The following is a 68,816-nucleotide window of genomic DNA, read 5'->3' as shown; positions in this document are numbered from 1 at the left end:
TTCCAGTACAACCTGAGAAGAATTTCTTGCACAAGGACACACAATGTAGTTTGACATTCTCCGATCTGATAGCAACTAAATGCTTTAAAAAACGTGCCTCAGCCAACGTGACCATGAATGCAAATAGAAATGGATAATAGAGAAAGATTGGGATGAAATAGTCTGAGTCCTATAGATAACAATGTTTTCTTACTACAGTCCTAAAACCAAAATTCTAAATTGAGCAACTGTGCCGCTTTATAAGTCGGCAAGTATAGTCTCACTGAATTCATAAAAGAAAAAAAACAAAGAATTGAACTTGCTTAATTTGACCTTGGTACGGTTCTTACAGTACTTTTGTATTAAGATTAGTGTTTAGGAAGTTTTAATCTGTTAAACATAAAAAGGCTTAGTAGAAAAACACATGTATGGTCCCTAAAGTAAAGAATTGAAAAGGGATAGGATGTTGATGTTCTCTCTTCTCCACAGATTGTGGATTCTGGGATCTCTAAACAAGCCCTGAGTGAGATCGAATCCAGACACAAAGACATTGTGCGTCTGGAAAGCAGCATCAAGGAACTGCACGACATGTTTGTAGACATTGCCATGTTGGTGGAGAGCCAGGTACACTCCCCCACTCTTTTGATCAGCCCATCATATTGTCTTCCCATGAGTTCCCTCAGTAACCTAACACCTAATCCATTCGTTCATTCACTCCTTTGCATCGATCCTGGACTCGTATCTGCAGCTCTGTTTAATCCAGACTGTCTTCAACTCTTTTTCTTCCTGTTTGTTTCTCTTCTCATCACTTCTGTGGTCTGACCATCGATCTGCGTCTGTCTCTGTTTCCTCTTTTCCAGCTCCATGCATTTCTTATACATCTCTTTACTTTCTCCTTCCACTGCCTCATCCATCTCATCACCCAACACTGATGGGATCAACTTTAAAGCTTTTAGTAAGATGTATGAATTCTGCATCATTGTAGAACAGAGCAGACTTTGCACTACAGTCAGAATAAACACGTGTCATTAAGTGTGTTTTTACGTGTACATGAGTATAACTACATATTTCTTGCTGCTTACACCATGCTTTCTGAGGGAAAAGCTTGTTTGAGGTAAGGGACACTGCACTGTTTGTGTTGGGTGAGTTTGCTTGACTCTTGTTTTCTCAGCAAGAGAAACTGTCTCCACCAACTCTTGACCATCACCATGTTGTTTTTTAAGTTTTTTGCTGGAAGAAGTTTGTTCCAAAGAAACTGAGCAATATAATCACTCTGAATGCTTTGGCTGTGAAATTTACCCGAGCATTGAAAGCTAAAACAAAACTGGAGTCATTATTCAAACTGAACTACAATACAAGGCCCAACAGTAAATTCATTTAAGATTAGATCAACTCATAGATGTGAGTTCCATAAATGTGCCAGATTTTTCTGATCAAGATTCAAGAAATATTTCCTGGGAAGACTGTGAACATTTTTAAAACATATCTCACAATGTTACAGAATGAAAACTGTCTGAATCTTAATAGTGTTTTTCACAATATAATAATAAAAAAAAAAAGATTAATGACAATCCAAAATTCTTCAATGAACTTCCAACTTGTGAAAACATGTGTCTTTAAACAACTCTACTACTTGTGTTCTACTGGTTGAGTTGTTGCTCTGTATCTTACTGTTTGTGTTGTGTGTTTTTCAGGGTGACATAGTAGACAACATAGAGCAGAATGTATCCAAGTCAGAAGACCACGTAACAGTCGCTAAGGAGCAGACCAAAAAAGCTGTAAGGTACCAGACCAAAGCTCGCAAGGTAATGTGATTCGGCCAAATGATGCACCAGCTTGCTCGTGACCTCTTCCTATTTTTTTCTGCTTACTTTCTCTACACACTAACACTTTTTACACAGTTTGACACAGCTTGTGCGGACAGTTCACACTCCCTCACCCTGCACCCACATTACCAATGGTGTGCAACTGTTGCATTCGGTTTTCTTTTCTTTTCTTTTTCTTCCTCTGTCTCACTTGTCATATTTATTTTCTTGTACTTTTCGTAACCTCTCGTCCCCGCGACCCACGTAAGGGTGGAATGATTGAAAGGATTGAGAGCAACATGGACCAATCAGTGGGCTTTGTGGAAAGGGCTGTAGCCGACACTAAGAAAGCAGCAAAGTTTCAGCAAGAGGCTCGCCGTGTGAGTGACTACGGTCCAGAACAGCAGTCTGGTTTCCCAAAAGCAACCGTAAAAGTTTTGTTTTTATGGATTTAAAGAAGACTGTCGATGTTCCTGAATTCACTGATATTTAAATACAGGGGATGAGAAATTAAATTGACGCCACAGGACCAAGATTTAGTCATATTCATGTTCACAAATTTGATCTTACAAAACAATTCATAATATTCTGGTGGTCCATGCATGTCGGCCAATAAAGCACATGTTCTTGGTAGAATCTTTGTTACATAAGCCCTTTTTTCTACTGTATAGATTACGATAATTGCAATTAAAAGTGGAAACAGCTTTAATCACAGATTGCTTTTGGGAAACCCGCCTAGCGACATGAAGACCATCCCATCACCATCGAGACCCCGATCTTCACCTTGTTACGTGTGATGATCCCCAACCCCCCCTCCCCCACACACACACACACACACACTCTGACACACAAACTCACACACTTTATATACATGTTCTACACTTAACTCTTTTTCTCCCACTTCTTTCTCTTCAGCTTTAACCCTAACTTTGTCTCTGTTTACAGTTTGCTCAAGACGTCTGCATTATTCTCGTTCTTCTTATTCTTTGGTTTGTTTCGCAGTGTGTTCGCTGTTCTCTCTGCTTCAGGATGTGGGAAAATAACTGTTGAACTGTGACATTAACATAAAGTCAATATTGTTGTGCCAAGTGAAAACTGGTTTATCAGACTTCATTGAAGCGCAGTGTTTGGGTGGTTACCAAGCAACAGAGAGAATAAATGAAGCTTGATATAACCATTTTTCCCTCACAAAACGTGTATAAAGACCTGATAGGTTACAGTAGTAGTTAAAGTAATGATCAGAGAATGATCCTGATGGTGCTTTGTTGGTTGTTCCCAACAGAAAATGATCATAATAGCGGTGGTTGTGGCGATCTTGCTGGCCGTACTAGCTCTCATTATCGGGTTGTCAGTGGGACTGAAGTAGAGCTGATGATACCTGAGTAAGAGGAGAGCTAAGGGTGAGTAACTCTGCAGTAAATAACTCCTGCAGTGCCATGCTGGGTGTGTGTGGGTATGAGGAAGACTTTGGAAAAGGGTTTGCAGGTTCTTTATCTCCGGCTCCCTGAAGGTGTCTGTGTGTTTTTCCTCTGTATCCAGAGGGCTTTATTAAGGTGTGTTTGTGTGCCTTTGAAGTATTTGGGTGTGTGTGGTTTTTTTTCTCCCATTCTGCATCACTTGCCTCTGGTTCCTGCTAAACAAACAAAGCAGTGCTGACAGTGTTTTAGTCACACACCGTTTTAAGCGGGTTTTTTTGTCTGTGGGCTCGTTTCAGATTCCATGCAGCTCCTTGCTAAACGCTGCTCTCTCTTTGTGTCTCTCTCTGTAGAGGATGATGGTTATTGGTGCCGTCTGTGCTGTGGTTGTTCTCATCCTCCTCATCGTCCTCACACTAAAGCAGGACCTCTGTGTTGCTGCCAATCATCAGTTCATTCATCGTCACTCCATCCTTCCCTCCATCAGCTGACCAACCAAAGAAAAGTTTGATACTGGTCACCTCAGATGGATACAATCATATTTCATCTAAAGATCATCAGTTTAAAACTGCCCCAAGAGTGGAGGAAGGCTTGATGTGACATTGGAAAGCTGGAAAAAAGAGGACCTCAAGAAACACAAAACCAAATATCTCAGACTTTTGAATTACTTTCATCGTTCCCTTCCGAACCATCCTCCCTGAATTGTGAGGGTTTGTTTGACTCCTTCATGCAGCTTGGACAGTTTTGAGGAAGCTCTACTGTAAATGAGGAAACATGACTGATGCTGAGGTGAGGTTCAATTCCCACTGTCCTATCTACACGTGGGCGTAAAGGGCATTGAAAAATAACTGATCGTAATTCCACTAGTGTCACTAAACATTTCATTGTGCAGCATTTGGTGCCAAAGAATCAGCCTGGAAGTTTTAGTCAATACTATAATTTATTAAGTCCCAGAGAGACAAGCATCACCTCCACTGTCTTCATGTCTTTCCTTTATGAGCCTTGACACATTTGTGATCGAAAAGCTTGCTACTGTAATGGGTTTTTTATTAGTTTGGAGGAGTTTCAGCACTTTCACATTTCAAAATATGACTTAATTTCTGTGATTAGGCTCTGATGATAGTGTAAATAATATAATTGTTACATTTTATGAATATCTGGCCGGAATATGAAGCAGTTCCCTAAACTTGAAGAGGATCGGTGTGTCCACTTATGATTCTTCAGTTTTATAGAGCATGTTGGTTTTAATGTTAAATTTGTGAAGGATGATGCTTAAAGAAACACATTTCATGACTGGGCAGAGCTAAGATCAGCAAAGAAGGAAAAGGGCTAGCAGCATAAACATGCACTCCTTCATTGAATAGTTATCTGAACACTGTAGCACTATAACATTTGAAGGCATGAGTTTTTACAGATGAGACAGTCTGTAAAAACATGATGTCTTAATGCCACATAATGTAAAGAGACACTGCTAATAACACAAGTGGCTTATTTGCCAGAAGAGCCAAAATAGTTTTTGTATTTATTATCATTTTGGTGAAGGTAAATGGAAATTTTAACTTGCAGTATTGTGTCAGTGGCAGGTGACTGTGAAACCACTGTGAGATGCATTTTCTGCCATGTTTTAGGTCTCATAATATTTCTACTATAAGCTTACAACTCAGTTTATAAGGTACAGCAATAATTCAGTCTAATACAACAGCCCTGATTGTTATAATTTGTGATCAGTTTTTGGCCAAATAGTTTGACGTGTCAGTTAAACTTGGTGAACTTGTTGGAGGTTGTTGTTCGTGGTATTGTTGAACTGTATCGCTTTATAGGGAAGAGATGAGTCTGCCTTCACTTGTATAACTATAAAGACGTATAATTCAACAAACCCACTAAGTGCAAAATCCCCACATTTTCAATTTTGCATGTTTTTTCCAGTTTCAGTCTCATGCTATCTGAAAAGTCAAAGACTGGATTAAGTATACATGATTAGCAAATTAGTGGAGGATATCCAGCCAGGCTGTCGTACAAGACTGATTTAGCTGTAGCTCCATGTTATAAATTTGCAGTTGAGTTCAATTCTGGTCGGTCATCATCATTTCATTAGCTCATTTTTGGTGGAGAGAACATGTCAAACTTGCAATTTACTGAACCACAGTGTACATATGGGCATGCTGAAGCTTTAATAGGGTAGTTAAAGCAGCTTATTAACTACTGTATTGTACACTGGTTATATCAGCCACCAAAGAGAAGAGGCAAGGTACTCCATTTTAATCATTGAACACATCAAAGGTTTTTCAGTGCAATGACAATGAAGTAACCACAAGAGACGCAGCCACTCAGTGAAATCATTCAAACGGAGCCTGGGTGATGCTTTTAATTCAGCTTGTGAAGGAAACACTTGACAATGAGAGGCCACCAGCTTCATCTGTACACCAGTGCGGTATGCTCTGTTTGGCTTCTGTCCACAACCTTTCAATCCTAATGCTTCTATTCACGGGTTTTTCTCCAGCACTTGCTGCAGGAAGAGCTCAGCTGAAACTGTTGGAGTCTGTTTTTAACTTAAATGCAAATGATTTTAATGGTGATTAAAGATTTTATGTTTTTTAACTACTGTTTGAAGAGTGCTTCATTTGCAGAGTCATGCTCATCTGCCCAGCTAGACTCTGTTAGGGACACAAGGTAAATATGTAATTTAATTTTTACTCTTTTTGGATGACTGGAGGATCTGTGTGAATGTTTTTTGTGGGTGCAGCATGTCTACAGGATGCTTTATAACCACTGTGTTGCAAAGTACAGCCTTTCAAAGACATGTGTAAAAGACGAGGTAGGTTTTTAACATACACACATGCACACACACATACACCCCCCTATAACCACTCTGACCCACTTCTCCTTTTTGCTCGAATCATTTCCTCAAACCATTGTGTCCATACATGTAAATTATTGTCCTGTTCTGTGTTAACAATCATGACTCGCAGTTTAATTTGTGTTTTGTATTTCCATCTTTTTAAAATCTACAGAAAAAGATGATGATTACTTTGTGCTGTGCCATCATTGGGATCGTTGGGTTCTCCTATCTCTACAGCTTCTTCTCATGAGCGCTCATTCACAGGTAAAACACCTGCATCAGCCTCTAGCTTTATGAATTCTCTACTTGCACTCACATGTAAATAAAAAATGTTGTCTTTATTTACCGTTTCTAGGAAAGATGCTGTCTCCAAGAACAATAATATTTCCGGATATACCCCCAGTTCTACCCTCAACATTATTTGAATCTGTTATAAAAAAGTATATTGACATTTTTGAACCATAACCATTAACCATATCTATCCTGAACACTTACCTCTGTATTTAATATTTGATTTAAAAAGATTGTCTTGCTGTATGAAGTATTTGAAAACGTGTTATATAAGTGTGTAGATCTTTCTCAACCTGCCACCTGACGAGTAATTGTTTGGGGTTGTGGTCTAGCGCCCCCTGGTGGTAAAAAAGGGAAGTTTTATTTAGAGAAAATTTGAATAACGTAAAATTATTATTATGCATTTAAAGAATGAACGTGATCTTGTTCCTTGCCTTGTAAGCCACCATCGTCAAATCTTACACATAGAAATTATGAAGCTCTGGTCATACATATATCACATTAAGTAGTATTTTTTTTATTGTTTGATGTCATTATATTTTAATGAATTGTGTGATTTTGTTGTTGTTGTGTGTGATCTGTATGAGTCTGTATTGCTGCAATGCTTGTTATAAGGGTCTTCTGTGTAACTCGCTCACTGGCTGTGTGTCAACCCAGTAAAGCCTGTTATGTAATAAAATATGTATGTGCGTTAAACCGAGTGCTGGTTCATGCTTCCTGTGTGTGTGTTTGTGTGTTTGTGTGTCTATCTCCTGTTTGCACTGAAGGATCCAAGCTTCTACCGCCCAACATATGTTAACTGTCAAAGCTCTGTCCCTGTTATGTCTCGTTTCATATGGTTATTGTTCACGTGAGCGCGACATAGCATCCGTGCGTGAAGCTTTTCTGACCTAATTTCATCCCTCACCACGGAGCCAGGACCCGCCCACCAATGCTGCGTGGGGCGGGTACTACGCGAGGGTGCGTTGGTTTTGCTGCTTCGTGTTTGGAGGAACCTGGAGCAGTAAGAAAATGGTGTTAATGGTATGAAGATCTGTACATGAGCTGATGAATCAACCATTCAGCAGCAATCTAAATTATATCATTATTTATCGATTTTAAAAGGGTAAAATGTTTTCTGTTTCTAATCCATCAAATGTGAAGATTTTATACGTTTCTTAGTCACATATTAGTCAAATTAATATTGTTGAACTGTACAATAATAATACATATGAAGACGTCACCTGTTGGGGCTTCTTTTTTTTTAAAATTTTCTACAGATGGAAGACAAAACAATTTATTAATTGAAAAAAAATCTACAGATTTGTCAGTGATGAAAATAACCATGAATTGCTGCCTTGATACCATAGTTGTAATACAATACTTTATTAATGATAGTACTGGAAGTACATCAACTCAAGTCAAGTCTACTACTACTACTTCAATTTTGAGTTACTCTATGCTGTGATTTATCTTTTTTCCCCCATATATATTATATTTTATTTGTATTATTGCGGAGGAGCCGTCACACTGGGGAGACTGAACCAAACACACTCGCACTTTAACATATTGTAATCTCGTTTAAAGAGCACCTGCATTGACCAATGACAGCGACCCTATGCTAATCGTCAGTGACCAATGAGAGCGACGCTGTGCTAATCTCCAGTCTCAGCGGTGTCAGGAGGGGGGCGGATCCTGACGGGGTTTTTTTCTTCTGGTGTGTGTATCTCGGTGTGTGTGTTTTCTGCACAGCTGAAAATGGCGGCTCGGAGCGTCGACTCGTCCTAACTTTGTCGCACCATAATAAACACGACGCCTTAGCCCAGCTGATAGCTCACAGCATGGGGACGAACTTCACCGAGAGGCCGCCTGTCCTCTAACCGGGAAACGTTACTTTGAACACCGCCGCTGAAAGGAGTTAAACCGCCGAGGTAACGACCGAGAAGCCTTCAGCTGCCGTATCGATGCTAACGTCAGCTAGCGGGCTAGCCCCAGCGTTAGCCGACGACTTATGAAAGGGATTGTCAACTGAGCTAGTTCGCGTTAGCCGATAACGCTAACGGATAACGCCACTAAATACACATGTTTGTTCGGAGTGTTTCTGCTCATGTGTCGTCGCCTTCGCCGACACTTGTCCTCACACGGAGGCTCGTGCTCAGCGTCAATGTTTGTAATTGTGTGTGTGTATTGCTAACATTAGCTTGCTAGCTAAAGCAACACTGGAAGCTATTGCTAGCAGAGCTATGTAGCTAGTCTGTACACAGGGAGCGATGTGTGTGTTTCTGTCCGACAGGATTTAAAAACACACCTTACATCTCGGCAGCCATTGACTAATTAACCTGAGTGATTTAACACGACTCCTGCAACTTTGTGTGTCTTCCAGAGATCATGGAGGACCCACATACACGGTACAGCAAACGCCTGGTGAGTAACACAACCACACTGGTAACTCCCGGAACACTTGTTTTATGTACACAATGCAACCGTTCGGTGTTTCCAACTCAGCTCGGTGTGTGACATTAGCTTTCTGAGTACATACGAGACACTTCAGTGGATAGGAATGACTGGGCTGGTCCACTGTCTGTCGGGGCTTCTCCTGGCAGAGGGCTCTGTTGTTGTCCAGCCTGATAACGGTAATGAACCTGTCCGAGGACTGGGTTCAGCAGAGGGTCAAGTTCACTGTGTGACCTGAGCAGCTTCCTCACTGTGACATCTTCACCTCATGACTGTCTTTCACCTCTTTGCTGTAAAGTGATCCACTCAATGCTGGAAGACTCCTCTGTGTGCAATCAAAGGGCCACAATTAATGCTAGTGTTTAGGAAATACAATGTTCAATGGAACTTAATATTAAAATATGTGGAAAGATGGATTCTTCCATTGTTGACAGGACAGGTTTTGGAAAGCATTTGAACACACCCAACACATTGTTAATAATTTAATGATATCCTTTATTATGCTAGAATATACTATGAACACAACAACAATTAAATGGGTGTGTTCAATCCTCCGGTATCAAAGTAAAGTACCATCAGAGTTTAGATAATACCACATTAGACGTACAGCGATGGGGGTGGGGATTTCTGAGAGTGGGGGGTATTGTGCTTGATTCATCTGTCTAGTCAAGCAGAGCTGCATAGGGTGAATGGCAGAAGGGGGGTAAAGGGAGGGGGGCTGTGTGTGGAAGATTAACCCCAGCTATTGTTTGCAGTATTGTTTGGTCCCCACATGAACTGATTTGGTGGCTGACTGACTGACCAGCTTGGATTGATTTATTGTGATTTATTCCCCTTTTTTTTTTAAATGGCAGCTTTAGTTTCTCTTTGTTTCAGTTATAATGGACAGCTCCCGTGGGTGTCACCTTATGTGTTAGAAATTTGTTTCCAACAAGAACATTAGAAAATATACTAAACAATGCTTTAGAGGGTTTTTGTATCAACAAAATAAAAATCGGTCTTAGCTGCTTGTGGTGGATCAGAACTACTTCCTCAATCAGTGAGTTTTTCTTACTGTGGGTAATTTCGTCAGAAGTTACTAATTACGCTAATTCCCTCTGTGTTGTGAATTTGAGACAGATTTTGAATTTGTTTGCATTGCAAGCATTCCTTTGAAGTCCCTTTCAGTGTTCTGTTTAAAATATGTGATCTTGAAGTCAGCATGTCTGTCTATTTGATATGCTTCTATAACCCAGATTTGCATGACATGGCACTGACTGATCGTCAGTGTAGTAATGCACCCCATATTCTTCACTGCCAGAAACTCAAGCCCTCTACTCCTGTCATCTTTTTTGTACAAATCATAGTCTCCATGTCTGACAGAAACTTTCTTTTGTCCTCAGCGTACAGGCACGCGGCGCCGCTACCAGGACGATGGAATCTCAGATGATGAAATTGAAGGGAAACGAATGTTTGACCTGGATGAAAAGTTGCAGTGCGACAGGTTTCGCTCAGATTTGGTCAAACACATGGACGGCAAAGGTGAGATGTAATAGGAAACATTTTGTGTTCCACTGAAACCATCTCAACATATTTGCTTGTGTTTTTTTAATTTTTATAATTGATTGATTATTGTCTTAAGTTGTCTTTATGTATGTCTCTTTTTAGATTTCACATTTGAATACATCCAGAGGGAAGGGCTCAGGGAACCAATCATCTTTAAGACAGCTGAAGGTCTTGGTCTACAGTGAGTCAAATTATTCTAGTGTTATTCAAAAAAAAAATTTGAATTTAAAAAATAAAAAGCAGATACCAATTTAAAGTGTCCAGAGAAAATGTAAATTGTAAATATATTACATGGAAATGTGTCTTTTTTGCAGAATGCCAGACCCTGATTTCAGCGTGAGTGATGTCAAGCTGTTTGTAGGTAAGTCGCTGCTTTATGTTCTTTCAGGGTAAATTAAGCTGTATTATAGTACACAGTATGTTCTCACCCAAACACCTGGTGCAGGCAGAGCTAGAGCCAGGCTGATATATCGGGTGATGTTTCCTTTTTGCATATATCAATATCAGGAAATATGATCCTCGTTTTTTGTAACTGTCAAAAATCAGTACGGGTCTAAAACAAATCTAGTGTTAGGTGGTCTTTGGTTTCTTTGTATTTTAAACAGAAATAATCGTTATTACATATACAAATTATCATGTAAATTTTAGGGCAGAAAATTAGATTTTTATTTAATGACTTTGTTCTCACTTGTTGAAATCCTTTGAATCTCCTGCAGGCAGTCAACGAATCATTGATGTGATGGACGTGAACACCCAGAAGGGAATCGAGATGTCAATGGCTCAGTGGCGACGTTACTATGAGACGCCACCATCAGAAAGAGAAAAACTCTACAATGTCATCAGCCTGGAGTTCAGCCACACCAAGCTGGAGAATCTAGTCAAACGTCCGGCTTCGGTAAGAGTATACAAATGGCCTAGCTCATACCTGACATCTTGTAGAGATCTATTACGAATGTGTCAAGCATTTTGGGTTTTCTGGAACTTGCCACTGAATAGATTCGGTCTCTATTGCTAAGATATCTTCTTCTTTAATTTCTAGCAGGTTAATGCACAGAAAGTGTGACCTCCACTGGTTAAGATTATCAACATACTTTTGATCAATATTGGTATTTTTAAACAAAAAGTATGTGTTTTTTTCTGTGTAGATTTGAGAAGTGAGATCTGATCACAATTAGTCGCTAGTATGTGGAGGTTTCTAGAAATTCAAATGCCAAGTTTGACCTGACAACCTTAGAGTTTTCCACTTTTGATCAGATCAACCAAGGTACATGTTAATGCCAGATATGAGCAGTGTCACTTTCACACCTGAGGGTCTTACCGCAACTAATTTTTTAACTTACTGCCAAAGTTAAAAAAGGTGCATCACGAAATGACACTTTCACAATACAGTTTTTTCAAATGAATGTGTTTGCTGGCTTGAAAATGTACATAAAATAAGTGGCTTAACTTATCAGGAACAATCTTTGGTGTGGACAGTTTGTAGGTTTTATACCTATTTCATCTCCATATCATCTAGGTGGACCTTATTGACTGGGTGGACAACATGTGGCCACGTCATCTCAAGGAGAGACAAAGAGACTCCACAAACGCCATCATAGACATGCACTATCCCAAAGTACAGAAGTGAGTAAAGCAGAAGCCTTAGAACCTTGGCCTTATTATAGTATTGTACAACACTCACATCTCAACTATCTGTTGTTTACATCAATCTTTTTGTGTTTTTTGTTATCCCTCAGGTATTGTCTCATGAGTGTGCAGGGCTGCTTCACAGATTTCCACATTGACTTTGGAGGCACTTCAGTCTGGTACCACATCCTGCGAGGAGGAAAGGTCAGTCTGGGTGTCACAGAAATTTTTGAGTCATAAACAATCATAATATTAAAATTTAAGTAAACTTGATTGTGGGCTAACTTTTACCTGTGACTCCTGCAGGTGTTCTGGCTGATTCCACCCACACCCCAGAACCTGGAGATGTATGAGAACTGGGTTTTATCAGGAAAGCAGGGAGACATCTTCTTGGGGGACAAGTGTCATGACTGTCAGAGGATACAACTCAACCAGGGCAACACCTTCATAATCCCATCAGGTCTCTTTCTGCATACAGCAGTGACACATACAGACAGAAATCCACATTAGCCATTTTCAGACTTGACCTGCAGGCAAAGTCTGGAGAACTGGATACAAACTTTACCCGCACTTTGCTTTTCACACATGCACAACGCAGCAGGAGGTTCTCTGCACATACGGGTTCACAACAGCAACTCTCACTCCGACTTTTGCGTTTCACATATGCACCTTCTCTGGAGAAAATACTGAGGATATGCGGAGCTCAGTGCATGTCTGAAAGCAGTTTTCCATACGACGCCTAAATGTCTCATACATCCCGTATCTTGTACCCTGTAGGGTGGATCCATGCTGTGTACACGCCAGAGGACACTTTGGTGTTTGGGGGAAATTTCCTCCACAGCTTTAACATCCCGATGCAGCTCAACATATACAGCATTGAGGATCGCACACGGGTGAGCAGCTACTCGCGTTCACTGTAGAATTTTGATATAGTTGATATATAACAACCCTCTTGCCACACATTAATAATTGCTTTCTGTGACAATTTGGAATTACTCAAAATAAACCGTAATTATATAAATGTTTCTCAACAACGTGACTTTTAATTAAGAGATGCTTATATATTGTTTTCTTTTCAATCCCAAAACCCAAACCTTATCTCAGGGTATCTGCTGATACTAAGTAATTATGAGCTGCCAGGGCTTTCTTTTCTCAGCTTTATCATGCCAGTATTTGAGTATAGAATGACAAAGGAACTATTTGTAATGTGAATTGGCTGTCTAATATTAATGTCAAACACTGTAACAAATTATGACTTATACTTCTGATGACGATAAACTGCGTCAGTGTAGTTTTTTGGAAAATACTTAAAGCAACAGTAGACATATTAGACATTTTACTCTCTGATATTTGAATATGAGGGTCTTGGATATGCTAATATTATTAAACTGATTTTTACAAATCTGTTGTCTGCTTCTCTCCTCTAGGTGCCAGCAAAGTTCCGTTACCCTTTCTACTATGAGATGTGCTGGTATGTCCTGGAGAGATACCTCTACTGTCTGACAAAGGTCTCCCACCTCACACCTGAGTTCCAAAAATACTCCCTTGGCAAAGGTGAGGAGAGATTAACATAAGAAAACATTGCTGCATTCATTTTATTCAAATTTACAAAATTTCACTACATAAACTTTACGATAACCATCATGTCCTCCTTTTTTTTAAGGACTGACACGGGCTGACCTTGGAGCCAACGATCCTCCTGGGAATGGCAACTCCAATGGAGTTGATACTGAAAATGCAGAGATCCCATTAAAACAACAAAAAGAAGAAGAAGAAGAAGACAGAGCAGCTCAACTTACCACACCAGAGCATTTGATGACCCCATTTGAGCTGGAGGGACTGTGCAACCTCTTGGGGAAACTGGAGGAGTTGCCAGACCACAAAAAGTGCGTCCCTGCAGGCATCCAGGATGCTGCAGCCCTGCTCGAGGACATGAGGGTGGGTGTCACAATATTCTCACCTTGGTTACACTACAATCATTCATGCGTCTCACACACACACACACGGACACACACACTGACACACACACACACACACGGACACACACACGGACACAGACACACACACACACACACACAAATATCTATCTATATATATCTATGACTGACTGATTTCTTGTTTTACTTCTGGTCCAGGCTGTTCTGAAGGAGCATTCAAGTGATAACCCCAAGCTGTCCTACACTGGAGAGCCAATTGTCAAGTGGCCAAAAAGAGTGAGTAGAAAACTACTTTTCACACTCTTTTTCACTGCGAATAAATAACACCACCCCTCAGATGTGATCTGTTTGTGAGCAACTATTGTAGATTTAGAATAAGTGCTTCAGGTCGTTTCAAATCTTCTTTTCTTATCTTATAATATGCAGTTTATCTGTATTGGAAGTGGAAGCTTCAATTATTTTTCACATTATTTTGAAAGTTAATGTAGTTGTTAATTATTACGTTTTTCATTCCATTTCATTAAACAAAACTCATTTCTTTAAATATATTTGCTAGACTTAATTCTAAACAATCTTTTCTTGCTGTGTCCCTCATACAGCCGTCATGGTACGAGCCCTCCACTCCTCCTCCCCCTGTCATTTACCGTCCTCGCTTGGCCCCTAACCTCCACAAGCCTCTTGGTCAGCAGCCAATCAAACGCTTCTCCATGTCTGCCCTGAGGAGAAGACGGGTGCGGTGCAAGCGCTGTGCCGGCTGCTGCAGAAAAGAGTGCGGAAACTGCCAGTTCTGCCACGACATGAGGAAGTTCGGTGGGCCTGGACGCATGAAGAAGGGCTGCCTCACGAGACAGTGTCTAACGGTGAGTGATCATATCCATCATTGTCTTTTTGTTGGGAACCAAATAATACTGCACATAGGTACATGTGTGGCCACAGTGTACCAGGACCACATAAAGGACCAGGGACCTACATTTTTTTAATTGACTGATGTCTAACATAATGTCTATATTATTTTATAACTGCAGAACTCTTTTTAATAAAGACTTTTAATCACAATAAACTGCGTCAGATCTAAAGTTTCAATATGATTTACTTTCAGTCTAAGTTACATTTATTTCTTCCTCCAGCCTGCTTTGCCAAACACAGCTCGATGTGCCATATGTAGAGAAGGTGAATTAGATGAGTCGGATCCGAGCACTGTCTCACTCATGGAGTGCTCCGTCTGCGCGCAGATTGCTCATCGTCAATGCATTAAGGTAATCTGCTTCAGACACTTTGAATACCATAAAATGAATACACAATCTATTGTTGCATGATCTGGTTTGCTGCCTATAGAGATGTATTTTAACATAGTAGGAGTTTAATTGTTGGTGTGTCCCATTTTTTGTCTGCGCTCTCTTTCAGGAACCTGGTGAGGGAAAGATCAATGACGATTTACCCAGTTGCTGGGAATGTCCCAAATGTTGTCAAGGCAAAGGTTCAGGATCAGAGGTAACCAAAAATATCTTCTCCCTCTCATTTCTCTCCCTGTGCATTCTCTCTTACTTCAGATTCTGGGAAACTTTTCCTTTCCTCAGCAAAGTTAAATTTGTGTGTAACCTCCGCCAGATGTTGATACTCAAAAGGACAATATCACCCTTTTTCTTTTTCAACCACCCCTTCCATCTCTTCCCTTACCACTACAGTCTTCCAGCGATGAGGAAAGTGGGGAGTCAGAGAGCTCATCCTCGTTGCCACCATCCAAGCTTGCATACCGTGAAGGCATTGGTGTCAGTGATGCTGTGAGACGAGGGGAGCGTACCGGACCACAATCCCGTCCCACAGCACCACCACCTTCTCAAAAACTCTTACTGCAGCATCAACAGAATCGCAAAAGAGCGAGTGCACTGGAGCTTAGACTTAAGAAGAAGGTAAAGTGTAACTTTTAACTGGATATAAGATGCATATTTAAATGGTGATTTTATAATTTTACAATGTTGAAATGATCAGAAGCAAGTATTTATTTGAAATGTATTAATTAAAAGCCTTTTGGACAGTTTATGTCTTCAAGTCTTAATTGTTAGCATATCTCTTGTTTAGCAATACCTCATTAGTTTTTCTTTCAGCTGGTTCAAGAGTAAGAAATCAGTCCTATTTTGTTTCAGTTAAACATTGGTTTTGATATATGTAATCACTGAAAGATCTTTAAAAATCGAAAGATATAAAAAAATTGGTAGATGATAATCTGTCAGTGAGGATTATTTGTCTGTACTTGATTATTATTTCTTATCCCCCAATCTATTTCTGTTTTATTACAGATAAAACTGGAGCGTAGCAAACTCTTAGTGGTAAGTAATATACTTTTCCTTGAGTGACTCTATTGCATTTAAGTAATACAGAGATAACACTTATCTGTTGGCACAACAGATTTCCGTCAGTTGGATTCAAGGGAATGAAGATCAGTGTAGTAGTTAATGAGGGGCACAAACTAGGGGAGGATGTTACACCGTGATCCCATCATCTGTATGAAACCATGAGATGTAGAATGCAGGTTATTAAAAAGGAAAAGTGACAATTAATCACCAAAACCCAAATATTCATGTAGGCTGAAGGCGTGTAGCTACACTTTTTCTCAGCTGCCTCCACATTTTTGCAGTCATTGGGCAGCGGCTTCAAAACTTGGGCAGTGGCTGCCTGCACAAAGCCAACTACTCATCTCAATTTCAGCAAATAATTGCATAAATAAACTTGACAATTGTTCAGTCATCATTAGGGACGGGAATCGGCAGGGACCTCCTGATACGATACTATCACGATACTTAGGTGGCGATACGATATGTTTTGTGATTCTGTAAGTATTGCAATTCAATATTACGATTTCCTGGGATTTCTTTTGGTTATTTTTTTTTTTTAAATACTGGACCATGAAAAAATGTTGAATCATACCTTCAATACAACACAGTCAAATTCACTTAGAGCTTTAAAAGTTTTATTTCAAATATTAACATTAACTTAATGACTGCCGGGCAGCCAATATAGAAAATAAATAAAAATGTGCCCTATTATTGTATAACCCCTGTCAACTGCACACAAACTGACAGATTAAGAAATGTATGCCACTTAGGCTACTTTTAAACAATAAATAAAAGGTAATTTAAATAGAATGAATAAAAGTTTACTTAAAATATAAACTTTGAAATAAACAAAAAGTAGGCTATTGTTGTTTGCATGTAGGCGATGCAAAGCTAGTGCTTGGGTATGTTTAGATTTTTGTGCAAAAACAAGAGCTGGTCAACATGCTCTGGGGTGATCTTGCTCCCCCCATACATCCCCCCGGTATAAACCAATAAACATGTTTTTTTTGTTTTTGTTTTTTTTTAAAAAAATTTTAAAATTGACTTGGGAGGCAGCATGGCGATTTAAAATCGTCATTCACAAGAATCGCGATTTGTAACTGAATTGATTTTTCCCCCCATCCCTAGTAATCATTAAAAAGTTTAGCTTTTACCATAAACACCAAACTGATATTTTGGGAGCTTTATGAATATACAATTAAATTAATTATTTATATTGAATGTTTTACAAAAGAGTCACTAAGATGGGTTGTAAAGTCACGATAAAAAGGCAACGTTTTCAAAGAGATACGAGACATGTTTTATTACAGGACGGAAGGTGAACGCAAGCAATTTGGTTTTTCAATGATGCAGCCCATGCATGAACGTTTTTTTGTATAAAATAAAATGAGCACTGGGTAATTAAAAAACAATTGTAGTTGGAGCACTGTATTTGGTATTTGAAACATCCATGATCTTGTTTAATTGGCCAACCTTTCTTCTTTTCACTACCTACAGAAACAGTCAGCACTAGATCGTTCTCCTAGGCTGCTGAGCTCCAGGCTGCTGTCCAGGCTGCGCTCTCCAACCAGCAGACTTTCTCAGGGCAGAGGTCTTCACCACGGCTCCCCAGGAAGGACCCAGTCCCTCCTCCAGCAGCAGTCTTCCCTCAGTCCGGTACCTGAGTCTAAGGGAGAGCCCCGCAGAGGGACGGGAAGAGGGGTAAGGCTGCGGGGAGGAGGAGCAGGAAGAGGTTCTGGAGGTGGCAGAGGTCATGGAGACTTGGAGGAGGAGAGTGAGGACAGCAGCAGCAGCAGCAGCTCCACCAGCAGCAGCAGCAGCAGCAGCAGCAGCAGCGACGAGGAAGAGGAGAGGGAGCAGAACAGTGGGAGGGGAGGGGACAAAGAGAACCAGCCTCAGTCGGGAAGAGGACAAGCAGCCAAAGAAGAAGAGGAAGCAAGCGAGGTGGCCAACGAAAACGGTGCAGAGGTTGAAGATGAGGAGGAGATGGAGCAAAACAGTCAAACAGGGGACAAAGATGGCTCGTATCTTAAAGTGACACTCCAAAGGCCAACCAAGACCAAGCGGGACCCATCAGCCATTGTCCCCAAGCTAGAGGCTATCGCCCCTCCAGCTGCTACTTCCACATTACACAATCAGACTAGACCCCTCGCCAGACCCCCAATTAGAATTCACGGCACCTGTCCTGATCAATACTCCAGTAGACACACACCCCCACATACTCGTAGTGGACACACAGACTCTCGCACATCCCACACAGAGAGGCTGGAGGTCTCTAAAAGACAGAGGCCAAAAAGGCCAGCGAAACTGAGCAATGGTGCTTCCTGTTCTTCATCCTCAGAGCTCACCCATCTCCGCATCCCTCTGTCAGCCCTGCAGGAGGGTGGGAGTGAGACGGACCGGGAGAGCGGTCTTAGTGGGCCGGGATGTGAGAGGGAGGTGTGGGTGTCTGTCTTCCGCTACTTAAGTCGAGCAGATCTCTGCATCTGCATGGCTGTCAGCAAGAACTGGTACAAATGGTAAGACCTCTAAGATGATATCTCTAATATTCTTTGAAGGAATCGTTTGTGACGAGTTTTATTTTATGTCTTTATACAGGGTGAAAATACCTGTTTGTTCATTTATTTGATCTCTCCTCATCAGCTAAAAAAGAAGATACTCTCAGACTTCTACACTCGTTCCTCTTAAGCTACTGGTCACTTCTGTGTTGGTTCAGATTCAATGGGGTAGTGGTCCCGGGGTTGTGATTGGACACATACGCACTGTATTTGGCAGGGAGATGTGTCGTCATGGCTCCGTCTTTGATTGTTGTAAACTGAAACTAGAGACTTCTGGACCATCGTTTTGGTTCTAGAATTGTTACAGCCTTTATTCTGATCAACATCACTGGAGGCAGATCAGATCAGCTTCAAGTGTTATGTGCTCTCTGCAGCCAGTGTTTATTAATCCAAATATTGATTGACGAGAGATATCATTCTGTAATGCCACCTACAACTGTGTGTGTGTGTGTGTTTACCGAAGGGAAAGCATCCAGCTTATCACCTCAACACAGTCCATGAAAAATAATATCTTTCTATCAGATCAACTTAGTAGTTCTTAGTCAGCACCTCATTTATATTACGGGCTTAAAGATGTAGTGGGTCACAGCATTTGTTTATCATGTCATACTGTTGAGCTCATTTTCAGGTTGGTAAATTAATATTACTGTAAAACCTGTTTCTATTGTCTGTCAACAAAGTGTGACTCTGAATTGTTATTTGTTTCCTACAAACGTTATGAAGTTAAATCTAATGAGATTAGGAGACGATTAGGATTTGATAAGTAGATTTGGATGGACGTATTCTTCATGAGTGTGTGTTTGTCCACAGGTGTTTAGACAAGCGGCTCTGGGCGCGGATTGACCTGAGCATCAAGCGCACTGTTACTCCTCAGGCCCTAACAGGCATCATCAAGAGACAGCCTGTGACGCTCGATCTGTCCTGGACCAACATCTCTAAAAAGCAGCTCAACTGGCTTGTTGGACGCCTGCCTGGTACATAGACATGCGCAGTTTCACTGTATTCTTTGAAAATATTCTTATTCATGTATAAATATGACACTAGAAAAACAATCATTTAAAATCATTGAGAGTAAATTTATGTTTGTGCCAAAAACCACATGGTTTTATTGGCCATTTCTGAGTGTAGAATCCCCGGGGTTTTCAGATGAATGCTGAATTAGTCTCGTTTGCACTTCACATACTATGTTGACATCTTGTCTTGATTTGGCAGGGCTTAAGGATCTGATGGTGGCAGGTTGTTCCTGGTTGTCTATATCAGCTCTCTGCTCCTCTGGTTGCCCTCTCCTCCGGTCTCTGGACCTGCGGTACGCAGACGGGGTCAAAGACTCTCAGATCAGGGATCTCGTCAGCCCTCCAGGTGAGGAAAGAGTGCACAGCATCACTGCTGTTAATTGATTCAGTTGTTAGCTCCTATATTTTGTTATTTTTATCATTTTATTTCCTTTTACACTTTTTCTCATCAACTTATTTTTCACAAACTCTGCATGTTTTTCTCTTCTCCTCCTCAAATGGCTCCTCCAGGCTGCGACAATCGCAGTCAGTTGCGGACCATGCAGTGTTTACGACTAGCAGGCCTGGACATCACTGACTCCACCCTGCGCCTGGTGATTCGCCACATGCCCCATTTAACCAAACTGGACCTCTCCCACTGCAACAGCCTCAGTGACCACTCCATCAACCTGCTCACAGCAGTGGGCTCCTCCACCCGGAACACGCTGACAGAACTCAACCTTGGAGGTGAGAGATTGATTGGATTAGCCAATATGCAACATGCAAAACTCAATTTTAAAAACAAAGTACAGACACACATGTTGCTCTGGTATTATTCCAATACTGATGTGTCTTCTTCTTTCCCAGGCTGCAGTAAACTGACCGACACGTGTCTAAAGTATCTCCGCCGCCTCTCATGCATCTCACTGCTTGATCTGCGAGGCTGCGAAGGAGTCTCCCGCAAGGCCTGTGAGGCCTTCATCTCCGAGCTGTCCGTCAACACGCTCTACTGCCTATCGGATGAAAAACTGATCCAGAGGATATCCTAAGCGCCTGCTTCCTCTCCCCGCAGCGCTGATTTCAGGGGCAAAAGCAGGAGGAGTGGATCCCGATGGGAAACTGTGACTCAAAGGACACAGTCAGGCAGCGATGTTCACGTGCGCCTGTGTCACGTAAAATAATTGGTGGAGTCTAAACTGGGAGTGTGAACTCACTTAGCTGGTGTTGGTAAAAGGGGGTGTCGCAGCTATAACAGTGTTTCTTTTCTACACATTTTTTCCTGTGTACCTAAAAGAGACTCAGGAGCTTTTTTTTTTACGCTGTTGTTCATTTGGGATTAAATGTTATGTGGAAAAGCATGTCTTTCATTGCCAGGAGTGGGAGAACAAGCAATTAATTAGCTACATAAGACTGCACAAACTGCTCAACTCATTTTTAGTTTCTCTTTTTGGACAGATGCCATGGTAACTCCCAACATGAACTCCTGCCTTGAGAAAGAAACATTTGAGTTTCACCCTTATGGGATATATCTGCATTGTTCTGTTTGGCTGATCCCTTTCAAGTCTTATTTATCACGTGACACATGTAAAATTTTGATTTCCGCTACATTTTGATGCTCCAACTAGATGGTTATATTTTTGTCAGATTCAAAAGAGCTAACGTTAAGTCGTTGGATGACTTTCGCTTTCGTGCACAACTCCTACGTGTTGAGATTTTCTCTAAATAAATATGACTAAAGGTGACAAGTTTTTCACATCAAGTCTTCTAAAAGTGAGTTACTGGAATGGCCTGTGTTTACCAGCTGCGTGTTCGGGTTCATGAGTTGTTTGGGTGAGACAATAGTTCAGCAGTGTTCTTGATAAGTGCACATGGACTTTGAGGGTAAGAAGACTGTGGGCGGTGGACTTGGCAACAAGACTTCACCCCAACAGGGCGAGATGTATCAGGTGTACGGGGGTTAAGCCAAGGATCGGTTGTCGGATAAATGGTGCATTTTCAACCATTAGACTTCAGGTGCTATTATTTCCAGACTCCTCTTGCTTTGTTTTTGTACAGAGACGATATTTAGAGCAAAAATGTTAATATTCTTGATGAAACGACTCCCCACCCCTCTTTGATACATGTGTTTCCTTTCATGGATGAAAATACTATCTACTTTTCAATGAGTTCATGACCTCGTCTGATTCAACACAGATGTATGATGTTCTTTTTTTATTTTGGTGGATAGGTGGGTGCTTGCTCATTACTTTGTTACCTTCATGTCCAATGGTTCTGTATCAACAATCTCTCCTCCCAGACCTCTCCCCTGTCCATATCCCTCCGTTGAATACGAGTATATAAATATATACTTTTGTGTAAATGTGTTGGTCTTTGTCTTCCTCTTTTAGATTTGCCAAAACGGGAATCCTGTAGCAATGTAATTACTTTCAGAAGCCTTTTTCACTTTATGTTGTTTGTGTTATTTTCCAAGAAAAATAAAAAAAATAATAAACAACAGTGAGAGATACATCAAGTCCGAATCCATGTCCACATCATTAGTTAATCTTCCTGGTAATATCGCAGTTTATTTGCACAGTTGGATCGGGTGTCAATTTTCCCAGACTCCACCAAGTTGCATTCCGTAACCTGGAAATGAAGCGATACCAGAATAGAAGAGTAAACTCCGCTGCTGCTGTAAATAAACTTGATCGAAGCTGGCCGGGACACAGTGAACTTGACAGTGACAGATGTGTTGTGGTTTAATATCCGGACAGGGGCGTGGTGCGGCTGCAGCAGCTGCCTCCAGCTTCGCCCTCTGCTCCAGTGACCTGGATGTGAAAAAGGAAAACTGGCAGAGTCTCGCTTTATTTTGACGGACGGCAATAACCGATACAAACAGGGGGTGGGTGCCGCTGTTCCACTTTAACTGGGGATCATGGAAACTGGTGAAACGTTGTCTTTATTGCAGATGTTTCCGGTCGGTTGCAGACTCGGTCGCAGATTCATCATTTTCCCAAGGCACCTGTGTCTAAAGTGTGATGATCTACTGAAGGTGTCGTTGAAAAAAACATCAAACAAAAACCCTTCACGAGTTAATGTCATGTGTACGTGTCAGCATCACGTTGAGACAATATGAATCATATGGGTATTTGGTTATAAAATGTATCTTTATTGTCTCATATGATTTTTTTATATTGTAGTCTCAACGTGATGCTGACACGGACACATTACATTAACTCGTGAAGGAGGTTTTTTTGTTTCGATCTTATTTCATTAGCTAATCACACTTCAGACACAGGCGCTTTTGGAAAATGACGAATCTGCGACCGAGTCTGCAACCAACCATCAACATCTGGAATAAAGACAACACATTCCCAGTTGCCATGATCCCCAGTTGAATTGGAACACCGCCGCCGCATCAACACACAGCTAGCCTCACTCCCTCCATGTCTTTTTCTTCTTCTCCACGAACACATGCCGCGTAGAAGATCACCCGAGCCGGCTGAATTAGTTGTCTCGCTCCGGGCAAAATGGAAGACATGTGCCGAGAGGAGCAGGACGCAGGACTAGCTGTAGCCCCGCTAGCTGCTAGCTAACTACCTCAAATTAGTGGGCTGAGTTAGCCTCGCCTAACTCAGCCCACTAATTCCAATAGGCACGCACAGCGCTGTGGTGTGTTTGCTCTCCAGCCTCGGCCACTCTGATAGATTTACTCAGCGACAGGTTTTTCCACTGACACATTTCTTGGTTTTGGCATTCAGTGACGAAGACAGCCAGCAGGCTAACCAGCTGTGGTGTCACTGGGATCTGTCTGCTGCACGAACCACAGTCCGAACCCAGCCCTGCTCCTGGGGAGGTGTCCTCGGCGGCCATGGCTCAGGAAGCCTTTCCTCTGCACCTTCTGGTGTGGAACAATCAGTATCTGGAGCTGGATGTGGAGCTGCAGAAGAAAGAGGTAGGTGGTGGTGGGGGGGATCGGCTGACAGCAGTCGGTGTTTGGAGGGCTGTTCTGGGTGCGTTTGTTATGTGGCACTGCATTGCGCTGATGCTGCCTGGTGTGTGTGGTTCTGCAGCAGGATGCGGAGCGCCTGGACGCGAGGGGCCGCAGCCCGCTGGAGCTGGCGGTGTGCCTGGGCCACCTGGAGGCCGCCCGGGTGCTGCTGAGACACGCCGCGGACCCCACGCACTGCAGCGCACAGGGCTGGACCAGTGAGTGCTCGGCCGGGGCTCCACACTTCCCAATGGCTGCACCCACCCAGTGTCACTGAACGTGGATGCGTGTGTGTGTTGTCAGTCTTGCAGGAGGCGGTGAGCACCGGGGACCCTGAGCTGTGTCAGCTGGTGCTGCAGTACCGAGACTTCAAGAGAGCCACGGAGAGACTGGCGGGCATCCCCGAGCTGCTCAGCAAACTCAGACAGGTGAACCCGCCTCTCAGCGACTGAAAAGTTCCTCCTGTTTACCTGTTGCACAGTCCATCCCCAAACCTCTGCTCAAAGCTTTGTCACAAGGTTTCCCCAGTGGCAGTTCACTGGATTGTTCCCAGTCTGCCCACAACATCGCAAGCTTCTGTAACGCAAGACAACACAGGAGGAGTTTTCCCTTTTGTCTCAGTGTAAGAAGTTTCCCTTGGTGTCTTCCAGGCGCAGGACTTCTATGTGGAGATGAAGTGGGAGTTCACCAGTTGGGGTGAGTGTCGTTTCATCCACGTGTTCTCGGAGAGGTCAGTTTCAGCACCACAGCGGCTGGACAGCTCCGCCAGCTGTCGCTCAGCAGACTTTGAGGGACGCACTGTTTACACGAGTCAGTTTGACAGACAGGGAGGTTCCCTTCAATGTGTAACGACTGATAAACTGCTTAAAGTCTTATCTCTGCTGTATTGAACAGGACTGCTTGGGTTCTGAACGTGGTTTCCTTTGATTGGATGATTTTGCGTCCAGAAGATCCTCATCTCTAAGCAAACATTTTGCAGCTTATCATTTTAATATCACTCTAAACCAGTATTTACAATATAGATCATAACACATTTAACCTCAATATGTTAATTCATTTTAATGTGTATCTTTACAGTACCTGGTGACTTGAAAGCAATACATTTGTAAGCAAATTGGCATATTTTTATTTATAAAGCTATCTTGGGTCTGCTCCCCCACTACTTATGTAATTACATCTTTAAATCCCAGAGCAATTACTGCTTACATTCAAATGAGTTTTATTTATTAATTATGCCAAAAGGTCACTCTGAATTTGGTAAGCACTGTTTTAAGTTCGCTGCACCTGCTGCTTGGAATGCACTGCAAAAAACTCTAAAGTTAAAGGAGCTCATAAACCTTGAAACTTTGAAGACTCATGTGAGAGAAATTGGAGCGGCTTCATACCGCACTTGTTCTTGTTTTGGTGTGAATCCGGAGCTTTAGTCCTGTTGCCTTATCTTTTTTTTTTTTTCTTTAAATGTATTTTATCTGTGTTATGTGATTTCTGTGTGTCTTGTGACTGTTGAAATGTTTTGTATGCTGCTGTCTTGGCCAGGCTTCCCTTGGAAAAGACGTCATTGTATCTCAATGGGACCGACCTGGTTAACTAAAGGCAAATAAATAAAAAAAAAATGTTATCAAGACAATTTCAAAACTGGTAGTACTAGAATTCAATAATCCTCTTGGGGTTGGTGTCAAGCAGTTAGGCTGCAAATAATTACAGTCATTTTTGGGACACTATTAACTCGGTCTTTTCTTAATTGATTATTGTGGGGGGGTTTAACTGTTTGTCAATATACAAATAGCAATTTTAGGGCATCGTGTTTCCAATTTGAATTGGTCATTTATTGTCATAACGAAAACAATCATTGGTTGCATCTTTAAAATAAAAAATTATAATTAAATACTATTTAATCTTCCCATGTGTACTTGCTTATGTTGACACACATCCCCGGTAGGTTACCTCCTTTTACTTTCCTGTCTGTCTTCTTTTTCTAAAACACCACTCCCTGTGTTTACCTCCCCTCTCAGTGCCTCTGGTGTCGAAGGTGTGTCCCAGTGACGTGTACCGGGTGTGGAAGAGTGGCTCCTGCCTCCGTGTGGACACCACCCTCCTGGGCTTCGAACACATGACCTGGCTGAAAGGACGACGCAGCTATATCTTCAAGGGAGGAGGTGTGCACTATATTCCCAAAGAACAACATCCCATTCGTACAAATAAGTGAACGGCTAAGGTTGATGCACTGATGATTTTGCTTTGAATTGTTTTCCAACGGCAACATTCCCTGTGCCCCTCAGATGAAGGGGCAGTGGTGATGGAGGTGGACCACGAGAAGCAGGTGGTGTACACGGAGCCTCTGGTGTTGTCCCCTCGTGATGCGCCCTCCCTCCTGGCAGCCATGCAGCCGTCGCAGGAGAACACGGCTCAGAGACTGACGGCGCCCATCGTGTCCACGCACCTCAACACACGCAACATTGCCTTTGAACGGTAACGAGAACGTACTGTCTACAAGTATGCAGAAAATAATCATTTTCAATATGTTCATGTTTGTAAGCCATGTGCAGATATATGTCTCACTGCTTCATGGAACTGTTAATTCACCCTACAAGTTTCATTAGTTTGGTGCAGTGGAGTTTTTTTTTGTTTCCATATGAGAAAACTTAAAACCTTTCGAACATTCAGTTTAGGTCTCGCCATAAAAAAGTTTACATCATAAAGACGTTTTTTCAGTTTTGAATTCATGTGCAACACCATCACATCATGTCACAACTACGGTCACCATATAATATAAACTAACCTATGTGACCTTGTTTTAGTCAAACAAAACGTATACGAATATAACTCTCTCCTTTATAGTGTCTACATTGATCCTTTACATCACATCCTAACAGTTAACACTACACTGATAATCTATGTGCCTCCAACTTTATCTCTTTGCTTTGTCAGGAACAAGTCTGGAATCTGGGGCTGGCGTTCTGAGAAGAGTGAGGTGGTCAGCGGGTACGAAGCCAAGGTTCGTGTCTGCTCAGCCATCAGAACATTTTTAGCGTCTGTTGTTTGCACTCACTTAACATTTCAATAGCTTGAAGGAGTGTTAATATTAAGTCGAAGAAATGTGTGTTTTTCTTTCTCTTGTCAATGTTTTCAGGTTTTCAGTGCTACCAATGTGGAGCTAGTGACGCGGTCGAGGACAGAGCATCTATCAGATCAGGACAAATCAAGGAGCAAAGGTGAAAACACAAAAAAGTGTCGGTTGAAAAATAACTTGACAGCAGTATGAGAGACTCAATCGATAATTTCAACACAAGACCTTTTGTAAGTGTATTATATTGATTTTGCCTCATAAATCCGACTCTAGCGTGTTTAGTGTCTGGTGCTTTCCACAAAGAGAACAATTGGAGTTAAAATAGAGCAAATTGATGATGAGCTCTCTGCATTGTTCCCACTCAGGCTCAAAGACTCCTCTGCAGTCCTTCTTGGGGATTGCTGAACAGCACACAGCTAACAATGGGGTAAGAGTCTTTACAGCACCTGTGCAGCACATCCGCACTCTCCGCCCACACCGCCTCCCCTGACATCTCTGTGTTTCTCTCAGAGCAACGTGTCACAGTGTGCCAGTCCTCACAACCCCACCGCGATCACAGCCGAGGAGTACTTCAACCCAGAGTTCAACCTGAATGGCCGAGACATCGGACGTCCTGTAGAGCTCACCAGCAAAGTCCAGAGGTACGGGGAAGCAGCAACACAGATGTGTGTCACCAAATCAATGGCTGAGATTACATTACATTACATTACATTACATTACATTACATTTAGCTGACGCTTTTATCCAAAGCGACTTACAATAAGTGCATTCAACCCTGAGGGTACAAACCAAGAACAACAAGAATCAAGACAGTAAAATTTCTTCGAAATAAAGCAAAACTACAAAGTGCTATAAGTAAGTGCCATTTTAGTGCTACCAAAGTGTTAGTTTTCAAAAGTGGCTAGTTTTTTTTTATTTTATTTTTTTATTCAAGGTACAGTCGGAAGAGGTGTGTTTTTAGTTTTCGGCGAAAGATGTGTAAACTTTCAGATGTCCGGATGTCGAGTGGGAGCTCATTCCACCATTTAGGAGCTAGGACAGCAAACAGTCGTGATTTTGATGAGTGTTTAGCTCGCAGTGAAGGAGCAACGAGTCGTTTAGCTGAAGCAGAGCGGAGTGAACATGCTGGTGTGTAGTGTTTGACCATGTCCTGGATGTAAACTGGACCTGATCTGTTTACAGCATGGTATGCGAGTACTAGTGTTTTGAACCGGATGCGGGCAGCCACTGGTAGCCAGTGTAGGTAGCGGAGGAGCGGAGTAGTGCGAGTGAATTTAGGTTGGTTAAAAACCAGTCGAGCTGCTGCATTCTGGATGAGCTGCAAAGGTCGGATGGCAGTAGCAGGTAGACCTGCCAGGAGGGAGTTACAGTAGTCGAGGCGTGAGATGACCAGGGCCTGGACCAGAACCTGCACCGCCTTCTGAGTGAGAAGGGGGCGTATTCTCCGGATGTTGTAAAGCATGAATCTACAGGACCGCGTTGTTGCAGTAATGTTGGCAGGAAGGGAGAGTTGGCAGTCGAGTGTCACACCCAGGTTCCTAGCAGTCTGAGTGGGGGCCAGCACGGAGTTGTCAAAGTTAATAGTCAGGTCATGGGTGGGAGAGTTTGTCCCTGGAAGGAAAAGTATTTCAGTCTTGTCAAGATTAATCTTCAGGTGGTGAGAGGTCATCCACTGAGAGATGTCAGTCAGACAGGCAGAGATTCGGGCTGCTACCTGTGTTTCTGATCGGGGAAAAGACAGGATTAGTTGGGTGTCATCAGCATAGCTATGGTAGGAAAAGCCATGTGAGTGAATGACAGAGCCGAGAGTGTTGGTGTACAAAGAAAAGAGGAGAGGACCCAGGACCGAACCTTGAGGGACCCCAGTAGTGAGAGGACAAGGTTCAGAAACAGATCCTCTCCAAGTTACCCGATAAGTGCGTTCGTTGAGGTAGGAAGAGAGCAGGGAGAGAGCAGAGCCTGAGATACCCAGGTCCTGAAGGGATGAGATCAGGATCTGATGGTTCACCGTGTCAAATGCAGCAGAGAGGTCTAGAAGGATAAGGACAGAGGAGAGAGAATCAGCTCTAGCAGTGTGAAGCTGCTCAGAGACAGCAAGGAGGGCAGTCTCAGTGGAGTGACCTGCCTTGAAACCAGACTGGCGAGGGTCAAGAAGATTATTGTGGTTCAGATAGGAGGAGAGTTGATTAAAGAACGCTCGCTCGAGAGTTTTGGAAACAAAGGGAAGAAGAGAGACAGGTCTGTAGTTATTTACTGCAGACGGGTCGAGGGTGGGTTTCTTCAGGAGAGGATTTACTCTTGCCTCCTTCAGAGAATTAGGGAAACAGCCATTTGAGAGGGAAGTGTTGATAAGATGAGTAAGAAAAGGAAGAAGGTCAGGAGCAATAGACTGGAGAATGTGAGAAGGGATGGGGTCAAGGGGGCAGGTGGTCGGGCGGGCAGAGGTTACCAAGGTCAAAACTTGATTGGGAGACAGAGGGGTGAAAGAGGAGAGCGAAGGGGATGAAGATGAAGTTGATGGAAGTGTGGTTCTAGAAGGAGGATCAGAAAAAGAAGATCGTATGTCATCAATCTTTTTTGTAAAGTAGTTGACAAAGTGGCTTGGTAGAAGTTAGGAGGGAGGAGGGGGACTGGGGGGGTCGAGGAGGTTTGAAAAGATGGAGAAGAGTTTTTTGGGGTTAGAAAATGAGGATTGAATAGTAGTTTGCCACAGTGTGGACATTTTCACACCGGATAATAAAGTTTTGACAACACTGATGCTATAAATTACACCGGACGTTTTAGAAGAAAAGACGTGTGTCAGCTCAGTTTCTGTCAATCTCTTAGTTTGATCTTAAATGTTACTTTCCCCCGTGGGCAGCCCCAGTCTGGCATGGAGCAGACACCGTCTCTTTCAGTTCCAAACTGCAGCATCAGACTATGTATTGATTTTTATTTGATGAATATGGGTGCTTCTACTAATGAGTAAAATGAACCAAATATGTTTTATGTTGATAAAAAATTCAAAGAGAACAAAGACCACCTCTGCAACCTGAAATGACCAGAACATGAAACTCTCTCTGTCTCCTCTCCAGGTTTAAAGCTACTCTGTGGCTGAGTGAGTCTCACCCTCTGTCCCTGGCCGAGCAGGTGACGCCCATCATCGACCTCATGGCCATCTCCAACGCTCACTTTGCCAAGCTGCGTGATTTCATAACTCTACGCCTGCCGCCAGGATTCCCTGTTAAGATAGGTGAGTGTGAGAGGTCAACTCGAAGTGCGTCTTGTGATCTAAACACTGATTCTAGATCAGCTCCAGGCCACTTTGTTTGTAGATGTCATTCTGTACAACAGCTGCTGCTTGACGTTCACATTAGAAATAAAATAATGAGAAATAAAACATTACACTCTTTGTGTCCATGATTCTTCCTGAATGTTTTATGTAGCAAATCAAATCGGTTAAAATACCTTATAGTCTGGTCTTGGCACCTCCATAACTTTCAAAGTGACATGTTTTCAATGTTGGTCATTATGATGGTGTCTGAATTTAACTCTTCTTCCAGAAATTCCCCTGTTTCACGTGTTGAACGCCAGAGTGACGTTTGGTAACCTGTGTGGCTGCGATGAGCCGGTTAGCTCGGTGACGGTTCTTACACCAGAGAGCTCTGAAGAGGCTGGTAAATATAGACTCACACACACACACACACACATATACACACACACACACACAGAATATTAGTTAAAGAACAAAAGGCCTGATGACTGGTATGGGACTCCACTAACGCTGTAACCCTTCTTCACTCAGGCCAGTGTACCCCTCCCATCCACTGTGAGGTGGACCCCTCAGTGTTTGAGCCCCCTCCAGACTACACCACACTCGGCCCCGGTCGCACTGAGCCAATGAGAGACGAGGATGACAACCTGCTGCAGTTTGCCATCCAGCAGAGTCTGTTGGACGCCGGTACAGAGAGCGACCAGGTCAGAGAATTCACCATCGGTTGGTTATGTGTCGGATGTAGGATCTTATTCGTAGCAGGTCATAGTTGCACTTCAGGAAAGACTTACTTTGTGTACTGGCCACTGATTTAGATTTAGATTTTCTTTTGTGCCTCAATAAATCATTTAAAAGCTAATGATAGCTTTTGAGTGCCCCAACAGGCTTCTCTTGCCTGAAAATGCAGTTGAGTGGTTTCCGTCTGGTTTTCAGGTGACCATCTGGGAGGCCCTGACCAACACCCGCCCGGTGCCACCGTCTCCACTCTACGAGGATGACTCGCTGGAGAGGTGAGCTGAGCATGATGTTGCTGCTCCTGTTTTCCTTTACAGGGAGATTCACTCTGCTCAAGCTGGAGCGCCGACTCCTGGTTCATAGTTACTCCGGTAATTTCATGAGGCCTTGAGTAATAACATCTCTACAGAAACCTGAGAATCAGATGAAAGGGTAAATATTTTTTACTTTATGAACAGAGAATAACAAAAGTGAGCTGTAGAAAACAAAAGTACTGTTCAAAGTTTATATATATAAGGAGCATTTGTAGTTTTCACTGTGAAACCATCAGGTTCATGTGTCTGGTCGTATTCAGGGGAAATCTCTGGCTTGTGATGTAATTTAATTAAACTTCTCCTAATAGCATTCAGTGATTAGCTCTTTCTTTCCGCCTTCTCTTGGGAACAGTGTCTCCCAGTCATCCTGTAATGAAGCCCGGCAGTGGCACATTTCTGTAATATACCTTTCCTTGTTTAATAATGTTTAATTTAACGTGTTAATATCCCTCATTTCTGTCGTTCCTCAGGGCGATCCAGGAGTCTCTGTCCATCTCACTGACCAGCAGAGAGGAAGAGGACACGGCCGAGCCCAGCCAGCCCGCCTCCGTCTCCACGCTGGAACCCACCGCCAATTTCCTGCCTTCATACAGCACGGCGACCGAGCCCCAGTTGCCGGGCCACTTTGGCGAGGCGTCGAGCTTTGACGAGCAGCTGCGTATCGCCATGGCGCTGTCGTGCAGGGACCAGGAGGAGACGGACAGGTGAAGCAGAGGAAACACTAAACTGACATTTTGTCTTTTGCCGACAGTTTTCACACGTTTTGATTTTGTTGCATCATGACTCTAGAGCAGGGGTGGGCAAACTTTCGGACTCGCGGGCCACAATGGGTTCGAAAATTTGACAGAGGGGCCGGGCCAGGAACAGACAGATGGAGTGATTTTGTGAACTAATATAAATGACATGGAAAAATCATTACATGAAAGGATTTGGCCTTTACCAAGTAGCAATGCACTTATATGCAAGGCCATTTAACAAAAACCCGCCTTCAGAGAAAGGCTTGCTAGCCTTTGCTATTTCGAATGCCCCCAAAAAAACATGCCTTGGTAGATTACTTTGTATGTGAAAAAAAAGTCTGTAAATTAGTCACCAACCTCTGAGCTGCAGCCACCCGTTCTTGCGTTGACTGCTTGCTAAGCGTAGTTAGCATGCTTCGTAGCAAAGTGACGGCTGATGTTGTACTCAATGAAAGCTGCAACAGTTTCTCGGCATATCAGGCATACAGCCTTCGATTGGACATCAGTGAAAAAGTATTTTGTTGTCGACTCGAATGAGTGTCGAGTGTTAAACACTCGGCACTCATTGTCCACTCTTCGTTTCCTTGATCCTCTCATTTTACAAATGGGCTCACAGGGCAAAGGGAAAAAGTGAAGGGAGATCATGTGCCCTTTCGAGCCCTATACACCACACTCCCGGGCAAATTTAATTTAGCTGACGCTTTTATCCAAAGCGACTTACAATAAGTGCATTCAACCCCGAGGGTTCAAACCCAGAACAACAAGAATCAAGAAATTACGATTTCTTCAAAAATAAAGCAAAACTACAAAGTTCTATAAGTACGTGCCACTTAAGTGCTAATAAATTGTTAGTTTAAAATTGTTAGTACTGCTGGCCGTACTTTGCCCATGTCTGCTCTCGAGAGTCAATTTTAGATGCTGTTCAGCCAAAGAGAACACAGAAGGAAAACAGGTTCTGGTTTCTATACTCTCTTTTCTTAAGTCGATTTGCCACCCTGTAACAGATCTAATGTAAATTTAGGCAAGCAAACATAATTTTTCCAGAGAGTTTCCTTTCTCATATGAACAAAGTAGCAGGAGATTATCTTGAGTCAAATGCGTTCATGACACAAGAAAATCTCATGACCTATAAATTCCACTGTGGAAATCACATGTTTTTTATTTACCAAAACATCTTGTTCTTCCAAGTTGACATCTTTTTCATCCTGAGATATTTTTATCCTCTTTTTTTTTTTACTTTTGTGTATTCTTCACTGGCTGTAGTTGAATTCTGACATTATCCTGTTTTCTCACATGGGCTCACACAGAGATTCTCCTGACTTTTTACTTGAGGGCTGGCAGGAAAAACTTTGTGCTTGTTTTGAAGCAACTGACTCTGACTTTTGTTTTCTCACATACACCCCACTCAAATAATGTTAGGAGAACATCCAGAGTTCAGTGCATGTCTGAAAGCAGCTTTGAATTTTCCATCTGTGAGTCACACAACCTGCATGATTACTCTTTAGAGCACCAAGAGAAACCTCACACACCACTGCACCACCAGGCAGTTTGAGGAACAGTGTTTCCTTCAGTCTCTTTAATCAGTGACTAAGATGAAATTCATGAGGAAACAGTTTATTTTTCCTGGTAGTTACTATTCACTGAAGCTTGTATTATCTGCTGAAACCAAGTAAACTTCTGTGGCCTAATCAATGCTTCCATGCAACTATTAGAACTAAATACTAAGCTCCGACATTAAAATATCTCAACAACACAACTGCATAAATGTTTTTGCTGGTGGTGGTGGAGGTTTATTCCTGTTATTTTTGTGCTAATTGCAGCTTACTTATTTACTTACTTACAGATTTATTGTTTGCATCTGCAAGAGTCGGCACAAGTTCAGCACAAGTTCTGATCACATACAACCATTCAGATTATTTTCATCAGGAGAGACTTCAAATAAAAAATAAAACACAACTTATTGTCGTACACAATCAGAGGACAGTGATGTGATCTAGATGAGTGTTTATTTGACACTGAGACCTCTGGTGTTGTGAAGGTTGAAAGAGGTTGAGGTTGTGCATAGTACATAAATTAAACTTTAGCAATTGTTAGGAAGAGTGATCTATTCCTTACATAGTGTTAATAATTTCAATATGTTCATTACTTTGACTGATGAACTTTCTTTTTTTGATTTTTGTCACAGGCAGCAGAAGGAGGAAGAGGAGGAGCTGGAGCGGATCCTACAGCTGTCACTCACCGAGAAGTAATGTAACAGCAGCAACGGGGGCGGGTCTATAGTGGGGGAACAGTCCTCTTTAATTTATTCAGTTTATTATTATTTTTTTCAATACTGAGGTATTAAGTTATTGCAGATATTTTATTGTCTTTCACACACACGAGGGCCGCTACAGAAGATTGTACGGGACCAGAGAAAAAGAAAATGTGAGTGAAGCAGGTGGGAGGGATGGAAAGAAGAAAGAACAGATACGGAAACATACTACAGCAAAGGACGAGACAAAAGGGAGATTATATGTTTTTCCTTTTTTTTATTGACAATTTTTCACATTCTTGCTGTCTTTGAGTGATAAATGATCCTGAAACTTTAAACCTATGAAATGATAATGATGAAATAAAAAAAGGAAAATACAATCATAAAGGAATAACCTATGAAGATATGATTATAATATTTAAACATTTATGTTGGCTTACTCCTATGTGTGAAAAATAAAGGATAATGATCATCCTGGAATATTGTTATTTCCTTTTTCTTTAATGTTCATGAACAAAGAAGGAAGCAGAAGATCCATGTGTATCTGACACGTGATCTTATTATAGTTTCACAGTTTTTTCACTTCAGTAACAAACATTGTGATCTGACGCAAAGACCAGTGACACACATTTTTGATACAATAGTTTGTACATTTTATCGAAGGCAAATTATAACAACAATGATATTCAGTTTCACGTAAAAATCTTGTATCTGCGAATTGTCTGCGGTTTTGAAGAAGAGGTCTCAAACTAACCAGATCTGACCAGGTTTAGATTCTGTTGTTTTAATTGTGTTATTTGCTGTAAAGTATAAGCTTCACTATAGCTATATAAGATCACTATGCTGGATTGTCTATTTTCCCCCCTGGAATATTTTTTTACTCATAATTAATTATGTAATTTTCTTTCATGATAGGTGCAGCAGATATTCCTGGTCCCTAGAGGGTCTATTGACTCAGATTAGCTGACAGTCCCTTTAGTAGAATCTTCAAATACACTTAAATCTACAAAATGGATTAACGCAAAGTATGTATTTGATCCCGCATGGAATATTGAAGAAGTTGAAAGCTGCACATATAACAACAGCATACATATTTATTAGGGCTGTCAAAGTTAATGCGTTAATCTATGAGATTATTGTGACCTAGATTAATGCGATAAAATATTTTAACGCAGTTAATGCGGCTTCGTTTACATCCGGTGTGCTGAAGAAAATTCAGCTCCTCCAGCAAGCTGCCAGCATCGCCCTCACCGGTGACCACTGGGCGTCACTCAGCAATGACAATTACCTCGGTGTCACAGCTTATTTTATTGACTATGTATGGAAATTTAGATCTTTTGCATTGGAATTAAAAAAAACAGAGTGGCGATTTATACAGCGGAAAACTGCGGAGGAATTCCTCGACGCACTTCAAACACAGCCCGTAAAAAGATAAGTCCCGTCTGAATGAAAGCACAGCAAACTGCACAAGGAAGGATTGCTAGTTCAAGATGTTGCCACCCGGTGGAATTCTGCCTTGGAGATGATCAAACGGATCCAGCGAAACAAGGGTCCGCTGGCTGCCACCCTCGCTCAGCGCTGGCTGCACTGTATTTCTTTTATTTTGCCGTGTTTGTCTTATTTTGAAGGCCCACAGCCGGAACTTCTGGGGATTAGTGTAGCAGCACACCCTTTATTATCTCAGAAGTAGATTCCCCCGTTCTGAGTAAGTTGTGTCGCTCTGTCTGTTATTGTTTTAGTTAGTTTCTAATGGTTATTTTAGTGTATGAAACTTGTTTAGTAATATGCAACTTTTCTTTTGTAGATAACTGTGACTGTGTCCCGTTATATGTTACAGAAAAATAAAGTTAAACTGTTTCACTAAGCCTGAGTCAAGTGAAGTGAATGAAGAAAGCAGCAGTGCAAACAGAGACCGTCACACAGGCAACTCCACTCTTTCCGTCCTCTCGTGCATTTTTTTAACTTCCTCGAACTGTGTGTGTGTTTGTGGTGTGTGTAGTCCTACTCTGCGCTGCTGAAGCGCTGCGCAGCGCCAATAATACCATATACTTTTTCTGTTATCAGCCTGCAGTAAAAACCGCATTTAATCATTTTTTTCAAGCATATACTTACTTGTTGCTCCAACATTAACTGCAAAAGCGTCCCAACGTTTGTATTTTTGTCTCATTTGTGCTGAGGATCATACAGCTGACTGTACTTCTCCACTTCAATTATTAATTTAATGTCATCCATCTTCAAGAACTTCTCCGCAGTTTGCTCCGTTCAATGTCGGGTGTGGAGGGTAAATTACGTATTCCTGGCTGCCACTTTATAGGTAGGTGTTATAGGCCTGAGTCTCTGTGAAAACACAGCATTGTGTAAAATACAGGCTGTCTGAAGTGATTACTCGTTAATTTATAATATTTAGTCTTTAGAAGAAAAACAAACTTTTAATCGCGATTAATCTAGATTAATGAATTTCAAAATGTGAGATTAATTAGTTAATTTTTTTTAATCTATTGACAGCCCTAATATTTATATATACACCTTGTCCGCTGTGCTGAGCCAGACCGATACTCTCACTCATTCTCACCCAGACGTAGGTTCTGGTAATCAGACGAGTGATCCTCAGGAACCACATATTCATTCTCCTCTGGCTTAATTAGAAAAAGCTTGCGCTCCTTCTGGATTTGCGGGCGCAGCATTGGCGCCACTTCTGCCTTGGGTACTGTTTTTGGTTTAGGTGAGGTGATGCTGATGCACTTTGGAGCAGGTGGAACCTCTGCAAACATAAACACAGTGAGAAGCTGTATTTTCATACTGGGGCTATTCCTGCAAGCAGTGTTCTCACCAATGAGGAAGTCGTAGGGCTCAGATGTCTCGTAGGGACGGCTCTGTGACTTTTCAATGAAGAATTTCAATACTTCATCAATGGAGGAGACTGTCACCTACAGAGAGGAAGAGACGCAGAAAGATATGTCCATCACAGGCAAAATTTTGATTATCTTTAATTTGCATATGTATGTTTAAATTCTCTATCATGACTTCACAAAACAGAATCCAATTTTGTTTCTTTTTCCAAACAAAAACACAAATACACAATGCACATAAGTCAACACAATGCAATAAAAAAATCTTAGCACATAAACGTAGTGAGGAATAATGCTGTTGCTAGTATAATGAGGGGGCCTGACATAAATATCAAATACAACACAGTAATACTTTCATATTACTTTCTTCATTTAACATTCCCCTTAAATTTGATCAAAGTTCACACACTCATAGAAATGAGTTCTTTAAATAATCAAGATCCATGACTTATTCCGCAGGAAAACGGTGGAAATGCAGAGAAATTGCAATGTTCAAGAAAGTAAAAAATCGAATCCAGGACCTGTCCCCTGATCCGGATTTGCACCAAAATGGAATTGGTTCCTGGTAATCCATCCAGTAATCTTTGTGTTATCTTGCTAACAAAACAACCAACAGACAGGAGGGAAAACAGAACCTCTTTTGCAGATGTATTGAGACCAAATGTAACGAACATTGGTTATTATTAGTCCTTGTGAATACAGATTAAAAAAGCTTACTGTCTCTTACTGCAGTAGTGTATCATTTAAAATGGGTGTAAACCTCTCATTTTGGATCTTTAAATATGATGGAGGGAGAGACCTGTGTCTTAGCAAGCACATTATTCACAATTATTCACTCCCAGTGCCACAATATTTTTTTACTCCAGGTTTAATTTTCCAGAATAGTAAACCCAGCTCGCTGTGCAGTTCAGCAAATAATTTGAAGATCTCAGATGTTAAGATTTTCATTCCCTCGAGGCCATGTTAGATTCATGTCCTCATTAGTTCAAAGTTATGTAAAGAGCTGCGGGACTTACTGGTGTGAGGAGTTCGATGGCATACCCTGAGTTTGTGCAGGCCACTCTGTAGTTCTTCATCACAGGCCCTCTGAAAAATACAGGGAGGGGGAGGAGGAAGAGGAAGAGGAAGAGGAGGAGAACAACCACCTGTCAATACGTTGATCGTGGCTACTGATGGTTCAGATAAACAATCCCTATTCTACACCTGTAGTGTGCAAACCAGTGTAGTTGAAGTCCGGATACATTTTTCTGCAGAACAGCAGATTATATGAGGTCGTTATGACCTTTAACCCTTGACTACTGAAAAGTAATCAGTTCACCTTTGAGTCCAAATGCAAACTGGTCCAAATCTGAAGGCCGACTTGATCGTACTCAAGGGGCCAGAAACTTAATTTGAACACTGAGATCTAATCAGTTCATGTGTGAGTCGAAGTGAACATTTGTTCCAAATTTGAAAAGGTTTCCTTCGAGGCGTTCTTAAGATATTGTGTACATGGGGCAAAAAGGTTTTGCGTTTTGTGAGGTCATAACAGCCTTCCCATGACCTTTGACCCCCGAACTCTAGTCATGTCCTCCTTGAGTCCAAGTGAATATTTGTGCCCGATTTGAAGTAGTCATTTATCATGTAGACTTGTCACCATTTCTTTTCTGTGTACATCTTCTTCCTTAACATCCCCCTGTTTGTCTACTGTATGCAAAGATCACATGTTTGCATACAGTGGACAATAATGTTAACTGTGTCCCAGTTAATCTAAATTTGTTAAAGACACTTCTCTTCCTGCACATGTTTGATGGCTCACAAACACTGAACTTAGGTAAAACTAAAAAACCAGGGATTTTTATTTATTTGAAAAGCTGAGCTAAATATACATTCCTATATTGATCTGTAATGTCAGAGGCTGGGATCGACCTGGGTGTCAGTTGTCTGATGGTCACAGCGTAGATGTTGTTGAGGCTGGACGGGCGGAGGATGATGCCTCCGTACTCCGGGTTGGCCTCCAGCATCCTCTCCGCCTCCTGCCGCGTCACATCGAAGAAGCACCTGCAGGAACAAGAGGAAAAATAAACACTTGGTAAAAATATGCAGGTATTTTCATTTCAGAGAGTATAGGAGAAAACAAGCTCTTGTTTATAGAATGCTTGTCTATAATAACCATTCTTTTGTATTTTTATGTTGTGTATTTGTCAGGGAGCAACATTTTCTCACGCAGGCTGGTCAGGGGGGATGTAGTCTGGATGGTCATCAGCTGGTTGGGAGGAGGGTGAGGATGTGGTAGAAGGGAGGAAGGATGGTCGGGGCGGGAGCGGTGGGTGTGACTCGGTGGAGTTTCGAGCTTTCTCCCTCGCCAGAGCGTCGAGCAGCAGGATCATCGGTCCAGGCAGCAGCTGGAGGTCACCGGGGATCTTCTTCTACAAGGAAACACGAGGAAACAACTGAGTGATGCCCAAATGTCACCCGACGTGCCGACGTAACAGGAAGCAGGATCATGTTTGTACCCCTGTCCTGTGTTGTGTGTGTGTGTGTGTGTGTCAATGCTATAGTTATACTATAATACTATAATTATAGATGCAACCTAAAGTTTATTTATCATAAGGTAGGAAGACTGTGTCCGTAGAAATTCTTCTTCTCATAATTATAACCTTGTCAGTCTTAAGGGAAGTTGGTCCATTTGAGCCCTGTGAGCCAAACTATCACCTAATTATTAACCGTGTGTGTTTGTGTGTGTGTGTGTGTGTGTGTGTGTGTGTGTGTGTGAGTGTGTGAGTGTGAGAGTGAGAGTGTGTATTTACTTTGACCATAGTCAGGATGTAAGCCCTCCACTCCTCTCCTGTGTAAGGATTGTCCATCTACACAGTCACACAAACAACAAACAACAAACAAAGAAAAGATGCAAACGGGTTATTTCAATCAACCAGACGACTGTGGTTAGGGTGAATTTGAACATTAATATCACTTTATACAGATCTATCTAGTTTTTGAATATATCTGGACCTGGACGCTAAAACCATGTTAATGAAGAGAAAAAGAAAAGTCGGTCTCACCTTCAGCTGCACCTCCTCTGTGCGCAGGCTGAGAGTGAAGATGGTCGGCGTCTGCCTGTGATACGGACAATTTGACACCATGGACGTCAGCTGCTCCAGGTCCAGCTTCTCTATGTACTGACACAGAAAACAAGTTACGTGGATCCACTACACTGAAACATGCATCATTTGATCTAAATAAGTGTCTTACTCCTTCTATGGCTTCTTATGGCCCCTTACAGTGTTTCCTCTCTTCATAATATCTGTTTTTATCATTTTCTTAATCTAAATAAAGAACATACTTAAATAATATAGAAAGTTCGCTTACTGTATCCTTGGATTCATCGTCGTACAGAAACAGCGTGGCTCCACGGAGCTCTCCATAGTAACTCTTGAAATCCTGTAAATCACAAATGTCACTTTAAGTTAATATTCTTCAGCATTCACCTTCTCCCAGTGCTGGAGAGGGACTGGGTTATTTACTGATGTTTGTAAAAGTTTCTGCCACTTTATTCTCAAACTTTACTGTAGTTTTTCTAAAGTTATTGTAGTTATTTATCTCCAGCTCTAGTTACTATGTACTTGGCAGATTTCACAAAAACCAGCTAATGAAAGAATCCAGTTAGTCACTGACCATTGATCTGGATAGTGAGTTATATCTATATTTACTATAATACTAATGTATTTTTTTTATATACATTTATAGTACTTTATCAAGGACCTTTCCATCACTGCCTTCGCATATGAAACTGAATTAAATGCAGTCATCTTTACTAAACATATTCTTAGATACTGAAATTTTACATCATTGCACGGTTCATCATTTGTTTAATCTCCTGCTTATCTGATTTGCTTCTCATCATTTGGCTCTGCTTGTACACTGGGTACGTGTCCTCACCTTCTCACTGGTGTTTTTCTTCAGCAGTTGTCCAGAGTAGTACAGAGGCAGAGCTGTGATTGTCTCCCTCCTCTTGTTGACGACTCTGGAGTGAGCTGACATTATGTCCGTGCCTCTTCTCCGATGGTTTGGTTCAGTTTGGCCTCCGCTCACTTCTGTTGGTCCAGCACTTTTGTCGTTAATGCTAAAAAAAATAAAGTGAAGCTTTGCAGCGTTTCCGACAGTTTTCTCAAAGTATTGTTTTCTTGCGCGGATCGATTCTTCAGTGTGTCTGAGATGATTTTTCTTACCTCCACACCTGCAGTGTGGTATCCTCCCTCTCTTCCTTCAGTTTGATGCTGTGGGAAACTCTGCAGGGATTTAAGATCAAGGAAGTAACTCTATTAAAAAAAGATTTATGGACTTTGACCCTGCAGCTAAAACAAACTGTTTACACACACGCACACGCACACGCACACGCACACGCACACGCACACACACACACACACACACACACACACACACACACACACACACACACACAAACACACATTCCAAATTCCAAATTCCTTTGCTTTGGTAGTAATAATTAATAAACCTTTTTCACAGCAGATATTTTGAGAACACAGTTTTGTACTTTTCCATTAAAGTTAAGTGATGACAGTGTGAGAGTGAGTGAGCATAGTCAACATCAGAGCTCTGAACTGAAGCAGCTAAATTGGAATCAATGGCTTTCTTACTGTAACGTGTCTAAATGTCTTCATAAAGAAGACCCATCAAACACACCTTCTATATATTTGCCGCTACACTTTCTGATTCCACGTATCCCACTGATGGAATAGGTAGACTCAGAGGACTGGACTGTTCCCATGGCAACAGATGATGCTGATGACACTGCAGGGGCAGAGGTCAGTGTTAGGAGACATTAGAGAGAGGCAGGTAGAGCAAGAGTGAGGAGGAGGGACAGAAACACTCACCAACTTCACAGGATGCCGATTGGACTTTGCTTCTTATGATTCTGTAAAGACAGAGAAGGAACTCACTCAACTCACCTGTTTTTTATCGTGTTACACACACACACACACACACACACACACACACACACACACACACACACACACACACACACACACACACACACACACACACACACACACACACACACACACACACACACACACACACACAAACACACACCAAGCTCACTCTTAATGGGCATACTAGATTCATTATTTTATTTTAAGATGTGATTTGGGTAAACTGAGCAATTGTCATGGAACCTCAGTGTGTGTGTGTGTGTTTGTGTGAGAACCAGCTCAGTGCAAAGGAACCATTCTTTTTTTCAGATATACTCTTTTACTTTAATTGTTTCATTTTAGTTATTATCTAAAGAACAAGTAATTTCAGATGTCTGATTTATGTGTGTGTGTGTGCTCGCGCTTATATATATATACACAGTGAAAACATTTGCCACCCGAGCCTGTTCACCACATGCCTCCTGCAGACTGATGCCCACTGCTGGTCAAAGATTTCTCTCTCGGCTTCGTTCTTTGACCCTGAACGTCCCTCCGGAAGCTCCCATCGACTCCTTTAATCCCTCATCCTTGAGGGCAGGCCAGAGAGACGCACGCCGGGGAGGAAACACAGCCACTGTTCTCCATCATGGGGCCTCTAATGATGCTCCACCTCCACCACTGACTGGGGAGAAAATGGCCACAGGGGTGGCAGGGACAGGGGATAATGCATTGTACTGATGATGCTCTGTTAAGCCTCCGTAATAGCAGTATACATTTGAGCCCAGTTTATGTAAATAAAAAGTCAAAAATGAGTCAGGTTATTTCAGATTTATTTGAACTCACTTGCAAATTGTGATGAAGGGTTCTATCTTGATGTATTGATCTTATAATACGTACAATTTCAATCACATACAAAGATCCTTAATCTTCTTTCTCCCGGGATATTTTAGATCGTCTTTCAGCTTCAATAACATGGAGACCCTAAACAAAAAGAGAAGATCCTTAGAGAAAACACACCGAAGCTTGACTGACACATGACACAAGTGTGCGTACATTGATGCAGACTGACCTCCTGGCTCTGGATTATGACTGGCTGGCAGGCTGGGGTAAAAGGTCAGGCTGGAGACAGATGTCAGGCAGTGGGCAGAGTGTCGCCAGGGGTCAGTGGAGGAACGTGGCTGATTGTGGTACAGGAAGCAGGAGAAGTCCCTTCCTGGAAAACAAAACACCTTCAGTCCACATTCACTTTCATCTCGATCTCCCTACTGTGACCTTTCCTCGTTCTAATTAGAGGAATAACAAAACGCATGCATGTCTGCACATTCCCATGTGCAACTGTGTGTATTTATCAGCTTGATCTGCAATTCTAATGGTTTCAGTGATGGAGGAGTGGAGGTGTAAGCAGGCCTGTAATGAGAGGCAGAGGTGAGGGGGAGGCAGGGAGGAGCACGACGCCTGCTGGCTGAGAGGAGAAGCCCCGGGCAGTGAGGTGGAGCTCCTGCTGCGGAGGTTGTTTCATTCAGACTAATATTAACACAACACCCTCAGCTTTACTCGTCTGTCTGCTGTGTGGTCGGATAGAGAAACCCCTGTAATCCCTTTCCTCTCTGGAAGTAAATCCTTTTTCCTGAGACGTTAAATCCAAGCTGAAGTCTTACATTCTGTTTGTAATACACAGGTAAAAAAGAAATGGAGATTTCTTGTTTCAGAAATGCTGGTGCATCGCTGTCATTTTCTACACTTAAGTTGGATCACTTTAATTCCTCCTCAAGATATTGATTTAAAAATGTTCCAGAAGCAATGGGACAGATAATCTTGAATTTTAAAACACGGAATAAAGAAAGATCTTGTGACTTACTTAATTATTTTCTTGAAGACAGGAAATAACATCACTGCTAACATGTGTGTGTTGCTTTAAAATGTCTTAAGGTACAAAAATAACTTGATTGTTTGTCAACCATTTGATTTAAATTCTCATTTCTTTTAATATATGATGTCGAAATACACTGTTCCACAACAACACAAATGTGCAACAGAAACTTGAGGAGATCCTGACAAAAAATATGAACAATGTAAAGAGAGCTTGTATTTTAAAATAAAATAAAATGAAAATCATTAAAAAATAACATCATTGAATATCTTGTATAATTAATTATTTGCACATATTAATGAAGTAAGCCTTTTTCATAGCAGATATTTTGAAACAGCTAAATTGGAATCAATGGCTTTCTTACTGTAACGTCTCTAAACGTCTTCATAAAGAAGACCCATCAAACACACCTTCTTTATATTTGCCGCTACACTTTCTGATTCCAAGTATCCCACTGATGGAATAGGTAGACTCAGAGGACTGGACTGTTCCCACGGCAACAGATGATGCTGATGACACTGCAGGGGCAGAGGTCAGTGTTAGGAGACATTAGAGAGAGGCAGGTGGATCAAGAGTGAGGAGGAGGGACAGAAACACTCACCAACTTCACAGGATGCAGATTGGACTTTGCTTCTTATGATTCTATAAAGACAGAGATGGAGCTCACTCAACCCACATGTTATTTATCGTGTCACACACACACACACACACACACACACACACACACACACACACACACACACACACACACACACACACACACACACACACACACACACACACACACACACACACACACACACAAACACCAAGGTCCTCTGTACCTGTTGATGGAGCTGATGCTGGGTACGCTCTCACAGTCACACACTCGCTCCAGCACCAGCCGGTCTCTGATCTCCCAGGCGAACATGGCAGGGTTGGTGTGTTTCCAATGCAGGATCATCTGCACAACTCTGGGTGTGGCCACTTTGGGTTTGGATCCTCCGATCACTCCTGGTCTGATGCTCCCTGTCTCATTGTACCTGAGTAAGCAATTTCGATATCTGTCAGGAGAGGTTAACAACTGACCTGAGAGCAATGAGTTGGACTAAAAAGCTCAAAGCTCCTAGGCAGAATTAAAGACAAACACATCATCTTGAAAGAAATCTGAATAATGTACCTTGGGATGGCTGCATGTATATGTATCTGTGTAAGTCTGCAATCTCTGAGCTCTTTATTAGGAACTGAGGTCTTTATTAGGAACACCTTTACAGTTAAGGTAACTGCATGATAAGCTGCAGTAAAGGCTTCATGCCAGCTTATCATACAGTTATCCAACCAGCCAATCATGTGGCAGCGGTGGAATGAACCAAATAATGCAGATGATGAATGGGCTGATTAATAGTGCCACACACACACAAGCGCACACGCGCACACACGCGCACACGCGCACACGCGCACACGCGCACACGCACACACGCACACACACACACACACACACACACACACACACACACACACACACACACACACACACACACAGACGTGCATTTATCTATAGTTTTTAGGACACTCATTGCCATAAAGCATTCCCTAGCCTCTTACCCTAACCATACAAACTAAATACCTAACCCTAACCTAAGCCTATAACCCTAAAATCAAGTCTGAATCCTCAAACAGCCAATTTAATTTGTGAGAAGCAGCCAAATAGTTCTCACAATGAGGTATTGAACCAAAGTTGGCCATGATGACTATAGGTAAAGACACACACACACACACAGGTTACCTGGTCAGTATTTTGCTGACACAGCCGTGACTGACGCGCAGGCTGCGGGAGATCTCACAGGGGCGCACCCCCCGCTGCGAGAGCTCCACGATGCGCTGCCTCAGCACGTGCGGCAGCGGGCGTCCGTTGATGAAGACTCCGCCGAGCTGGTTCACTCCGCCGTAAGCTGAGCAAGTAGTACACAGTCACACAGTTATTACAGTTATTATAGATACAACAGCAAGAGTCCTTCAGTGCGTGGATATCTGTGTACAGGCTGCAGGTGTCTCCTTATCACTCTAATGTCAAAATAAACATCGATACTCACTGTGCGTGACGGTGAGCGGCACCTGTTCGAAGAGCACTTCCATCACAAGCTGTGAAAAGTCTGACGTCCTGCTGCACTTCACAAGCTGCTGGAGACTAAGTGGGAATGCTTGAGACAAACATTTTCATTTAAAAACATCAGAGCGAATCAGAAGTTTTCCAGAGAGGGCTGTTCAGATTGTGTCCCTGACTGACAGGATGGAACAAGCACCTCTGCTTTCAGCACCTGAAGGTGGACAGCGGCACGAGCCTGCCTCTGATTGGACACACACGCACACACACACACACACACACGCACACACACGCACACAAACACACACAAACACACACACACACACACACACACAAACACACACGCACACACACACACACACACACACACACAAACACACAGACACACACAAACACACACACACACACACACACACACACACACACACACACACAAACACACACACACAAACACACACACACACACACTACACACTTACATACAGGTTTTTGTGTATAATAGATCAATAAATCGGTTTAATTTTCGATTTTGGGATCAGTCCTTAAAACTCCAGAATGTGAAAGTTTATTTTTTTTAATTGTAGAATGTGCACTGATAAACCAGATTAAAGCTCTGACATTCCCATGAAAAATACCAAGCGGGTGACATCACTGTCCCCAATAACTGTAGCCCTGCATTGTATAGTTGATAAATATAATCATTAGTGTTATTTTGTACCTTTCACTCTGTAACCTTGTTTAGATAAGTGCTACACAAATAAAGTTCTTCTTTTCTCAAAAAAGGCTTCACCAATGTATTATATTGGAAAAGAAGAACAACAGTTAATTCTACCTGGAATGCTGCCTTCTGCACAGATAACATGTATTTTTTGACACTGAGATTTGAATATTTCTAATATAATACATTTCAGTGAAATGCCTCAATAATAAATGCCGAATTACAAACAAGCAACAAGAGAAAACCAGTCCTTACAATCATTGTAAACACTTGCTCAAATGACGAATGAATGATATTTCATCATTATCAAGGACATACTCAAGTTTTGTACCTAATAGTTTTATCATACCTTAGAACAGCCCGTTTCAAACACAAACATTAAGCTGGAGTCATTATTATTTGAGACATAGAATAACACTAGAATAAAAACTAGTAAATGGTGCCTTTACAAACTGGCACTGTTTTCTGATATTATCAGTACTTTAACTTGACTTGTGATTCATAAAGGCATGATTTAACTCCGGGAAGGGCATTATTAGCCAAACTTAACGCTCGGCTCAGTTTTTGTTGGCCAACATTTTCTGCACGGCACCGGTAGAAGTGCTTTTCAGAAACTAGCGTGGAGACACCAGCCCGCTGCTGCTGTTCGGAGGGAAACCCGTCATATCTGTGCTTTATCTGAAGCCACGACCGAGAGGTTGTGAACTGAACATGGGCAAGGAGCAGAAAATACCTTTACTGACTTTGTTTGACTTTGCTTTGTCGCCTAATTTAGCGACCATAACTCTCTTGGCTATTGCGGAGCTAGTTCACGTTAGCATAGAGCTGGCTAGCTTAACGGTCCCTTTTGTGTGATTACAGTTCACATGTTTGAATTCAAAGTGAGGAATATAAAAAGTAAATTAAAGCAAGCTATTCTATTTTTGCCCGGTTAGCTGGAACAGCTATCGCTGTTTGATAGCAGAGCAACAAGCGGTCGCTGTGTGGCGCTGTTCCGTAGGCAGCATGGACCATAAGGAAACAGAGGAGGAGGAGGAGGATAGCGAGGAGGCTCTGTTTGTTGAGATCTTCAGTAGTTCAGATGAAGAAGGTGAAGGAGTGATGGAGTTAAGCTACCGGAAACGAGCTGCTCGGCTCAGCAGGGATCCTTCTCCTCCACTTCTCCTGGCCCTCTCGTTCTCATCTGGACGGGTTCCGGAGGACGGCAGCGCCAGCCCGGCTTCAGGTACTGGAGTATCCCAGGTGGAGGAGGAGGAGGAGGAGGAGGAGGAGGAGGAGGAGGAGGAGGAGGAGGAGGAGGAGGAGGAGGAGGAGGACAGGGAGCAGCCTGTTGAGGAGTGGATGTTCCTGGGAGGAGAGGAGCAAGTAGGAGACTCAAGCATTCATCTCAACCTGAGCTACTGGAGCGACCCTGAGGAGGAGTCTGGAGCTGAAGGTAAACACTGTCTGTGTTCTTGTCTGCCTTTCTGTTTGAGTGTCCTGAAATATTTACCAGAAGACGAGATATGTCCACTTGAAGATCATTGAAAGTAAGTAAGGTTCAGAGAGTTGTTACAATTACATTTTACAGGCCTGTGATGGGCATCATGGGCAAAAATAACAACAAGATAAAATGTTTCATATATTCATATTTAAAAAAAGTATCCTGTGTGAGAGCCGATCCATTATAGCTGTCGTACTGAAATGTCTGCATAACTCAGCTCTCAATGGTTTCTCCCACACAGATCCAAATGTGATGTCAGATGAAGATGCTTGGGCAATATCGGTGAAAGACAAGGTAACTTTTGGTAACTCAATTTGAGTTTACTTTATTTAGGAAAATTTGTAACTACTTTCATGATTAAGCCTATAGAACTTAAATGTTGAGTAGCAATTTGTTCCTACATTTATTTATATTTATCAAATCAAATATTCTACAAATATAAAAATACAATAGCATCGCAATGATTTTAAGTACAATATTGAAAATGTTTTATTCTAAACATTTTAAACAGTGAAGATGAGAAATGAATAATAGTAATTCTCAGCTTGAAAACTGGCAAAAGAATGTATGAAAATATTTGTTTTAATGGCTTCAGTCAAATATTGCTGTATGATATCAGGAATATGACTTTACATTATTTTATTTTTTTACTCTGACTGTCATCTCTTTGTCAACTCATATTATCTAGCTTGGAGCTGATCACTCTCGGACCGGCCGTTATTTTTACGCCGATCGTAATCCGACCTGTAACATCTGCAACAGAACGGGACACGTTGCCAAAAACTGCTACTACCACAAGGTAAAAGAAGACACACCTTTTTCTCTCACATTCAGAAAAGTACTTTTTTATTACTAAAAATGTCCAATGTATGAGTTTGATACAGTTGTTGGTTTATATACAGGATTTCCACAGGATCTTAAAAAGTTAGAAATGAAATACTCTGAATTTTAGGCCTCAAATGGAAATGTTTTAGTGGCATACAGTTTGTAATGTTTCCGTGTTATAATTCTTTATGGAAAATCCAGAATTGAGCAGATATATTGTCAGATATTTGTCAAATGTTACAGGTCTTAAATGTAATTCTGTGTGTCCTTAAAAAGCTTAAATTTAACCTATTTACACCTGCACAAACCCTGTGTTAATATCCTGTATTGCCTTTCCTTACAGGCTGCCATAGACTGTGTAGACATCCACACTGTTGAAATCCCATGGACACCTGTAGAGGATGACTGAAGATCATAACACCCATCTTAAAACCCTTGTATAACTTTTTTTCTTGCAGAAATGTCCCACTTGTGTCCTCTGTGGGATCCAGGGCCACAGCCAGGGGGACTGTCCCCGCCGACCCTGCCACAGCTGTGGGCTGCCCAAACATGGCCTCAGGCATTGTGAGAAGCCCCCCGTATGGAAGCAGCTCTGCCAGCGTTGTGGGATGAGAGGACACCTCTCTGATGTGAGTTTGCTACGTTAGGCCCCTGGGTCTTTTGGCCCATTAGAGTTTGTATGTGTTGCTCTGTTGAAGGAAAGGAAACTTTGAAAGCATTGGTCAGTTATGTGTGATAGATTTAGACAAACAGCTCCTCATCGTCAGTGCCGTTACACACTGCTCTGTTTTTTGTATTCCTGACCAAGAGAATAATGTTGGCTTTTTTCATGGGTTTTCCTCAGTTTTGCCCTGATACATGGCGACAATACCACTTGACGGTGAGTTGAAGTTTGAACTTTTTTCCCCTCATCACACTCTTTCTCATAAGTAAACTTCTGAACATTAAGTTTCTTGGGCTTATTGTAGAAACTCTGCTTGTTTGAGTCATTGGTGTTTTTGCTCAGAATTATGGAAATGACGTCCTATAAACAGGCTATCAGAAGATGCTATGTTTGAAATGGTGATAATTGTCCTTTTCCAATGTTTAAACGTGTTCTTTACTTTGACATTTCTTCAAGATTCGGTCGCAGGCTCCTCTCAGACCAAAGAAAATCCAGAGACTCAAATATAAGAGATGCTTTGCTCATTGTTACAACTGCTCTAAGAGGGGACATCATGGTTTTGTAAGTAGTGAATGAAAGGAACTCTTTCTTTGATTTTATTGTCTTTCTTGCCTTTTTGGCCTCTTTAATAATTTGTCCTTGCAGTCTCATCTCTTTTCTCTTCTTAATATTTGTGTCCAAATTACCCTCACCCTTATATCTCTCTGTTTTGGGTCAGACTGTAATTTATCTTCTCCTCTTTAATCCAGACTTTCAGTTGCATCTACTCTCTCTTCTCTTACCTAAATTCAAATTTTTTCCCCAAAAATTTTGTATCCAACTTTCACCTTTCTTCTTAATCCCCACCTCTGTGTTTCTGTCTCTCTTTTGTCCATATCAGGAGTGCACTAAGAACAGGATGGTCAGTGGGACATTTCCTTCACTGCCTTATGTTTTCCACTATGACACTATGGAAGACCTCCTCCAGCATTGTAACAGAAGGCACGGAACAACCAAAGGTGACAAAAACATTCTTTTATCTTTTATCTGTGCTCTTTATTGATGTTTTTAAAGGGTAGAGGCTTCAAAACTAATTTTATCTGATTGGAAAGACAAAAACCACATCATCCAAAGGATAAACTTTCACAGATATAAGATGACAAATTTCTTATATTTTAACAATTAATATAGCTGGCAAAAAAATAAGAAATGTGGGTTAATAACAAAAATAAACTATTAAAGATTGACCATATCAAATTGTGCATATACCTTTTATACTTCTAGCATTTTACAGGAGTTGCACGTAATGGCAAATAAACATGGTTTTAGCGGTTTCTTCTTTTCTAACTGGTTATTATTGTGTGTCCTCTATAATGTGTGTGTCATCCAACTCTAAAGGGCACCAGTTATATAATTTGTATTGGTCATGTTTGCCCAGATATAATCACTTGTGCATGTTTAAGAACACCAGGTTTAAGCTGGTGTGTTGCTTCCCTCTGTGGTTACATTACATTTCATTTAGCTGACGCTTTTATCCAAAGCGACTTACAATAAGTGCATTCAACCCGGAGGGTACAAACCAAGAACAACAAGAATCAAGACAGTACAATTTCTTCGAAATAAAGCAAAACTACAAAGTGCTATAAGTAAGTGCCATTTTAGTGTTACCAAAGTGTTAGTTTCAAAAGTGGTTAGTTTTTTTTTGTTTTTTTTTATTATTTTAGGTACAGTCGGAAGAGGTGTGTTTTTAGTTTTCGGTGGAAGATGTGTAAACTTTCAGATGTCCGGATGTCGAGTGGGAGCTCATTCCACCATTTAGGAGCTAGGACAGCAAACAGTCGTGATTTTGATGAGTGTTTAGCTCGCAGTGAAGGAGCAACGAGTCGTTTAGCTGAAGCAGAGTGGAGTGAACGTGCTGGTGTGTAATGTTTGACCATGTCCTGGATGTAAACTGGACCTGATCTGTTTACAGCATGGTATGCGAGTACTAGTGTTTTGAACCGGATGCGGGCAGCCACTGGTAGCCAGTGAAGGGAGCGGAGGAGCGAAGTAGTGCGAGTGAATTTAGGTTGGTTAAAAACCAGTCGAGCTGCTGCATTCTGGATGAGCTGCAGAGGTCGGATGGCAGTAGCAGGTAGACCTGCCAGGAGGGAGTTACAGTAGTCGAGGCGTGAGATGACCAGGGCCTGGACCAGAACCTGCACCGCCTTCTGAGTGAGAAGGGGGCGTATTCTCCGGATGTTGTAAAGCATGAATCTACAGGACCGCGTTGTTGCAGTAATGTTGGCAGAAAGGGAGAGTTGGCTGTCGAGTGTCACACCCAGGTTCCTAGCAGTCTGAGTGGGGGTTAGCACGGAGTTGTTGGTTGAACGATTCCAGCCCCTTTCACCGCTGCTTTGTTGAATCTCTAACCAGTAGTTATGTCACAGCCTCCTAGACGGCACTTTGAAGTTTAAACTTTGGAGGGAAATAGTAACAACATTTTTAGGGTTCACTTAATTTAAGTTACGATAGAAAATAGTGATATTGTCACTTGGGGTCAGCAAATCAAGCTGTTAACACAACATTGACATTATCATTTTATATGGCTGTTTGTATCCAGCTGATGTAAACACAGAACATAAGCATTATCTCACAGTCATGTATTTGGCCACTAAATAGATTAAAATCCAAGATTTTGTTTTTTTCCAACACCTCTTTGGCTCTTTGTCTGCTTAATTTTCCATCATGTTCATCAATTGGTGGATTTGTAAGAGCTTTGTTCATGAATACAGTTCCCAACTGTGACTGAACACGTAGCTGGTTAGGATGGAGAAGTAGAGCTGATGGGGGGTTGGTTGATAATTATTTTTGGGTTAGTAAGTGAGCAGCCTCTTTAACATTGCGTTTGACCCATTGTTGATATGAATATATTGATAAGAGCAGCTGTTAACACCAGCCTTTATAAAGGCTTACACTGATTATTAAGTACATTTTTTTTTTAAATTGATGTCTTTGTTTTCAGAGCTTGGGGGCGCTGGATCCATGCAGCACCCGTCTGAACCAACAGGGCAGCCAGGGGAGGAGAATCAGCCGGTCCTTTGGAGGAGCGTGGTAAAGCAGGAGACATGTGGCCGAGCTGGCAGGAGGAAGACGTGGCCAGAGCGGCGCAGAGAGAGACAGGAGATAAAGAAACTAAGGAGAGAAGCTCAAGCCAGAAGACAAGGAGGTATACTGGGGAGGTCTCGTCATAATTTTGATGATGCAGCAGACCCCTTCAAGTCCAAATGTCATCATCACCGGCAGTCCACACCGCCTCCGAAGAGGAAAAAGAAGGATGAGGCAGCTGTCAGAAAGAGCCGGAAGAGCAGAGAGACGGAGAGGTGGAAGAAGAGAGGAGGGATGAAACGTGGGGAAATATATCCTTCTGGTGATGTCGACAAGGGAAGTGAAAACCTGCTCTCCCCAAAGCAAAGAGTACGTCACAGAAGAAGATAAAAACATTTTGTAAGTGACTTGCAACTGGATAACAAAAAGGTGAATCGTACCTTAATGTGTTTTGATTGATTGATTTGTATTTATTAACACAAACCACTGTAGAATAGCGCATACAGTTAAACTATTTTCATCTTCTGTGTACCGCGTTTGAATGTACCTTTGTACTTTCACCTTGCTCTGTAAAAATGTTTAATTATTATCCTGACATTTCCAATGGTTTGTTTTGTATTTTGTGATCAGCTTTTACACTGTGTTTTTTGGCTCTGTTGTAAAGTGTGTTTTGTTATCTCATTAAATTCACAGCCAGTTTGACAGTAACTGTAATTTCTTGTCATTAAAATACTTGAAATTGGTTCAGAGGCACAAACCTTTGATTGTCCTTGGATGCTAAGCTTACAATGTATATTTTGGTTATTGTAGATTCAACTTCAATAAACATGCATTTCCAGGCAAATCCACGTATCACTTGTGTTCAAAAACGTGTTGTTGTTTTACGTTAAACACACGAGAAAAGGGGGTTTGGTTTGTGTAGTGTGTGTGTAGCAGGCATCAGACCTGAGCGTATCGTCCCTCTGCTGTGAAGCTGCTGAATTATTAATGAGCTGAGCAGCTGCCCGGGGTTTACCAGACCAAAGCAATCGACTCTGCTCACAAGCTTCCACTTAAAACTCGACATCTAAAACTGATAATTAAACAAATGTGACTTTGGCAGATGCTGCGCGACCTTCCACGTCTCCTCGCTCCGGGTGTCGTAAACAAGAGGCGGATTTGCGTGGAGCCCAGCGTCACGTCTCTCTGCGGTCGATTGGTCGCGACTCGGCAGGGATGTGAAAACTCCCACTGATCGATCTCCACTACGCTCCCTGCTGACCGGAGAAAACACTGAAAGCGAGAGAGGGGATTTAAATGGGACAAACATCGTCCGCCGTGTTTGACGGATAACGTAGCTATCTGCCCCCCCGCCCTCCTGCTTCCCCCGGTAATCCGCTATTAGCTCCGGTGGACGACGAGCCCTCACGTCAACACGAAGCGACGCTAGCTAGCTCGTAATGTCGGCTCTGTTGGACTTGTTTTCCCCTGCAGACCAAGCTTTCTTTTAGCCCCGGGCTAGCTGGAGAATCGAGATTATGCCCCTGAACGAGCAGGTATAGTGAGCCGACTCGAGGGGGGGTAACCTGACCTCGCACAGCCGGGTGCACGTCGCAGTGGAGCCGTCATTTCTCCACGAACCTATGCTAATAACTTTGCTTCACGGCCAGCTACCAGGGCGGTGGGGTTCTTCTCAGTTTGCTATCGCTCGACAGCTAGCCATCTTTTCTGTGCTGGGGGATCTAAGTGTTAAACTTGGTTTGCTGTGGCTGGGGAATATATTTACTTCAACTGAGCAGTCGCCTGTTAATGGATAATTATCCAATTGGTTGAGGAGCACCTTGCTTTCAACCATTTGCCTTTAAAAACACTTTACTCTACTGTGTGAAAGCCCGACACTGGTCCTCCGTGCACAGACAATAGAGAACCGGAGACCTGCTCAGTTGTTGCTCCGCTGGCGACGCAAACTACCGATAACAACACAGGAGAATGATTGTAGTTTGTTACTAGTTTAAAGACTATATTTTTTATACGCATTCACTTTCGTAAGTCGACAAGTCAATACGCGTTTTTCGTTGAGTTGACGCGCACAGACAGGAGCCAGGAGGAGAGACTGGATGGAACCGGGGCTGCTTGCGCAACATACGGGATTTGTGCTTCCCTGAGCCCGCTGCTGCTCCCAGGTGTGCCCCCCACCCCTCGGTCCATTTAAATGTGTCAGAGAACCCGAGCAGTGACCGGTCATCACCAGCGGTAACCCGGCGGATCGACAGACGTGCAGAGGCTCCTGTCCGTTTCTCCAGCCCACCTCCATCACGTCCATCCACCACCACCGCCCTCCTCATCATCCGCCTCCTCCTCTCCGGCCATGGACCCCCCGAGGACTCGCTCGCGGTCCCGGTCTGGCTTCTATCATTTCGGCATGAACGGCAGCGTCGGGGGCAGCGGCGGCGGTCCCGCGGTCGGCAGCGGGAGCTTGATGAACGCCAGCGGGGGAGCGGTGAGCTACCCGCCGCAGAGCAACCCGGGCTGGGCACCCCACCACCACCACGGCGGTCGGAGCTACGCGGAGGGCCAGCAGCAGCAGCAGCACGCCCAGGGGAGCTACATGTCCGCGGGGCCGCCGCGCCACGCCTCGCTCGGAGCTCACCGACACCCCGGGGCCGGTAAGCTGGCTGCAGGAAACAGGGCCCGTAGCCCGGGCTAGATGCATCATGCACACACTCGCACAGGATCCACCCCCCTGGGGGATGCATGCGGACCACTGGCAGCTTAACAGGCTTTGAGACATTTAACTAAAAGGGTTTGGTGCTTTCACTGCCAGGTGTTGTTTGAAAGGCCAGCTGTATGCTAGGTCAGTAGATCCAACAGAGGCTTAGCTTCGGAGGGTTGAGTAGCATTTACCTAAGTAAACAGAGCGCAGCAGGTTCCTGAACTTCCTGTCCTGGCTGTCACTACCTGGCTTTACAGTGGCAGTGGAAATGAGCCTGACCCTCAGCTGGAGTTATGCACTGCACAAAAATCCCCCTTGCAAAGTCCTGGAATGGTGTGGCTGAAGGCCTGAGGGTCATATTGTGTTACTCATGTGGAGCCCAGGGATATATGCATTTTCCAAGTGGTTTAACCATGCCACATTAGTCTGTCCCCCCCCCCTCCCCAGTCTCTATTAGAACTATGTTTGAAGAGAGTCTGATAGAAAGAGCACACACAGTCCTTGAAGTTGTTTTGAAATGAGAGCTCTGTCTAGATAGTGATTTTCCATGCTGCCATAGTCGTCATAGCAGTTCAGCATAAATCTTCATGCTGGTCAACTTACATTTAAGCCTATATGCAAATCTTTACATTGTCCCAACTAGCCAAACTGGTTTGTCATCAGTGGTTCAGTGCTGAGCAAAGATTGATGTTGTACTTTAAAAGCAAACATAAATAAACCAGAATCAGAATCAGAAAGTAATTATTGCCAAGTAGTAGGTTTACACCTACCTGGAATTTGCTCTGGTTATTGGTGCATACAATGAACATAGAAACATAAAAACACATTAAATACATCACACATAAGAAAAACAATGGTAATAATAACATTTAAAAATACCCAATATATATTTAGTCACTATTTACTTCTTATTTACAGCATTAACAGCAGATTGGATGATGGTTTGTTCACTTTAAGTCAGATTTATTTATATTGCCCAGTATCAGTAAAACAGGGAGTCAATTGACTTTTCATGCCCACAGCAGCAGTAGGTCCCTGCTGTCAAAAAGAAAAAGAAAAAACTCCCCAAAACATTTAAGGAATTAGAGAGAGAGAAACAAATGAAGCTGATACAGCAGCTAATTAAATGCACCACCTCAGTTCAGCTTCCTTTAATTGATCTCATAGACTCCCGGTTGACAGCAGGTTTCCATTGCTGACTATTGGAAAGTGTCTGGAGAAGCCTTCTGTTACACCAGATTGGATCCCCTCAAAGGCTAAAAAGTGCTTTGAATGAATTAAAGCGCTCTTTTAATGGGCCTCTGTAATAGTAGCACTGTTGCCAAACACCAAAAATAGCCCAGACAGAGGGGACACGCACACAGAAACGCATACTTCTTAAATTGAAAGACTACAGAGACGTTTGTGTGCATGTCCCTGCTGTGTGTGGTGCTTTCTTCCTCTTAGCAGCTGCACATGCCTCTTTGTCGAAGGCTGGGGTCTGCGTGTGACGTGTTCCCGCTTGTATGGTGTTGATCGCAGATTTCCTCTTTACCCATGCTGCTTTATTGTCGTACATGTCCCAGTATTATGCCCCTTGGTATCACTGTATGCAGGAACTTGGTTTGGAGGATGTTTTGAAAATGGGTCTCTGTCAAAAAATGTTCTCCTCCCCCTCTACCACTCCCCCGCTCTCAAGAAATGACTGTTGCATCCCCAAACGTGCAAGCATTGCAATTTAATAGCAACCGGTTTCTGACACCATCATTAATACTGTCATGAAACCTCTACAGAATATGCGGGTAACATAGGTTGTTCTTTATTTTTGGCCTGTTTCTTATAAATAATTGTTCACGTCTCTGTATCTAAGAATAAGAACAGGCGGAAAATGCTACTTGGTGACAGCTGATACTCAAAAGTTTTCTACCCTGCCTGGTTGGGTGTCAGTCTTGAAAGAAATGGTGTCAGTCTTCCCCAGCAGCCATGCTCGAAGGAAGCAAGGTCACGTGCTCGCCAGCAGAACCCGTCCAGCCTGGCTCCCCATCCCCTCTCTTGTGGCCCCCCGGGTGAATCAGCACTAACAGACCTAGTTCTGCGCAAAACACATTCGGGGCCGAGTCCCAGAACCCTATGAGGTTTAAAGAAAAAGGGATAGCAGATGAATAAAGATGTGAGCCAGTGAGTTGGCCCTCCTGTCGGCTTGTCAGTCAACCAAGCGTCCCTCTGTTCTCTGCAGCCACTAGCAGGGCGTCTTTGAGCTGTCACTATCGGCAGACTTCACATGGCTCTGGAGTGGTGTTGGTTAAAGACAAGAAAAGGGGTGGGGGGGCTGGATCCCAGATTTGTTTTTTTTTTCCCCTCTGAGAAGGCTGAAGGGGCTGTTTGGATGACAGAGAAATGGTGGTGGGGGGGAGAAACAGAACGAGATGAGGGGAGGATAATTTTTTTTCTCTTTTTGGTGATTAAAGGTTTTTGGGGGGGACCGCTTAGAGGAAAGTCTTGTCAGCTGCGTTCAAGGACATCCTCCTTAAGCTGCTGAAATGTGTGTGTGCACATGCTGCATCTAGACTGCACATGTGGACTCCCAGATAAACAGCTGGGAGAGCATTGTGTTGTTCTGAGATTAGGTTTGTGGCCTCAGAGCTTTATTCAGTGATGTATTTGAATGTTTTTTTAAAAATCTGATTCATATTTAGGAGTCTTTTTGTGGTGGCCTCTTGATCTTTGGAGAGATTGTTATCACTTATTCCTCCAACACGAGGAAAAAAACCGGCACGACATATGGTGCTTTCTGGTAATGGTTAATTTCTAAAGGAAATACTACAGTTTCCGTGATAGTTATTATTATTAATAAGCTTATTTTTAGTTTATTTAACTGTCCAAAACTGGAAAAAAATTGTACAATAATGCAAATCTGACAAGCTGAAACCAGATATCTGTCAGTGTTTTTATTTGATAAAGCACTAATGGAGTTGCACTGATGCAGATTTACTTTCTTTCAATGGACTAAATCAATCCATGACCCTGTACAGAGTACATCAAAAGTGATGTTGACGAGGAGCTGATGTCAGAAGACAAAAGTTATAATCCAGGCTCAACATATAACATGGGCTGTAACTTGGCCATGTTTGATTGTGGATCTGTGAGTTACTGGGAGTTGCGTGGCGGACTTTCATGTTAGATCACAGAGAAGGATTTGTCTATGAGAGCCAGAGAAGATGAGTCCATGGTGACATCTTCCAGAGATGGCTTCCTTCCTTGTCTGCCTGTTTTAAAGCAGGGGATGTAAAGGCTGCACTGGAAGACAGGCCCTAAGTGACAACAGGGGACCAAGACTTTTCTGTTGTCACTGTTGGATATGGTGGTGTTAGGTCTGTACAACTGTTCAAGCAAATCAGCCAGGCTGCAACAAGATATTGACTTTTTGGCATCCAGTGTGGCGTTAGATTTGGGAAACGAAAAACCAAAGACAACCAGCTGCTTGTGTGTTGGTTCAGAAACTGTACGTACAGGTCTCTTGTGATGTTGTTTTTTGTCAGCGCTCTTGTCTGATTGTGATTTATTTCCTATGTGGCCTGCAGGAGGAGTGCTTCATTTTCATCCGGATAATGTGTGCAGTGACGACCGGGACAAAGTAAGTAGGAAACATGACCGGTGTCCGTTGCCTCTGCTTTGCTCCTGGTTTGAATAGGATTTGTATGTCATTGTTTTCTCTCTCATTCATTCTCCTCTTTTGTATGCCCTCTTTTTCTTCTGCTCTCCTCCTCCCTCGCCCCTGTGTGCAGATGGAAGACAGCCCAAGCCCGAAAAGGCAGCGTCTTTCCCAGCAGTCAATGTTGGATCTGAGCTCTGCACCTCCCTCCACTCCCTCCTCACCTATTCGTCCATGGGAGCTGCCTCCCAGTCGCAGACCACACCCCCACTACATGCCAGAGAGATGCCACACACCTGTTCGCAATCGCCGCAGGTAAGTATGTGTACATGTGTAATAATGCATATTACATTATTTTAATTACTAATCTGGGGATTGGTGATATAAAATGTCAAAAATATAATGATTACTACCATCACAAATTAAAAGATCCCAGATATATCTTGAAATGAATTTGAGAATATGGAACAAATGATAAATGTTTTCAGGCAATAGACCAGAGTTCCCCAAAGTGAGGAGGCTTGAGCCCCCCCAAATATTAATATATTCAAATATTATTGTGGCCATAATCGTGTAGTCCGATCTTCTATTCACCCATAAATTATACACAAATCATACTTTAATAGACATTAAATTAATTTCTCTTAATTTATATTTGATGAATTTTCCTAAATGTAACTACATGTTTACAGCCCAGTCTGAGACCCACCTGCTATACCCCCAAGGCCCCCCAGTGGGCCAAGGCCCACACTTAAGGAAAGTGCAAAAGGAGGATATCTTATAGTTATCTATCAGAATTACATTTTATTTATTTATTTACTGCCAAATAGACACTTGTGAAATCACTGAATTAAGGCTTTTTAAAAATAATTGTTTCAAATAGCTTCCATTAAAAAAAAATATTCTCCTGATTAATTTCAAATCAAATCTTTTATGATTCATTTGTCCGAAATCCAAAATACGTCGGCCTTAAACTTTTTATCAAGTTTTTAAATATGCGTTATGGTGAAATGCTATAAACCATGTATCAGCATAAAGGATCTGTCTTTCTTGAACACATGTGGTAGAATACTGAAGGCAGCAAATTTCTTTTTCCTTAGTCCGGCTCAGTGTTGGTTTAGCTTGGTCAGAAAGTTACACTCAAACCTAACATTTTGAAGTATGTGGCAGCTCCAGTATTCATGCTGAGAGAAATGAAGACCTCTTTTTTCTTCCCCTTCAGCCCTCCAATGAGACGCCAGCGTGGCCGGAGAGACCGTCTGACCCGCCACCACCACCACGCCCACAACAACCACCACCACTACAACAACAGTAACAACAACAACCACCACCACCACCACCATCACCACCCCAACGCCCACCATCATCACCACCATCACCTGCACTCTCACCACGGCCCGTCGCCAGGCCACCAGGATGAAAACTACCGTCATCTGGCTCCTCCTCAGGGCTACCCACCTTACAGCCAGCAACCACCTCGAGGACCCGGGCCCGAGGAGCGTTCAGGTTACCATCCCCCAAACCCCTCCCCGAGACCCCTCCACCAGTCACCCAACCTGTCTCCGAGGCTGCTGCACCCAGCAGCCCACCAACAGCACCCACACCCTCACCCATCCCAGCATCAGAGCAGTGTGGTGCTGGACCTCCATGAGCAGGTGAGCAGCACCTAGAGATGAGAAAATGAGAAAACATGACTTTGTGTTTATGACTAAGTTTGATTCTCAAAGATCGTCCCTTCTTGTGCATTCCTGTCTCCTCATGCTGAACCAGAATGAGACACACTCACAAAACACTAGAAGAGGGAAAATGACACTGCTACACATGGGAATGTTAGCTTATTTTTAGCAAGATGTAGAGGATGACGACTACTGTATATCCATTCAACAAAACAATCTTCATTTGTTTGTCTACTAACACTTCTGATTTGTTTGGGAATAATTCAATGATTAATTTAGCTTGGTGAGAAGTGTTGTTTGTGTCTTTGAACTTTTCAGAACTCCAAATACACACAAATATTTTTTTCTTAAGCATCTTATCCTGTATGTGACATGAGTATGTGAATAGCCTTTTTTATACCAGAACTAATATCCACACATTAGTGTCGGTTACAAAGGGAAAAGCCACTGAATGTTACACAAAATACCATTTAACTTCATGACTTATCCCACATCTAATTGTTTAGCATTAAAATCAAACAAACTTCAGTTTATTTTTAGCGGTTTGAAAATGAAAGATGCAGAGAGACCATATGAACCAAATCCTTTCATAAGCATCATTCAATCACAAATGCTTTATTTGGTGCATATATGTTGTGTTCTAAGTTTGTATGTAAACATCTTTCCCCTCAATCTCCATATTCAGGGTTCAGTTCCTGTGTCGTATTCTGTGTCTCCTCCGGGAGCGCCGCCCGGGCTGGCTCCTCGCTCGGCCCCTCAGCAGATCCCAGCATGCTCGGTGGTTTTCAGTGGACAGCACTATCCCGTCTGCAGCGTCCCTCCCGTAAGACATTAAATTCAGCTGTTTACATTTGACTGGGTTTTCTTTATTTGATGCTTTCATTGTTGCTTACTTCCTCTATAACAGCTTGTCTTTTTTCTCTCTCTCCCATCAGGTCCTTCAGACCTGTTCTGTGCAGCACTTACCAATGCCCTATCCCTTCCCATCCCTGCTGTCCAGTGACCCGACCTTCCTATTACCCCCTCCTCACCTCCCTCATCCCCCCACACACCTTTCCCACCACCCGCCTCACTTGCCTCAGCCTGGACAGTTTGGACCCTATCCGACACAGCAGGCACGATCGGTGAGTCAGAACATGCACAGTATGTTGTGTTGAGGTGATTTTTCTTTCAGCCATAGCAAATCAAATGAATATTTGTGAATGTTACAAAGAATGATATGGATATTTAAAGGGACTCTCACCTTTGTTGCATTTTTACACTTTTTTTGGATAAGGTTAAATTGGTATTAATAAGGTAATGACACTCTAAAATGCAAGACAGACCCACCAGGAGTAAAAACAAACAATTATTTCACTCTCATAATATTTAGTGAAAACTTCAACCAATAAAATTCTTCGGACCGAAGGACCTTATTGGCCGACAGACCTGTCTGTTTGCTGCATGGACATGCAGGTTTTCCGTCTGCTTCTTGTGGCGCATTCGTGCGTGCGCGGAGGCAGTAGGTTGTAAGTCTGCTTGTAAATAAAGTTTCTTCAAAAAAATAAAAACACCGCGGATGGGAACGAGGGGGTGGGGCATTGGAGGAAGGCGGGATGATTTGAATGTGCTGTAATTCTCAAATGCAACAAAGGTGAGAGTCCCTTTAAAGACTCATGAGACGCTGGTATTAACTTTCTATGTGCTCCTTAGAAAACCTTTCGTCCTATTTTTTTTTTAAATATTAACAAAACCCTGTTTTCTTGTGGGATTCAGCATCTTTCAAGAGCTTTAAATGTTCCACTTTACTGTTGCATTTAACTATACTATGTTAAAGTAAAATGGGTGATGCATATTTTACAAAATAAGCAATTTTCTTTCTTCTCCTTAAGCAGTAGCAGACAATTGGGGATAATGTATGGTTTTATAATATATGAAGACTTGTAGTAAAAAGGGCCATGTTGGCAGCATCATTTATAATAAAAGGAGGTAAAACCACAGATGAAAACTAGACATATCTGTTGCTATTGGCTAAATATAGCATGGAAACTATTGATTATCTGCTAATAACTAAATTATGCACCCGTTTTATAAACATGTTTGCTCCCTGAAGTTCATGCTTGTTTAACTCCTCAAGCTAAAGCATTATGGAGTTTTTTTTAAATTTTGTTCATGTTTAACTTTTCTTAGTTTTTTTTATTTTGACTGCAGTTTGAGACATTAGTTGTTTAAATAAAATTACGCACCAGTATTATATTCAGTCGAACATATCTTTGCTTTTTTGCTTGGATTTTTGTTATATCTATGTAGAGAACTATTGTGTATGTTACATCCTGGGTGCCACGGTGGGGAAGGGGTTCGCACTCTTGTTACATCAAGAGGGATTCTGGGAGTTTGCGTGTTCTCCTCATGCCTGCGTTGGTTTTCTCTTGGTTCTCTAGTCTCCTCTCACAGTCCAGAGACATGCAGCTGAAGTTGAATGCTGAAACCATGTTATTTGTTTCAGCTGATAGACTGGAGACCAGCTGATTAGTTTTGCTAAGCTCATTGTGGTTGAATTTTTTTCTGTTGATGTGATTGCATGAAATTACGTTTGCCTCTGCTCTTCCGCAGCCATTACAAAGGATAGAGAATGACGTCGAGCTGCTTGGAGAGCACCTGTCTCTGGGTGCTGGGCTCCACTATCCGCCTGCCACACACCCAGCCCTCAACCCACACTCCACACAGCTCCACTTCCTCTCCCATGATCCCCTGCCACAGGAGTTCTTCGGAGTGGTGAGCAATAAGAAGGAGTTATAAAATGCATTATAATTTCTTCTTTACATAAATGATCTGACATATATTTGTTTTCACCCCACAGTCCTATCCAAACTTCATTCCTCGGCGTCTCCCGGGGCGACGGTACCGTTCGCAACAGCCACTGCCACCTTCGCCTTACCACCCCAGCCTCCTGCCTTACTTCCTGTAAGTAGATCCGTACATGCATTTACTAAGACGAGACAGTTATGGTGAAAAAAGTTTTTCTTTTCTATAAGCAAAATAAACAGTAAATTACCTAATATGATAACTTATACCTGAAGAACCATATAATGGATGATATAAAAACGTCAGATTTCAAAATGTGGTGGGATCATTGTATTTTCTTGAAACTTTCAATAGCAATATATATTTAGAGTCTTTCCAAGAGAATAAATCTTTGAGTGGTCCTTAGTTATAGTTAAATTGTGAAAACAGAAGAGCATCAAATGATTTAACAAAGGATTGGTTGCATAAAAAGATCCTGAGCCTTTCTCAGGCATTTTTTCGAATCACGATGAATAATGAATACACAGAAATATATAAAGTGAGAATAAATATTTAATGTAAGATGGTAAAATATAATTTTTTGGGGGGCAATTAACTATTCCTCTTAGATTCGAAGGCTATAAGAGCTTCTTTTTGTAGCTTTGAGTGAAGCTACTGCTACACCTTACAGCTTCACATCTCCTTCTGCAGTTCAATGCTGCCAGTCCAGCCCACAGGTCCTGCGATCAGCCTGGAGCTGGATGTCGACGATGGAGAGGTGGAAAACTATGAGGTTGGTCTTCATATGTCTGATTCTCTTGTCTGCTGGATGCAGACTCTGATTCTTGTGTTGTTACTCCTGCCATGTTGTTTTTCTCTTTGTCTTTAAATGCAACACATGGAACATTTCTGTTAACTTTTCTGGCATTTTCAACTGTTTAGGAGTATATTTTATGACAAATTAATCATATAGATTATCAAACCACTTCCTCTTTTCCTTTAAATTTATATTACAAGAACCAGACAATCCTGTGTAGGATTCTGCCTTGTCTGAGGCAAAGGCTCTACTAAGTACCATTCTATTTGCTGATGATTTTTCCCTCAGGCTCTCCTGAACCTTGCTGAGCGTCTGGGAGAGGCCAAACTCAGAGGACTGACCAAGGGAGACATTGAACAGCTCCCCTCCTATCGGTTCAATCCAAATAACCATCAGTCTGAGCAAACACTGTGAGTGCCTTTTTACAGCCACAAGGTCATCAGCTGCTGAGAGGCTGAATTATTGTTAATTACATTTTCTGTTCACCGAGACAGAGAAGAGGTGAACATAACGGGCACAATGTCCTAATTCTTGGCACACATTTCACAATGTAAACGTATATACAAGTATAAGATGCTACATGATCATAGACAGTTTCAGTTCTCTCACAATAGATTGTAAACTAATTTTCACATAAAAACATTTCAGTCTCCAAGAGACATGGTCTCTTGAAAAAACAAATCCACCACATCATGTAGTTTTACAAATGGTCAGCCTAAATATCCTTTGTGTCACCTGTAGTTATTGTGTTGCAATACTTTGCTTCATCGTATATCTGTTGTGCTGCAGGTGTGTGGTGTGTATGAGTGATTTCGAGTCCCGTCAGCTGCTGCGAGTCCTGCCTTGCAGCCACGAGTTCCACGGGAAATGTGTTGACAAGTGGCTCAGGGTAAGTGTGTTTACCTTCCATGGCAAATCCCGCACTGTTCCTTTACATTTACATCGATAGAGTAAATGGGTAAGTCTGGTTTTTAGAAAGCGACCAGGCAGTGCTGCTTTAGGAGTTCCAATCAGTAAATTCCTTTTTTGTTCAAAGACACAAACACTCTCCGTACAGGTCTGCATGAATTAAATGTCAGTAAGTGAGAGTATCACTTTTCCAGAGATCTGTCAGATAACTCATAGATTTTGTATGATTTATATTAGGACCTGCTTCTAAAACCTTACTTTTTCCTTCTGTCTGTCCTCAGGCCAACAGGACGTGTCCCATTTGTCGGGCCGATGCCTCAGAAGTTCAGAGAGACTCGGAGTGACCACTAGAGAGAGCCAGACACTCCTCCACTGTCTGTGCGACACGTTCAGTACTGCCTGCTCCTCAAAGCTACACCTGCGTGCTTGTACACGCACACAAACACATGCACCAGTTCTTTGCCTTTTTGTACAGCACCCTCTCCTTCTTTGTTGTTCTTCCACTAATTATGTTTAAGTTTCACTCTCCCTGAGATTTTCCCTCTTTCTCTGCCCCTCTTCCAGTCAGTCTTTTTTCCTGCGATTAGTTTTTCTTGTACATGTACATACACGCTGGTCCTCACATTTCTCAGTGAATGACCCACCATCCTCCAGTGGTGTGTATGTGTGGGTTCACATGCAGCACAACTGCGCAATTGTTGTTTGGTCGGTCCTAGAGTGTGTGTGTGTGTGTGTGTGTGTCAGATTTTCTAGCTGTCCTGGAGCATGCCTGAGTTTATGTTGTGTATCCGACAAGAAAAACATCTGCGAGTGACTCACTTGACTTCCTGTTTGTACGTTGATGCACTGTATGTCTGTATGCATACTCTGTCTGTATGTATGTTAGACTTTAATCCTTTTCTCTTGTTTGACACTAAGGGTCCATGCTGCCACTATACTTCTAATTTGCCTATTTGATCCGTTTTGTTTCAGCAGAGTTGTTATGATTATGATTATTATTAATAAAAACTTATAGGTGATTGTTTCATGCCTGGCGGTTACCTCATCTTTCTGGTTTTGGTTATTTTTAATTATAAGCGCTTCACAGTACTTCTTTGAAATTAAGCACAGTATATTATATATTTTTCTTTTCGTTTGATAGCAAAAATGAGTTTGTCTGTGACTTTGCAGTGGCACATGTGTTACATATATACATATATATATAAACTGTATAAATCTATGAATATCTGTATACCAAATAAAAGGCTTGATATTAACTTTTTAAACTTAGCATTTTGTATGTGTTTTAAAATGTTATTTCTACTCAGAATTAAGAGCTAGTGAAATAAATCAGATGGTGTTTTTTTCATCCCTCTGTTGTAGTGGTGCTGTTATTAAAATATGACATCTAGTTCAGGCTTGGGTTTTTAAATCCTGGTGGGATCCTGGAACAAATGACATGAGGATTATGCTCTCTAACATGCAATCAATTCTATTAGCAGCTGGTGTACACATCATAATCTGAGAAATGTCTTATTCAGAATTAAATCAATAGTCAGATTATTGGTGTCCATGACATTTTTTGCCACTTAATGCCGTGTGTACAGGTGTATTAGCTTCACACCGCCACTAGGCGGTGACACTGCTCTTTTAGATCACCCTCACTCAACATCAGCCCAAGCTGTTAACGGTTTGCTTCCCCTCTCACATACACTGGTTTACATGTAGTCAATATGTATGAAACACAAATTCAATACAGCAAGTAGAATAAAAACCATAACAGCACAGACCTATAAGACAATTATAGGTTTGTGTTTTATTCTTCACTCAGTCTGGGCTGTGTATAAATGGGCAATGTTTTCTTTTCTCTGTCACAAGACAGTCAGCATCTCTTGGGGTTCCCATCTGAAGTACTAGGCTGTAGTTAGATTTTACACATGCAGAAATCAATTCTAAATAATAATTTCTAGAGCCAGCCAAAATAAGCTTTTAAGTAATTACTGTTTTTCATAATAAGCCTTAGAAGAAGTCACGCGATTAATAATAACAAACCGTGATAATAGTCGTTTTTGAAGCAGTCTCAAATAATACAGTGGAATTATTCCAAATAAAAATATAAGACAAACGAGCGGGTAAATTAATTTAACCCAGGAGCAAATGAGGGTCACAGCTAAGGGTAGAATCTGATATGAATCCGAAACAAACATGGAACCAAGCATCCTACGAATTGAAAGCCGTAGTGAAGGGCTTAACCAATAAGAGTTTCCTAATGCGTGTGCAGACAATGCAGGGGCGGCTCCTGGTACAGGCGACATAGGCGGTTGCCTAGGGGGAAAACAGGCTTCGTAGGTCAGTCACCTGTGAAGACCAGCATCATTTACCCCTGAACCAACGCGGAGAAATGCGCTCCCTGGGCCGCAGGGATGAGCCAGCCCCACGCCACTACGCTGCCATGGGTGGAACCAGGACACCAATGGACACAGGAGCTGGGTCCGAACTCATGAGTTAGTTTGGCAGGCTGTCCGGTTGGCAGGACTTCAACCACCTATTCATTGCACAATATCTAATAATATGTAAATTTAAAAACAAAAATGAACCATAACCATTTCGAATTGAATATATATATAAAAAAAAATTAAATAAAATAAAAAAATTAAATTAAATTAAATAAATTTTTTTTTAAAAAACTGCGCGCGCACATCCTGCGCAGAAGCCTATTGCGCAGGAATTGCTCGCGCAAGTTTTAATTTTAATTTTTTATTTTAAGAGTTCAGTATATTGCCGGCACGAAGATAAGTGTTGAAGAACGACCACTCTACCCACTAGGCCAAACTGCCTGCTGACTCCCGTGACGAACTAAGCACCATAATAACATGGACAAATTATCATGTGAGTGTGTGTCCGTGTCATTCTATGCTGAAAAAATATTTTCTACTTTACTACCTTACTTAAAAGTTACTTTTATATTTTTGGATTTCAGATACTGGAGGATTTAACATGCTTTAAAAACCTATTGTTAGAGAATAACCCAGTAGTTTCCAAACTTGTCTTCTGACGCCTTACAAGAATCACAGTCTGCTGCTGCTGGTTTCCATGTGATGTCCTGAGGCTTCCCCCTGCTGGCTGCTGGGTTCCTCTACTGCTCTTGCTTGGTTTGTGCAGCTTGTAAAGCTGTCCATAAAAGAAAATATTTATTATCCTTCAAGGGCAATTTGATGTTGACAACAACAACCTCACAACAGCTCCTCATAGCAGCATGATGCATACAAAGAGAAGTATAAAAACCTACTAATTTTAGCAGCATAGTAGGGACATTTGTTGATGTCACCATCCGTGGCTCTGTGAACAGGCAAGCCAGCATCTAAAACATCCTCCTGGATGGGCTCCCTGTGTGAACAGACACACTGCGGTGACAGACTGCGGTTAGAGTCAAAGATGAATCCAAAAAAGTTTAAATTATCAGGTGCACAATTCAGAAAGCACAGCAAAGTAGAGGAGGAGAAGAAAGAACAATATAGAGGTAAGAATCACCCAGATTGTGGACATCATTAATGTTTATTTTTGCCGACATGACATGACATGATATGCTATCAGTATAGCTGCTTCAGACTCTTTATATTTTTTGTTATATATTTTTATTGTTTTTTATAGCTTACAATTTTGTCTGCCTGTGTGTGCATCTGTATACAGTCCCAAAGTTATTGTGGATTCATGACAGTTTGCGCCAATTTGAAATCTCGCCTAGGGTGCCAACATTGCCAGAGCCGGCCCTGAGACAATGCAAATGTCTGCACACGG

General features: G+C 42.2%; 7 protein-coding genes across 9 annotated transcripts in view; 5 read left to right on the top strand and 2 right to left on the bottom strand.

The window, feature by feature from the left end:
• The window catches only part of stx3b (syntaxin 3b), a 14,622-nt gene extending 8,110 nt beyond the window's left edge, over positions 1–6,512 (top strand). The window contains exons 8-12 of one of the 2 annotated variants that reach the window (XM_061079746.1): positions 469–603; positions 1,674–1,784; positions 2,054–2,164; positions 6,211–6,302; positions 6,394–6,512. In XM_061079746.1, coding sequence (XP_060935729.1) covers positions 469–603; positions 1,674–1,784; positions 2,054–2,164; positions 6,211–6,288 — 435 coding nt within the window. In that variant the 3' untranslated portion in view covers positions 6,289–6,302; positions 6,394–6,512. Of the gene's footprint in view, positions 1–468; positions 604–1,673; positions 1,785–2,053; positions 2,165–3,066; positions 3,151–6,210; positions 6,303–6,393 lie in introns of those variants that run through there. The other variant, XM_061079748.1, reaches the window with a different exon arrangement.
• A 1,562-nt stretch (positions 6,513–8,074) lies between these two features.
• kdm2ab (lysine (K)-specific demethylase 2Ab) lies at positions 8,075–22,112 on the top strand. The gene is made up of 23 exons (XM_061079510.1): positions 8,075–8,239; positions 8,692–8,732; positions 10,145–10,283; positions 10,410–10,488; positions 10,622–10,668; positions 11,024–11,202; positions 11,824–11,930; positions 12,044–12,137; positions 12,240–12,393; positions 12,711–12,826; positions 13,361–13,487; positions 13,597–13,871; positions 14,069–14,146; positions 14,470–14,730; positions 14,998–15,126; positions 15,275–15,361; positions 15,556–15,780; positions 16,168–16,197; positions 17,701–18,722; positions 19,572–19,735; positions 19,974–20,120; positions 20,285–20,500; positions 20,621–22,112. The coding sequence occupies exons 2-23, from the start codon at positions 8,697–8,699 to the stop codon at positions 20,800–20,802; spliced, it is 3,894 nt and encodes a 1,297-aa protein (XP_060935493.1). The 5' UTR covers positions 8,075–8,239; positions 8,692–8,696; the 3' UTR covers positions 20,803–22,112.
• Positions 22,113–23,143: 1,031 nt separating this feature from the next.
• ankrd13d (ankyrin repeat domain 13 family, member D) lies at positions 23,144–34,560 on the top strand. The gene is made up of 16 exons (XM_061079501.1): positions 23,144–23,687; positions 23,806–23,941; positions 24,027–24,151; positions 24,374–24,419; positions 25,736–25,879; positions 26,003–26,192; positions 26,652–26,718; positions 26,854–26,935; positions 27,156–27,217; positions 27,301–27,431; positions 29,865–30,022; positions 30,333–30,446; positions 30,575–30,747; positions 30,977–31,053; positions 31,563–31,796; positions 34,015–34,560. Exons 1-16 carry the CDS (start codon positions 23,604–23,606, stop codon positions 34,076–34,078), a joined length of 1,887 nt encoding a protein of 628 aa, XP_060935484.1. The 5' UTR covers positions 23,144–23,603; the 3' UTR covers positions 34,079–34,560.
• LOC133011676 (signal-transducing adaptor protein 1-like) lies at positions 34,561–41,220 on the bottom strand. 2 transcript variants are annotated; one of them, XM_061079503.1, is made up of 11 exons: positions 41,138–41,220; positions 40,848–41,031; positions 40,278–40,349; positions 39,971–40,087; positions 39,719–39,775; positions 39,135–39,337; positions 38,838–38,969; positions 37,946–38,015; positions 36,911–37,007; positions 36,653–36,841; positions 34,561–36,417 (listed from the first exon to the last, which is right to left on the bottom strand). In XM_061079503.1, the coding sequence occupies exons 2-11, from the start codon at positions 40,947–40,949 to the stop codon at positions 36,389–36,391; spliced, it is 1,068 nt and encodes a 355-aa protein (XP_060935486.1). In that variant the 5' UTR covers positions 40,950–41,031; positions 41,138–41,220; the 3' UTR covers positions 34,561–36,388. The 2 variants fall into 2 exon arrangements, with proteins under 2 accessions (XP_060935486.1, XP_060935487.1); XM_061079504.1 differs by having other exon boundaries at positions 36,372–36,417; positions 36,607–36,841.
• Positions 41,221–42,806: 1,586 nt separating this feature from the next.
• Positions 42,807–45,827, bottom strand: LOC133011402 (paired box protein Pax-5-like). Its single transcript, XM_061079133.1, has 7 exons — positions 45,785–45,827; positions 45,478–45,643; positions 44,537–44,734; positions 44,314–44,354; positions 44,123–44,230; positions 42,912–43,055; positions 42,807–42,823 (listed from the first exon to the last, which is right to left on the bottom strand). Exons 1-7 carry the CDS (start codon positions 45,825–45,827, stop codon positions 42,807–42,809), a joined length of 717 nt encoding a protein of 238 aa, XP_060935116.1.
• A 1,313-nt stretch (positions 45,828–47,140) lies between these two features.
• Positions 47,141–53,323, top strand: LOC133012042 (zinc finger CCHC domain-containing protein 7-like). Its single transcript, XM_061080008.1, has 9 exons — positions 47,141–47,746; positions 47,801–47,948; positions 48,238–48,290; positions 48,685–48,795; positions 49,280–49,450; positions 49,666–49,701; positions 49,942–50,046; positions 50,366–50,483; positions 52,469–53,323. Exons 1-9 carry the CDS (start codon positions 47,519–47,521, stop codon positions 52,939–52,941), a joined length of 1,443 nt encoding a protein of 480 aa, XP_060935991.1. The 5' UTR covers positions 47,141–47,518; the 3' UTR covers positions 52,942–53,323.
• A 496-nt stretch (positions 53,324–53,819) lies between these two features.
• Positions 53,820–66,295, top strand: LOC133012130 (E3 ubiquitin-protein ligase RNF38-like). Its single transcript, XM_061080104.1, has 12 exons — positions 53,820–55,196; positions 58,804–58,856; positions 59,008–59,189; positions 60,097–60,529; positions 61,236–61,373; positions 61,486–61,674; positions 63,143–63,304; positions 63,390–63,493; positions 64,025–64,106; positions 64,419–64,540; positions 64,920–65,019; positions 65,321–66,295. The coding sequence occupies exons 1-12, from the start codon at positions 54,899–54,901 to the stop codon at positions 65,381–65,383; spliced, it is 1,926 nt and encodes a 641-aa protein (XP_060936087.1). The 5' UTR covers positions 53,820–54,898; the 3' UTR covers positions 65,384–66,295.
• Positions 66,296–68,816: the final 2,521 nt, after the last annotated feature.

This window comes from Limanda limanda, chromosome 10 (genome assembly GCF_963576545.1).
Source record: "Limanda limanda chromosome 10, fLimLim1.1, whole genome shotgun sequence".
Classification (NCBI taxonomy): Eukaryota; Metazoa; Chordata; class Actinopteri; order Pleuronectiformes; family Pleuronectidae; genus Limanda; species Limanda limanda.
This window is presented reverse-complemented; position numbering and strand designations above follow the sequence as displayed.

Excerpts from the sequence above, each read along its gene's own strand:
- kdm2ab (XM_061079510.1), top strand. The coding sequence starts at position 8,697 with ATGGAGGACCCACATACACGGTACAGCAAACGCCTG. Across the intron at positions 19,736-19,973 it reads GCTTGTTGGACGCCTGCCTG|GGCTTAAGGATCTGATGGTG; the intron begins GTACATAGACAT and ends TTGATTTGGCAG. Across the intron at positions 20,501-20,620 it reads GACAGAACTCAACCTTGGAG|GCTGCAGTAAACTGACCGAC; the intron begins GTGAGAGATTGA and ends CTTCTTTCCCAG.
- ankrd13d (XM_061079501.1), top strand. The coding sequence starts at position 23,604 with ATGGCTCAGGAAGCCTTTCCTCTGCACCTTCTGGTGTGGAACAATCAG. Across the intron at positions 25,880-26,002 it reads CTATATCTTCAAGGGAGGAG|ATGAAGGGGCAGTGGTGATG; the intron begins GTGTGCACTATA and ends TGTGCCCCTCAG. Across the intron at positions 31,054-31,562 it reads GAGGATGACTCGCTGGAGAG|GGCGATCCAGGAGTCTCTGT; the intron begins GTGAGCTGAGCA and ends GTCGTTCCTCAG.
- LOC133011676 (XM_061079503.1), bottom strand. The coding sequence starts at position 40,949 with ATGTCAGCTCACTCCAGAGTCGTCAACAAGAGGAGGGAGACAATCACA. Across the intron at positions 40,088-40,277 it reads ACGATGAATCCAAGGATACA|TACATAGAGAAGCTGGACCT; the intron begins GTAAGCGAACTT and ends TTTCTGTGTCAG. Across the intron at positions 37,008-37,945 it reads CCATCGAACTCCTCACACCA|GTGACAGTCTCCTCCATTGA; the intron begins GTAAGTCCCGCA and ends TCCTCTCTGTAG.
- LOC133011402 (XM_061079133.1), bottom strand. The coding sequence starts at position 45,827 with ATGGAAGTGCTCTTCGAACAGGTGCCGCTCACCGTCACGCACA. Across the intron at positions 45,644-45,784 it reads GCCGCTCACCGTCACGCACA|CTTACGGCGGAGTGAACCAG; the intron begins GTGAGTATCGAT and ends CTACTTGCTCAG. Across the intron at positions 44,735-45,477 it reads GTCAGCAAAATACTGACCAG|GTACAATGAGACAGGGAGCA; the intron begins GTAACCTGTGTG and ends TTGCTTACTCAG.
- LOC133012042 (XM_061080008.1), top strand. The coding sequence starts at position 47,519 with ATGGACCATAAGGAAACAGAGGAGGAGGAGGAGGATAGCGAGGAGGCT. Across the intron at positions 48,796-49,279 it reads AAAACTGCTACTACCACAAG|AAATGTCCCACTTGTGTCCT; the intron begins GTAAAAGAAGAC and ends TTTTTCTTGCAG. Across the intron at positions 50,047-50,365 it reads AGAGGGGACATCATGGTTTT|GAGTGCACTAAGAACAGGAT; the intron begins GTAAGTAGTGAA and ends TGTCCATATCAG.
- LOC133012130 (XM_061080104.1), top strand. The coding sequence starts at position 54,899 with ATGGACCCCCCGAGGACTCGCTCGCGGTCCCGGTCTGGCTTCTATCAT. Across the intron at positions 58,857-59,007 it reads GCAGTGACGACCGGGACAAA|ATGGAAGACAGCCCAAGCCC; the intron begins GTAAGTAGGAAA and ends CCCTGTGTGCAG. Across the intron at positions 59,190-60,096 it reads CCTGTTCGCAATCGCCGCAG|CCCTCCAATGAGACGCCAGC; the intron begins GTAAGTATGTGT and ends CTTCCCCTTCAG.